Raw genomic sequence first — 71850 nt, 5'->3', positions numbered from 1 at the left:
TCTTTTGCTGATTTGCATGAAACAAAACAATTTCATTATTCAATAAAAGCGAATTATATTTTGTAGCTCCTACACAGCGAGCACCAAGGAGACCCAGGGCAGCAACCAAGGGAAAACAACTGGACAGGATGACTAAAGTTATGCAAAGGAGACTGCCCATAGTTGTTGAGGAAGGCAAAAAAAGGCCACATGAACCTGTTCAAGCTGCCAAGTTTGCATCAGAGGCTGGCATCATTATTCGGGAAACCATGCCTATCCTAACTCGTTGGAAAGATTACAAGGACGACCAGAAATACTACAACAGCTTTGTGTCACAGCTAAATGTAAGTGCATTACTGATTCTATGGTTCACTTGTATACTGCTTAACCTGAATTGACTAACTATGGAATTGTCATATGCATAGGGGCTCTTGTCCGTTAACACTGAGGACAAGGCAACAAAGGAAGCTTGCACCGATATGCTACGCTCTGCGGTAAAAAACCAGCGTTATCGGCTCAAGCAGAAATACTTCAATGGTGTACCTGCAAATGAGATTAGCACAACTTCTCCTGTATCTTACATGACTGATGAACAGTGGAGGGCATTAGTTGCAAAGTGGTCTGATCCAAAGAACATGGTATGGGTATCTTGTCATATATTGTTCTTTCACTATACGTTTGCAAAGGATCTTCGCATATTGAACCTATGATCTAATCTGACATGTTCATTCTCTTGTAGGAAATAAGTGCAAAGAACAAGCAGAACCGCAGTCAAGTCAAGTTTCATCAGGCTACGGGTTCTCGCTGCTATGTGGCACACTTACATGCATATGTAAGTAACTATTACCTTGTACTACTACCTGCACTTGTGCACTCAACTTCTATTGCATTTGATCTGAGCAAACTTCGCTGTGATTGTTTATCCACGAAACAGAAGCAGAAGAGAAACCGAGAAGAACCCAGCTTAGACCAGACTGAAGAACTAGATGCGGTGGACGCCTTCAAGACCTGTCATACCAGCTCCAAACGTGGCCTGAGTGAACCGGCAAGAGAAGCACTTGTAAGTTCATTTGTTTTCTTTATTTAGTGTAATTTTTATGAGATCATATGAGGGAGGCTGGCTGTGGGTCGATGGAACGAAGGGGAGTGAGATCGATGAGTGAGATCGCTTGTCCCATCCCAGGGGAGTTCAGATCATAGTCTATTTTGTCTGCCATCAAATTTCTGAAATGAAAGTAAATATCATAGTCTATTTTTTGTAGGACCCGTGCACTAGAAATGTATAGGTTTTAGAGTCTTTGTTAAGCAAATCTGCTATAATTTGTAACTGTTTTCACATTATTTTTCATAGTCTATTTATAGAGTATTTCAAATGAATAGCTTTTAATTTGCCATCAAATGTATAGCTTTTAAGCAAATCTGCTATAATTTGTAACTGCTATAATCTGCTATAATTTGCCAACAAATGTATAGCTTTTAGAGTCTGTCAGTCTATTTTTCATAGTCTTTGTTAATGCCTTGTAGGACCCGTGCACTAGCAATGAAAGTCACTGTTTTCACATTATTGTCAGCATCTTCCTGTTGCTCATTAGCAATAACATGTAACTGTTTCTGTCCATGATATTTCAGTCTCATATGGAGGCTTTGAGGGCTGAACCTGTTGCTGAAGGTGAGATGCCAGCATCCAGTGTGCACCTTGTGTCGAAGGTGCTGTCCCAGAGCAGCTCACACCAATTCCTGAAAAGCGTCGGCATCAAAACATCGGCAACCTCCAAGGCTTCATCATCAAATCATAGTGAGCTTCGGGAACAACTTGCAGCTGAAGCGACGGCTGCTGTTCAAGGTGAACTCGACCAGCTCAGGAAGAAATGTGAAGAAGCTGAGGAACAGCAGGCGAGGACACAAAGGGAGTTGGAGGAGTACAAGAAGATAACAGAGAAGAACAGCAAGGAGATGGAGGAGACCAATGTGCTCATCAAGAAGCTCTTGTCCTTGCATGGTAACTCTTCTTCGACATGAGGGCTGCTAGTCAGAGCTGCTGTTTTTGGCCTGTTCTTTGACATGAGGGTACCCAAAAACTCTAGTTGCTCGTGGGTGTCAACTTTTGATTATATGCTGTTATGTTTGTGCAAACTCAACTGAAATGTGAACTCAAGTGGTGATGCTATGAACTGAGTTTAGTGTTGTCCACTTAGTTTGTATGCGCACTGGAATACTAGTTGTATTCATCTATGGAATATGGAATTGTGTGCTCATTCCTCTGTTCTAGTATATTTTGCAATTTCCAATAAAATTATTCTCTGCACATCTGTGACCAAACTGGTGGCATATAATAAAACATATGCCACGTCAGCTGCCACTGTACTAGCCACGTCAGCGTTACGTCAGCGCTGACGTCAGCTGTCACGTCACTAGCCACGTCAGCGCTGACGTCATACGCATCAGCACCTTCCAAACGGCTGGTAATGACCAAACCACGGCTCTATCTGTGACGATACCGTACCGTCACAGCAACCAAATGGCGTTAACAACGCCGTCAGTTTGCTCGGGCAGACGACGAATTATGACGGAAAAGTGTCTTCCTCTATGACCACAACTGATCGTCATAGCATGCATTCACTTCCATGACATCGCGCCTTTCGTCACAGAATGTATACACATCGATGACGAAACTGAGTAGTCCGTCACAACACAACAAATGTGACGCGACCCCTATGACCAAATCGAACTCGTCACAAATTCGTCACAAACCTTACTCTGTGACGATATATACACATGCAGTGACGCAATACGAACGTCATCGATGATAAGATCTCTACTAGTGCATCCTGGGACAGCAAGAGAGCCTCCTCTCACGGCGTGAAGACGGTGCACCCGTGACCCGTTCCTCGAACGGCTCGCGCACGCGTAACGGCCACCCCGCCAACCACTCGCCCCGTCGCATTAACTCCGCGGCGGGACAGGCGGCGCCTCTGACGGGAGGAGCGCGCGACGCTTCACCTTCGCCGTAATAACCGCGTCAGAAAAGGTACGCCACGTCGTTCGATTTCGTATCCTTTTCCTTTTTCCTCTTTCTCTATCTCTTGCGACAGGGACCGGGAAAGGGGGATACCCCGAAAAGGATCCTTCTCCGCGAAAGAACCGGGCTCCGAGCCCCCCCTACTGATCAGGGGTTCGAAGGCTGGCCCTCCGAAGGGTTCAACAGTCGCCTCAGATCGCGTGGGCCCGACACCCACTACTGGTCAGGGGTTCGAAAGCCAGCCCCCCGAAGGGTTCCATGGCCGCCTCAGGCTACTCGGGCTCCGCGCCCATTACTGATCAGGGGTTCGAAGGCTGGCCCCCGAAGGGTTCACAGTCGCCTCAGACACCGAGCGAGGGATGACCAGGGGTACGTTCGATACATAACCGAGGCTCGGGCTGCGCTCCCGAGGTACCCTAGGACATTTCCGAGACCAGCAGGAACGATCTTGTAACGGAATCCCATCGGAGGGAGGCATCGAGCCCTCGGACCCCGTCGCCAGGGGACCGGGTCCGGCAAATCACCTGCAGGTACTTTTGGGCGTGCCTCTGGGCCCCTAGCCGACCCCCAACGAACGGGGCACGGACGTCCACTCGGATTACCCGCTTGCAGCTCACCGGAGACACCATGTTCGATGCCCATCGAGGGTAACATGGCGCACTCCCCCCCTCCTCCTTGCGGAAAGGCGACGTAGGGGCGTATGTAAAAAGTCGAGTCTGTCCCTGATCGTCCTCTCGCCCTGTGCAGAGGCTCGGGGGCTGCTCTCGCAAAAACCGGCTCCGGCCGAACCGTTGACAGCGTCAACATACGAGCCCGAGAGCTTGGGCCCCGACCGTGCACCCGGGCTACGGCCTGTTCGCATGAGGGAACGACCAGACCAGCCAAAGCATTACGCGAGGTATTAAGACCTCGAAGGAGTGTAACCACTCCTCCGAGGCCTCGGGGGCTACACCCGGCGGGTGCGCTTGCGCGCACCCACCGGAACAAAATGCAACCGAGAAAGGCTGGTCCCCTTGCAAAAAAGTGCGACGAAAGCCTCCAAGCGAGTGCTAACACTCCCTTCGAGGCTCGGGGGCTACTGTCGGGGACCATAATTAGGGGTACCCTCAAGACGCCTAATTCTCAGCTGGTAACCCCCATCAGCATAAAGCTGCAAAGGCCTGATGGGTACGATTAAGTCAGGGATCAGTCCACACGAGTGACTCGATCACGCTTCACCCGAGCCTAGCCTCGGCCAAGGGCAGCCGACCTCGAGAGACTTCCGTCTCGCCCGAGGCCCCCCTTTTTACGGCGGACACATCACCGGCTCGCCCGAGGCCTTGGCTTCGCTCAGAAGCAACCTTGACTAAATCGCCACACCGACTGACCAAGTTGCAGGAGCATTTAACGCAAAGGTGGCCTGACGACTTTATCCTGACACGCGCCCCCCCGGCAGAGCCGAAGTGACCGCCGTCACTCCACCGCTCCTCTGGCCAGTCTGACAGGAGGACAGCGCCGCCTGCGCCACTCCGACTGCGGCGCCACTCGACAGAGTGAGTCTGACATGCAGTCAGGCCTTGCCAAAGGCGCCACGGCGAACTCCGCTCCGCCCGACCCCAGGGCTCGGACTCGGGCTAAGACCCGGAAGACGGCGAACTCCGCTCCGCCCGACCCCAGGGCTCGGACTCGGGCTAAGACCCGGAAGACGGCGAACTCCGCTCCGCCCGACCCCAGGGCTCGGACTCGGGCTAAGACCCGGAAGACGGCGAACTCCGCTCCGCCCGACCCCAGGGCTCGGACTCGGGCTAAGACCCGGAAGACGACGAAACTCCGCCTCGCCCGACCCCAGGGCTCGGACTCCGCCCTGGCCTCGGCCGAACGACTTCCGCCTCGCCCGACCCCATGGCTCGGGCTCGGCCTCGGCAACAGAAGACAGACTCAACCTCGGCTTCGGAGGAGCCCCCACGTCACCCTGCCTAGGGCACAGACCCGCCACGTCAACAGGAAGCGCCATCATCATCCTACCCCGAATCGACTCGGGTCACGGAGAACAAGACCGGCATCCCATCCGGCCAGCTCCGCCGGATGGGCAATGATGGCGCTCCACCAGCTCTGTGACGACGGCGGCCCCCAGCTCTCTTACGGAACCAGGACGACGTCAGCAGGGACTCGACCGCTCCAACAGCTGTCCCTCCGCCAGGCTCCGTCGCACCTCCAACAGCCACAACATCACGCCAGCAAGGTGCCAAGATCTCTCTGGCTGCCACATTGGCATGTACCTAGGGCGCTAGCTCTCTCTCCGCTAGACACGTAGCACTCTGCTACACCCCCCATTGTACACCTGGATCCTCTCCTTACGACTATAAAAGGGAGGACCAGGGCCTTCTTAGAGAAGGTTGGCCGAGCGGGACCGAGGACGGGACAGGCGCTCTCTTGGGGCCGCTCGCTTCCCTCACCCGCGTGGACGCTTGTAACCCCCCTACTGCAAGCGCACCTGACCTGGGCGCGGGACGAACACGAAGGCCGCGGGACTTCCACCTCTCTCACGCTCGACTCCGGCCACCTCGCCTCTCCCCCCTTCGCGCTCGCCCACGCGCTCGACCCATCTGGGCTGGGGCACGCAGCACACTCACTCGTCGGCTTAGGGACCCCCCTGTCTCGAAACGCCGACAATATATATATATATATATATTGTATATTAGGATCCCTGGGCTTCCAATAACTAGAGGAAGCCCAGGCCATACAGTGCAATCCGGTCGAGCCGGATCAGGTCCAGACGTCTATAAAAAAAACTAGAGTGCGACGACGGCGGTTGCCCGATAGCGCGCGGCGATGGACCCTGGCCAGTGGTCGCGGCTCCCCAACCTCGATGTGCGGTGGCGGCGGTTCCTCGATCCGGAGTAGAGGCGGCGGTTCCTAGGTCGGCGGCGGCCTCCCCGATCCAGAGGGTGAGCGATGGCAGTGCCCTTGTGCGGGCAAGCGGTGGCGTCCCCAGGGCCCCGAGGCGGCGGCACTTCCAAGGCAGGCGAGCAAGCATCGCCCCTCGATGTGCGAGTAGCGACGGCGACACACGAGGTGCGAGGTTCGAGTGGCGTCACGGAAGGTGCGTGCGCGCAGCGACGATCGAGCATGACATCCTCCAATCCGGCGCAGTTCGGGTGGCCCGAATGACGACATACTTCTGTGCTTATGTCGTCGACGACGTCCTCTGGCGACTACCTCCTTCGATTTGTGTTTTCTTTTCGATTATTGTGTTTTATGCCTACCACATGTATTATTTACGCTAAAAACTGTATGATTTTATGCTTAAACACGAAATTTGTATATCAGTTTGCTGCATGCATATTTTTTGCATGCACATTGGAAAGGAAATTCCTTGATTTATGTTGTTCGTAATTACCATAAAAATCAAATCATTTATGTTCGTAAATGCCAGATTTATAAGTATTTATGCGACGTTGTATAAGAATTTATAATCTATGTGACTCATGTCATCCAATTTTTTGCGCGCATGAACTAGAAAGGAAAATATAATCCTGTTGGGGACTTGTTCTCAAATGCTATGAGTTAAGAACAAGGCAACACAAAATATTAAATGTTAATGTCCTTCGTCCTTCGAAACATTATTTCTCTTAGGATATAACGATCTTCGGACGAAGGTTATGAAGGACGTACCTTCATCATCATGATATATGTTAATGAAAGATAGAGCATATGAAACATGAAAGATAACATGAATAATCATATAACATAATTCACATGTCTTCATTATATAATCTCGGATAGATAAAGATAATATTTAATTACATTTGTACCTTCGGCTTGACAGAAGGCAAAAATCCAAACGTGGCACTTGAGCGAATACAAGATAGAGTGAACAGTACAGGGGTACTGTTCATCTATTTATAGGCACAGGACGCAACCTATGAGAAATTACATTCATGTCCTTTACAAATGATTACAATCATAATACAAGTTATCATGGGTCGATTGGTCATTTCATCTTTAAGTCGGTGCATCTGGAAGTACGCTACGAAGCTCTCTGATTGATAGCTTCGGCTTTGTGTCAATCTTCCGAAGGTGTTTCTTCTTTTAGGACCTTTGGCGATGAAGCAGACCCCCAATAGTAGCCCCTTCACGGTGCCAGATCGTTTTTCGTAATGAGCTCGACCCGTGAAAAATTCTCTCAGGCTTCGGAATGCCGAAGGTCCGAAAACACCTTCCCTGAGCTCGTTGTCGAGAAACGATTTAAATATTCCGAGTGAAAGGTGGTCCCACCATACAACGGGTACGCGCGATCTGGTGATTCACCTTCTTGGGCACTATGGTCCACCGTTCAGTGGGTGCGAGCGACTGTTCAGCGGGTGCGAGCGGCTTGACGATTCACCTTCCCACCTGCAGCACTATATAAACAGACGAGTAGGTGTGAAGTTACCACATCATTTACTGCTATTGCACTGTTGTGCTGCTTAAAAATTTGACAACAGCCGAAGCTTATTCACCGTACTCTCAATCGAAGCATCGTTTTGCTTTGGCCTCGTCACAAGAGGGAGCTTCGGCAAAGACAAAAAGTATTTAACTTCGCCAAAACGCAATAAATTCAGCATCAAATGGCCAGGGTGCGCTCAAAAGCTAGGATAACCCATGACGGAGAGGAGACCGAAGCTACTGAGACTGCCCCAATCTCCAAAGTTATGAGGCGATCGGGACTGGTTGTGACGGAGGGTGATTTTGAAGAAGGTGCACCTACTACTGAAGCCGAGCAGGCAAATATTGAAGAGGGCGATACTGGTGAAGAAGAGAATGATTATAACACCGCTATGCCATCCAAGCCCAGTCATTTGGATTTTGGGAAGTCGACTGTGTCCGAAGCTGATATGCCCATGATGACGAAGCTAGGCTACTTCGGGGAAGCCAAGAAGAAGTTGATTCGCTTTGGCGGGGAAGAGACCATCCTGAAACCAAAAAATGATGAAGTGGTAGTTTTTAAGAGCTTCTTCAAAGCAGGGTTGAGGTTTCCTCTGCACGAAATGATTGCAGATGTTTTGGAAAATTTTGAGATTTATCTTCATCAATTGACTCCTAACGCTATCGTTAGGCTCAGCTTGTTCATCTGGGCTCTCCGAAGCCAAGGAGTGGAGCCGCTCGCCGAAGCCTTCTGCCGGGTACACGAACTTCACTATCAGACGAAGGCTAGAGAAGATGGACTGCACGAGAACTTCGGCTGCTATAATTTTGCTTACCGCAAAGACATGAAGACACCGGTGGTTAGCTACCGCACTAAGTGGCCGACCGGTTGGAAGACTGAATGGTTTTATGTTAAGATTGATGAGAAAAAGGAGAAGCTAGTGCAGAGCCCGCTGGAGCTAACCTTCAGGTTGACTAGGCCTCAGTGCAACATGACGCCGGGGGCATCATGCCCAGATGCTGTGGGTGAATTTAGAGTTGTGTCTGAACATATTGGTACTAGGGATTTAGTTCAGGAATACTTAGCCAACAGGGTATTCCCAACGTTAAGGGAATGGGGTATGCCGAAGCTTAAAGGAGAGAAGAAGAAGAATGAACTCGTTCGGCTACCCTATCATTTTCAGTTCAAGAAACACTTCAAAGAACCCTACCAAGAATGGTTGGATACAATTGAGGTTATGTGTAATGAAATCTTGGGCAATTATACGAAAAAAGAAGATCAATTAATGACAGCAGCCTTCGGCACCCGGCCAAAATGAAGGTTAAACCGAGTAATGGACGCTTTAAAATTTGAATACCCAGACTACGAAAGGTTAAACAAAGGTGCCGAAGGGCCAAAACGAAAAAGGGTTGTCAGTATTATACAAAGACAAGCTGCCAGGATGATAAAAGAAGATGACAATTTGGCAAAAAAGAAAAAATCCAGTCCTGAGCCGAAGGTGGCTGTGTCGAAGAAAAGAAAGGCTCCAGTTCCTAAGCCGAAAGCTGATTTAGAAGAAGAAGTTCCCTCAACACCTTCTGCCACTGATGCAGAAGAAATTTTAAAGGTAATGACTGAATCTCTACCTAATAAGCTAAGTCCGCTGGGACCGGAACTGATGAAGCTTTTACAGAAGAAGAAGGAGCATTCGGCTGCCGAGAAGCCTGCTGAACCAAAAAAGCGAAGAATTATTACTGTTATTGAGGCTATTGAAGAAACACCGCCATCGGCCTCAGCGCCGAAATCAGCAGCAGCCAAAGTTGCTCCTGTCGAAGCTTCTACTTCCAAAGCTATAGCAGCCGAAACCACAGATTTGGAAAACACACTCATTGATATTGATGAAATGATTTTGAATATGGCCGAGGAAGATACTGCTGCAGCTGCTGAGGAAACCCCGGCCGCAGTGCCTGAAAAAGGGGAGAAGATGCCTGGAAAAGAGAAAGAGCCTGTCGAAGATACTTCGGAAGAAGAAAATTTCATCTTTCAAAACATAATTGGGCAAGAATTGTCAAAGGCTGAAAAAGAAGAGCTGAAGGAATATGCCATATCTTGCGGATACCAGCCAGGGGCGCTGCTCTTCGGCGGTGTTGCCGAAGAGAGTTTAAGATGCCTTCGGGACCGAGTTGGGGCGAAGGTTGTCAGCACTTTATCGAAAAGTGTTGGTTTCCCGAAGCTCGAAACTGATCTTAGTAGATACCGACAACATCACATCGCCGGTAGCCTGTTTTATTCTAACTTTAAGGTAAAATTATTCCCTTAACTTTTTATTGTTTTGTTATGAAGATGCTTTCTGATGAAGGTTATTTTGTCAGAGCTTACTGCTAAGCAAAGCCTTGAGGATGCAACAAGACCTCGAGGACAAGAAAAACGAAGTTATAATTGAGGGCTTAGAGAAGAAGATTAAAGATCAGGAAGCTGCCTTGGAAAAGAAAGACTTCATGCTTCAAACGGTGGAAGGTTCACTGGCAGAAGCTCAAGCCGAACTCGCCAGATTGAACAGTAAACTTTCCCTACAATAAAAAAGCTTTGAGCAAGAAAAGAAAGATTTCAAAACAAAACTCGAAGCCGAAGCTGAAAAAAGTTCGAATCTACAGAAATCACTCAAGGATCTTCAGGAAAAATGCCTAGGCTTCGGCACTCGGTGCATTCAACAGTTGAAACAGGACTTTAACTCCGTTGGAGCCAGCTCCAAAAAATTTAAACCTTCGGTTGAAGACCTACCGGGCACATTTGATCATATTGAAGGTGAAGTTGATGCTCTCGACGAAATTATAGCTGGACATGGTGATTTCTATGCCCTACTAGCTTCTCGAGGCACAGTTGTCGCTTTCATGAAGGCTGACTGCACACATGGAAATATTGTAAACAGACCAAACTTCAGCCTGTCACCAGCAGACTTGGATGACATCCCGGGCCTAGCCCGAAGCATCGAAAACATATTCATTACTCAAATCTGGGAAAAGGGCGGGCGAAACCTGGCTGGTGACGAAGCTCGAAGTCACCTTAAACCGGTAATAAACTCATACCTTGCGCTTACCTTTTCCTTGAAACTTGAATTTACCTTATAATGCTTTGATGTGTACAGAATGATGAAGTCGAAGAGCATTGAGCCGAAGCTTAGCAGATGATCTGAAGCTTATCAGTAGATGATGAAGCCGAAAGCCTGGCTGTGAAAAAACTCTAGAAAAACTCTTGTATTATCCTTTGTAAAGAATATTGTAATTTGAGAATCAGATTCTACTCTGTAAATTTGTCCATACCTTGTAATATATTTTTACCTTTCCGTCAATGTATAAAGTGCTTTGATGTGGACGAAGCCTGTATTTTTTGAGCCAAAGGCGAAAAACACCTTCCCTTCTTTTTGTACACAATCTAAGCATAAATCTGCTTCCGAAGCTGTATCCTTAGAGCCGAAGCAACTGTCTGTATCTGAATGATATGATGATGATGATCCTATGTATGTCTAAATTAATGTTTATGAATGCAATGTATGATGTAATGTATCGTGCAAATGAAGGCCCAAACACACACATATGAAGCCACATCCATACCCTTCATCCCCTTAGGAATGACTGAAGTCTCTGCCGTTTATTTTTCGGCTGCACCGCTTATTTTTCGGTGTAAGTTCTGCATCCCCTTAGGAACGTCTTTTGAACTTCTTCGCCTTCTATTTCGGCGGTATTCGCGTTGACTTTTCGTGCTTCGCCTTATATTTCGATAGTATTTGGCTCTACATTCCCTTAGGAACGACTTTTAAGCAGAAAACTTATGTTGCGCTCCCTTAGGAACGGCTTTTTGTAGCTTCGTCGTGCTCTGCATCCCCTTAGGGACGACTTTCGAGTTTCTCCTTGTTTTTTCCTTTTTTCTGCACTCGATGGTGCATGCTCAGATTTTATATTTACATATTTTGGGGGATTTTGCTCTCGTAGAGCTGAATAAGAAAGGAAAAATTACAAAATATGGCCCCATTAAAAACCTTTCTCCCCCTTTGGAAAGGAAAAGGGTGCCATAGGAAAAATATAAAAGATTACATTAATTTATACATAATATCGTCGAAGTTCATCCGCATTCCAAGATCTAGGAATGTCGTTGCCGTCCATGTCCTTTAATCTGTAAGAATCGGGTCTTGACGAAGATACTACCAAAAAGGGTCCTTCCCACTTCAGCTGAAGCTTGCCTACTGTGTCAGGGTTGGCTACTCTCCGAAGCACCAAATGTCCAGGCTTAATGTCTTTCAATCGAACCTTTCTATCGCGCCATTTTATTGTTTCGGCTTGATATTTGTTGATATTTTCCACAGCCTGAAGTCTGATCCCTCCTATAGTGTCTTTTGCCACAGAATAATTAGCTTCGTCTTCTGCCGAAGCTAGTGTTCTTATCGACCCCGCTTTGGCCTCTTCGGGGGTTATAGCTTCGTCACCAAACAGTAACTTGAATGGTGTAAAACCTGTTGACCTTGATATAGATGTATTGTGGCTCCACACCACTTTAACCAACTGATCTGGCCACTTTCCTCTGGGCTGATTGAAGATTAACTTCATTATTCCCGCCATTATAATACCATTTGCCCTTTCGACTAGTCCATTTGATTACGGGTGCCTGACTGATGCAAAATGAATTTTTGTGCCGATCTGATCACAGAAATCTTTGAAAGTTTTAGCATCAAACTACGTTCCATTGTCTACAATTATAGCCTTCAGCACACCGAAGCGACAAACTATATTCTGCCAGAAGAATTTTTGGACTGTAGCCGAAGTTATTGTCGCCAAAGGCTTCGCTTCGATCCACTTAGAAAAATATTCTACCGCCACCATGACATATCTCAAGTTGCCCTACGCTGGTGGAAGTGGACCTAGTAAATCTAGGCCCCATCTTTGCAATGGCCAGGTAGGTTGTATCAGCTGAGTCAATGACGAAGGTTGCTTCTGGTCTCTTGCACATTTTTGGCAATTTTTGCACTTTTGAACCAAATCTGTTGCGTCTGAAGCTGCCTTCGGCCAATAAAATCCTTGCCGGAAAACCTTTCCCAGAAGAGGTCTGGACCCAATATGGGATCCACACAATCCTGCATGTATCTCCTTCATCAGTTCTATACCTTCGGTTCTGGACAAGCACTTGAGAAGTGGGGAACAAACTTAGTTCTACTAATTTTAGTGAGACACAAAATTATACCAGGGATCAACTCATACATGGCATATTATTAATCTCACAAAATTAAACATCTAAGTACCATTAGGGTTTCCTTTCTATTTATTTTATTTCATCAACTAATCATTACATACACTAGTCTATATGTTAAGCATAAAACTAAATTGCACACACTGTGGATGGACATAATTTATTTGAATAGAGAATATTTCTATGAACAATTTGCAATTTGAACCACTAAATTTGGAGTTCATATGAAAAAGATATGAAATAAACAAGTTTTGAAGTTTGAAATACAAAATTAGGTCCAAATCTGTGATTATTTAAAAGGGCAGGGTCTGTTTATAAGAAACCAGGGGCTTGCGCGTAAAGCCTAGGGACAGTGGGTTTTATTACCCGAGAACTGAGGGTCCTTTTTACAAAACCAAAAACCGAAGGGGTATCGGACAATCTCGACCGCTCGATCACAGATGAACGGCTGAGATTAGATATGTGGACGAGCGCATGCGTGCGGACGGGCGAGCGCTGACAGGCGGGCAGGCGGTGTCAGCGACTAAGGAGGGAGGCGAGCTGACCAGCCGGCCCCAGCGCCAGGGGTAGGGATGGCAATTTTACCCGCGGGTTCGGATATCTGTCAGATATCCGACCCGTCGGGTACGGGTTCAGGCACGAAATTTGACCCGCGGGTCTTACCCGATCCCGACCCGATTTTATTATGGGTCGGGTACAGATTTGATTTCTTACCCGTGGGTACCCGACGGATATCCGAAAATAGAGATTTTAGATTTTCAACCTACCAGTATGCTAGCTAGTCGTCCATCCTCGACAGCTCATCCTACGGCCATCCCTCCCTGTTTGCTGATGCTTCTAATCTGGTTCTAGTACTAGTGCCAGTACGTTTGATAAAGTGCCAGTACGTAGTACCAGTGCTATCTAGTACAAGTACTTGAGCTAGGGGAGTGTTACTACACGAGACGACTGTGCTAGCTACTCTCCAATCTTGACGAGTTGGAAGTTTATTAACAAAAAAACATTAGCAACACATGTCCAGGGCTACATCTACACGGCTGCACTGTGCAACAACATTATGTGCCTCCGGTGATCATGGCGATGTGCGACGCTCAGAACTGCACTAGACTTCATTTAGGGAGAATGCACCAAGCTGCTATACCCGACGGGTACCCGATATACGCCCGATACCCGATGGGTACGGGCACGGGTACAAAATTTTACACGTGGGTATAGTCATGGGCGGATATGGATCATCCCCGAGGGTATGGTCGCGGGCAGGTATTTACTCTACCCGATCCAAACTCGACCTGTTGCCATCCCTAGCCAGGGGGCGTAGGCACTGACCGGTGGGGCCCAGGGGCGGAGCGCGGGTGAGGGTGCGAATCTGAGCGGTCGGATGTGAATCGGACGGTTAGTATTAGATTAGGTTTGGTCAGATCCGGGCTGCCCGATCTCAGACGGACGCCTAGGATCTAACGGCTAGGTCCCTCGGTCTCCAGCGGTGGCGCCGCTCGCGTCCATGGCAGAGGCCCACCGGAGACGAAGGCGCAAGCGCGCTGGGGCCCGCTGGGACGTCGGGGAGGGCTCGAGGAATTCAAGGGAGTGCGGCGAACTCGGCTAGGGGTATAGCATCGGCACAATGGCGCTGGAGGGCCGGTTCACAACGAAGCTGCTCCGCGGAGGCGCAGCACTACTCCAGCGAGCAATCGCGCATGACCGAGGGCAATCAAGGGAAAAATAAGGGGCGGGGCTGGGTTGTTTACCTCGAGAGAAGACTTCGGGACCCTTGAACGGCGGTAGGGACACGACGAGGGCTTGGGTCGACGACGGTGGCTCTCCGGCTGCGCGAGGGAAGCTCCAGTGAGCACGGGCAGAGGGAACCAGAGAGGGAGAGAGTAAATTGAGGCACGTCTCAAGTTACGGGCACCGAGGCAGGACTCACCGAGGCGAAAGGCACGACGAAGGCCCAATGGTGGCGACGGAACGGGCGCGTGGGGCGCGGCGAGCGGTGGCGGTCTTCTGAGAGCTCTGAGAAGAGACGACGCACGAGCGAAGGCGAGCTGGGGTGTCTGTGAGTGGGGGATGGCAGAGCGGACGAGAGGGGGGCTTGAGTAGGGGTTGGGCGCGTGGGTGGTGGCCGGGATTTGCGCGGACGTGGGCGCGACCATGGCGGGCGTGCGTACCGGAAGTTAGAGGGAGGAGAGTTGACAAGCAGGGCCCGCTAGGCAGCGGCTCAGGTACGCAGATGCGTGAGGGAATGGGCCGACAAGCGGGACCCAGGCGACAGAGAGAGGGAGGGAGAGAGCGTGCGGGCGCGAGAACTACCGCTGACAGGTGGGCTCCACCAGTCAGACGGCGCGGGCGCGCGCGCGGAGGGCCGACTTGGGCTAGCTAGTCCGAATTAGGATTTTCTATTTTCCTGTAATTTCTAATTGCTTTTCTATTTTATTTTCTCTAGGGTTTTCAATTTAAATTCAAACCAAGTTTCAAATTCAAACCAAATCAAACATGTGCATCAATTCAAATAATATCTTGGACTCTGCATGATGCAACAAATCATGACTTACATTATTTTGACAAAATAATCCTCTCCTAATTAACTTAATTCTAACCAAAAGAAAAAGAGAGAGAGACTAGAGAGAGAGGGAGACAAGAGTAACACCTGAATTTGGTAGATATTTAGAAAGAGATTTTATACCCCAAATTCAGGGTGTTATAATAATTAGTGTTAGTATATATCATAAACCGGTTCCAACGATCCTACCTGCATGGCCGTTGTCAAGATCATATTTTTATGGACGAAATAAATCATTTAATTCAGATTTTTTGTTTCCATGTATGTCATTCTATTTCCTTTCAACCCGCATTCTTATCGTCCTAAATTTGTGCGCATGCAACAGGAAACATATTTTTTACGCGGTGTACCACACTACATAAATATTTACACAGTGTAGCATAATTAGTATTAGTATACGTTATAACTGGTTCTAACGAGCCTAACTGTATTGCTGTTGTAGAGATCCTATTTTTATGGACAAAATAAATCATCAAAATTAGATTTTTTTTTTGTTTTCATGCATGTCAATCCATTTTCCTCTCAACACACATTATTGTCATCCTAAATTTGTGCGCATGTAGTAGAAACTGATTTTTTACGTGGTGTGACGTATTGTATAAATATATACACTGTGTAGCATAGTTAGTAGCAGTATATTTCATAAAATATTTCCAATGGGTCTAGCTACATGGTTGTTATTGAGATCCTATATTATAGAAGGAATAAAGCATTCAAATCAGTTTTTTTGTTTCCATACATGCAGCAGTTAACGGATACACTTCGTAATTTCTCGCGCATGCAATTGGAAACAAAATGCGCGCATGCAAGGAATAGACGTATGCGGGAGGTGGGCTGACGGACACGTTGCGGTGGTGCATCAGTGCATGACTGACTGGTTGGGGTTTCCTGTATACTATGTGTTAAGTAATCCTAGTTAGGGTTATGTGGGCAAATACCTGCTTTGCCCCTAAGGAGTCTCACATCTCTATATAAGGAACTTGTACACCCCCTCATAAGATAGAGAAGAGAAAGAGGCCAGAGGCCCAACCCTATACCTTGTGTCTCGTGTGTTTCTTCTGTCGTGCTTATGGGAAGGGAGATGGGTCTTCTACATCTTCTTGCGCCTCTACTGCTGACGGGAGGGAAGGGATCGAATCTGGTGATCCGTGGTGAAGTAGTTCTCAATACGTTATCAGCACGCTCTACCTCGACGTTACTGCGTTATCGGATCTGCATCAACTCTCCGTCAAGCCGGTAGGTCTCCGGCCTAGCCGAACTGTCCTACGCGACAGGCTTCGATTCTCCCTCTACTTGACTGCTGTTGTGCACGGGCTACGAATTGTGTGTGATGGTCTTGCCATTGCTATCATGGTGCACTGCGCCTAAGCCCTGGCAAGAAAACAAGTGGCGGTGTTGGTCGTCCCTGCGCACCGAGCCCACCCGCACGTACAACAGCCACCGCTCCGCGACGCCTGAGCCGACGGCGCAGCTGCCCTGCGGCAACCGAGTCTTGCATGCAAGTGCGCAAGCAACAGAAAAGGGGTAGTTAGTTTCAGACGCAAGGATTAAGAAAGGAAAGTGCCCGGTCAAAAGTGGCTACCGGAAAAAGCGGAATTTGATTGGATGAAAACAGATTCAAAATCGTGCGCCTGAGACAGAGTCCGATGAAAAAAACGATTCAAAACAATTTTTCATTGAATTTCTGTTGAATTAATATACTATGGTACGGTACGTATGCTGAATATTATTAATTCTATTTATTTCTATTGTAAAAAAATAAATAGAATAAGCCATGTTTCTGTTGCAGTATATGTCTTAATTAATTATTTTTCCTAGTAAATAATTAGTATAAAACTGCATGCTTACATACGAGAAAATGTCTTTTGCACCTGATGTGTCAGGGTTCATGCATTAAATCTAGTATTTATTTTCTGCTTTTATTTCTGTAGTACATAATTACATGAAAATTATTAAAAATTCATGTGAAAGCAATATTGTATTGTCTGTACATATTCAAATCGCTCTAAATATTTGTGTTGCGTTGAGTTTTCGGACTCACACTAAGCGATTAAATTATATAGTGGGTACTCGATCGCATTGATCAAGCTACGTTTTTAATCGGCTGAACATTGGCTAAATATTGGTTACGACCTGGCAACACGACGCAGTATTTGTGTCGTACGAACTTGGCTGCGTCATGTGATTGCTATGTCGCACTCTCGTTTAATCGGACAGCTCCCGTTGAGTGGAACCGTCATCGCTGAGTCACGTACTTTTCGCACGCCCTGTAGGCACTGTTCGTCTGTCGTTAGCACCGAGCCACAATTGCGCCTATTGCACACGTTGCATGGACTTATCGTGTACTCCGATTATCGAGCCATAATTGTGCCTGTTGCGCTTATTATGAAGGTTTGTTGTGTTGTCGTAGCCCTGATGGCCACACATGTGTTGACACCAGACGCTAGAGCTTGTACTCGCGGGGATTGTGGTGGGTTGTTCAAGCCCCTAAAGTCACATTATGCGCAACCTTCATAAACAATTTTGTTTGGCTCTATATTTTATTTGACTGTGCTGTGTGGCGTTATATATTTATATATCGCCACGTGGCCATAACAACTATATCAAGCTATATAGTGCTTGGAAATCTGGGAAATTAAATTGAAATATCTATAAAACACAGATAAGTTAATTCTCTGCTCTCTCCTCATGCATAAAGTTTTACTCGAATTAACTCGAAGGTATATAATATAATGCATGAAAGCCTTTTCGTCATAGAAGACATCACAAATTGGGATTCTATTAGTAAGCAATATGACCTTAACAAATGAATAAAGGCTAGAAATTTCAGTCATATATTGCTCAATCAATTGTTGACACATTGCTCTCTTTGTCGCTGAACGACATGAAGCAAATTCTGAGATAAAAGGACATGTAACCCCTAGCAACCCGGAGTTACGAGTATAGGTTATTCTGAGAAAACATTCACTATGTTGGTGTGAAAAACCATTGTGTGTTTCCGTCGAACCACTTTAATCGTCATATACAAGATATCATGCTTATGGTGCATATATCTCTCAGAATTGTAAATATTCATAGCCGCTGAATTGACTCGAGATAGTCCTTTGACTGGTATGGTATACTTTTAAGCCAAATGGTAAAGATCAGTCCTGAATGGACATATACTTGGAGTTTATGTAGCAGAACTACATTGGATTCCACCTTTTGAAATGCTTACCGTAATCTATCTCCGATCCACCATAAGTAAGAAGAGATGAAAATAGCCATAAAATCCCACATCACTACAGAGCTTGAAGCAAAATTGGGAATTAATATGTCATTGGTCCTTGGCACCGGAAGATCCATAATTCTTGACCACTAAGCTATTGGTGATGGTAATTTGTGATATAAATATGAAGATCTTATGGAGACCAGAGGTATTCTCCCTAGTCTTGATGACTCCTTCGTATGAGAGCAGTATTATCTGTTGTTGAAGACTAGTTCCAGGCGGATATTGGTATTTCTTTCGCTCTTGCCAAGCAGTTATCTCCATTTGCTTTGTCGAAAGCTTACGTATCAGATGATTTTTCCCAGATAAAAGGAATTATTGGCCTTGTCTGTTCTATTCCAAAGCTTCTCTTTTTGCTGAACAATGAAGAGATCGAAATAATGTTGTATAGAACAATTTGGTATATAATATGAGGAGAAATGTTTGCCTTACTGGCAACACCACAAATAATTAATTTTTTTATAAGTTCTCTCTCAAAATTATTATACCTAAAAATGTTGCATAAATCGATACCCAATTTCAGAGTGATATGAGTAATTGGGTAAACCATGGGCAACAATAAAACGAGCTGGACTATACATTTCTGCACATAAAAATCTCTCCTTGACAGCATTGGCCTGATGTCGTGCACTTTACTACCAATATCTACACACATATTTTCCTATGTGCTTAAAAGCACAATGCAACCAGTGCATGTCTTTGTGAGTGCTAGACCCTAATGGTCATTTTACTTGTTGATCTGAAGTCAACTAATGGCAACTAACGACGAATGGTATTCATGTGCCCCTGAAGGACCCTTATGGATAAAATAGTGTTGTGCATGTTAGTCTAAATCTTAATGATTGACTGTGCATTGGTAATAATAACAATAAGTTTGCAGAATTGTAACCACGAAGCAACTTGTTGTTGCGTGTCTCGCTGGATGTTGAGACTAACTCTTCATGTTGAAGGAAAAATATGTAGTGTTCATGCCACTACATTAATCTAAGTCCAAAGCTCACTGCATAAAACCCCGATCTATAATGTGCGTAAGATTTCCCAAATAAATCACCACAATAGCATACATTGGCCACAACTAGATGATTGTGGTTGGGGTTTTATCTGTATGCTTTTAAGAACATCTCAGCATTAGGGGAGGAATGCCCATATAGTGTAATGCCTCAATATTCTATTAAACGCACAAAAGTCAAACTGAACCTGTCGTTCGGTGTGTACTCATGTGTATATGGAGTTTACCAGAAATCGTTGAGGAGTAATCATATTGGTTTGAATGATTCTACCTGATGTAGATGTGGATATACCCGGGATTAATATCATATCCACATTTGACTTATTGACATTTGATCTATTCTCGGGGACGCTTGTGAATATGATCCATTGGTCTTAGTCAAAGCATATGTTCTGATTGCGGATTCACGTGGTCTGTGATAACTCTCCTCCGATTAATTCACCCTGATGGTGATTTGCCTCACAATGAGGTTCATCTTGATGATGAAATTCCTAGCAATGCGCGCAATATCATTGTGCTGGGAATACGGAACAATGAATCTTTCCTTTTGGGAAATGACGGAGATCATTATTAAATGTGGGAGACAAATATGTCGACAGCTATCTTGCCCCTCTAGATTGCAAATGGATCCAAAACAAAGTCATAGGCATGAGTGCTTTAAGCTCTCTTATCGGGTCATTGATAAATGCAATCAAGGCTGAACCAATAATCGCAAAATGAAAGTCACGAGCTTGAAGTTCGGACATTTATGGGCACTATTGAATTAATGTGTGGTGAATGCGATGGTTCAAGTGGTCTTGTGAGAGACCCATCCCACGTATGTGTTGAATAAACACTGTTCCGCTATGTAATATATCTGGCAAATGCAATGAATTAAAATACGCAGTTAATAGGATTCTGAAGATCTGTCATGAGGTCCTAGGAGGACTCATATCTTTGAATTATAAATATGCAACATATAAATCTCATACCGAACAATACATTCCTGATGAATGATCACTCTCCTATGTAGGGAGAATATCTCCTAGTTGAGATTATCGTTCCCAGATGGAACCTATCCAGAAGAAACAAAGTCTGTCTTGAACACTAAAGTTTGATAACCCATATAAAGGGATAAAGACCCATACAGACCCGAAAAGGAATAAGATGAGGTACCAAAGGACTTGAAGTTCATCGAATAAGCACATGTGCATTCCATGAGTTTTACTCATGGTAATTTCCACTATATGTGGAATTACGGTATCCTCTAAATCCCTGATGGCAGAAACCTATAAGGTTTAGGTGTTACTGGCAAAATATCCCCATTGTGCCAGAATGACAGACTATAATGATTTATCTGATCGATGAAAAATCCCTGATGGATTACGATTCTTGATGGACTTTTGTTACACCATCATAGATGTTGCAATGGATGAACGCCTCGAGCGATGTGTCATATTTAGAATATGTACTATTGCAACTATATTATCCCCTAAGTCCTATTGAAGGACATGTTATTTGCTTTGCACAACTATGTATAAATTGTGGTGTAAGATAGAAAATGATAGCACCCCAACCTCATCCGTTCTCGTTATTCCAGATGAACAATGAGACATATATCTTAAAGAATATCTTGAGTTATGAGGGATAACGACTTTGACAAATGTCATCGTCAGGGGGAGCGAATGCTTATATTGATCACAATCATGAGACAATAAATGTCATATTCTATGCCCTGAATGCGTGAGCATGATGATCAAATATGTGAACCTTTATGGAACTTTCTATCAAATATATAGATCCAGTCGATCGAACACCATCAATCAAAGTGGCTTATTTATATTGATACGTGCACTTACCTCGTATATCCTAGAAGTGAGTAGAGGTAAATTTCCTGAAATAGTCCTTGCAAGGATATGCAATCCGTTTGCTAAATCTTTATGCGCATATACTTCCAGAAGAAGATGTTTTGCCTTATTGATACATTTTTGCAAGGATCAGGAGGAGCACATTTCTAAAGTTAGCCCTTGTAGAAGATTCGATAGAATCTAGATCCCAGAGGATCGAAATCTGTCCCGATGACAGATGTTGTACTCTTTTTCCCTTGGTGAGTTTTCTTGAAATTTCTCACATGAGGTTTTTAACGAGGCAACAAAGTGCAAATGCAATTTGTATCACCATGCACTCTTTCTCCACATTTTCCCACTGGGTTTTCTGGAGTTTTAACGAGGCATGTGTTGGTCGCGGTATTCGCCCAAGAGGGAGTGTTAAGTAACCCTAGTTAGGGTTATGTGGGCAAATACCTGCTTTGCCCCTAAGGGGTCTCACATCTCTATATAAGGAACATGTACACCCCCTCATAAGATAGAGAAGAGAAAGATGCCAGAGGCCCAACCCTATTCCTTGTGTCTTATGTGTTTCTTCTGTCGTGCTTATGGGAAGGGAGACGGGTCTTCTACAGCTTCTTGCGCCTCTACTGCTGACGGGAGGGAAGGGAGTGGATCTGGTGATCCGTGGTGACGTAGTTCTCAACACTATGGAAGCCGAGGGTTTTCAATAGCCTTACCTCACACATCGTGTTCAGTATGGACTGGTATCTCGATGTTGTGAGGTACAAGAGCTAGCTCTCTACTGATATTAATTGTTTTTAATGCATGTTTACACGTACGATTCATCACCCTCGTCATCGAAATGTTTCATTCCGACCATTGCATATTCACAGCTCAGCACGATCGATACCCATCAATTTTTTAACACATTGTTTTTAAAACCTTTTATTTCACGTACAGTGTACAAAAACATATACATGCAATATATAGGTCTGAGTTTAAAACTATGATCGTATGGTGTGAAACTAAAAACTATGATCATAGGGTGTGCCATGAGCAACCGCCTCTACTTTATGGAAAAACATATGAACCCTACTTTATGTATTGGGCTGGAAGCCCAAAACTTTTGCAGACCAAGTTTCCTTGTATAAATATTTGATCCATTATCTACTCTTGAAATCCGCCTAAATCCAGTGTCCTTTTTTTCTTCAATCATTGGCCCAGCAATCTCGTCCAATTAAGACTTCAATCCAGCCCAACAAAGTACCCCTTCTCCTATTGGTGCCTGGCCTGTCCTCTCTGGTGCCCCTGCCTGCCCCTCCCACTAAGTTTTTTCTGGATGGTTTGGGCCTACTTGGAACGGCATGATAAAAATAGCCGACGTGGCCCGTGGGCTGGCCTGATCCAAACAGGGCCCACGCTGAGCCGTTGGACTCCTCCACCTGTGGGCCCGTGCTCGCCTCATCCTGTGTTCTAGAGATGGCCAAACGGGCCACCCGTCCCGGTCCATTTTGGGCCCGGCCTGTCAGGCACGGTTAGAAACCCAGGTCGAACCGTTTAAGCTCGCGGACTCGTTTTCCTGTCTGAGCCTGACCTGCAACGGGCCTAAATAGGCCGACACGGCCCGTTAACATGGAAAACGGACCGAAAAACGGGCTAAGCGGGCCGGTAAGCACGATTTAGTGTAAAAACGGGCTTAACGTGCTTAAAGGTAAACGGGTCGTGCCGGGCTAGCCTACTGTGTCTAGTTTCCTGTCCGAGCCCGGTCCACTTATTCATGCTGGGCTAGCCCGGGCTCACATAGAACCAGGCTGTGGCGGGCTTGAATCGGGTCCAAACTGTTGAGAACTACGTTACCACGGATCACCAGATCCGCTCCCTTCCCTCCTGTCAGCAGTAGAGGCGTAAGAAGTTGTAGAGAACCCATCCCCCATCCCATAAGCACGACAGAGGAAACACACGAGACACGGGATATAGGGTTGGGCCTCTGGCCTCTTTCTGATCTATGTATTATGAGGGGGTGTACAGGTTCCATATATAGAGATGTGAGACCCCTCAGGGGCAAAGCAGGTATTTGCCCACATAACCCTAACTAGGGTTACTTAACACTCCCCCTTGGGCGAATACTGCGACCAACACATGCCTCGTTAAAACTCCGAAAAACCCAGTGGGAAAAATATGGAGAAAGAGTGCATGGTGATACAAATTGCATTTGCACTTTGTTGCCTCGTGAAAAACCTCATGTGAGAAACTTCAAGAAAACTCACCAAGGGAAAAAAGAGTACAACAACTATCATCGTGATAGATTTCGATCCTTGGGATCTAGATTCTATCGAATCTTCTACAAGGGCTAACTTTAGAAATGTGCTCCCCCTGATCCTTGCAAAATCGTATCAATAAGGCAAAACATCTTCTTCTAGAAGTATATGCACATAAATATTTAGCAAACGAATTGCATATCCTTGCAAGGACTATTTCAGGAACTTTACCTCTACTCACTTCTAGGATATACGAGGTAAGTGCACGTATCAATATAAATAAACCACTTTGACTGATGGTGTTCGATCGACTGGATCTATATATGTGATAAACAGTTCCATAAAGGTTCACATATTGATTATCAAGCTCACGCCTTTAGGGCATAGAATATGACATTTATTGTCTCACGATTGTGATCAATATAAGCATTCGCTCCCCCTGACGATGACATATGTCAAGGTCGTTATCCCTCATAACTCAAACATATTCTTCAAGATATATGTCTCATTGTTCATCTGGAATAACGAGAATGGATGAGGTTGGGGTGCTATCATTTTCTATCTTACACCACAATTTATACATAGTTGTGCAAAGCAAATAACATGTCCTTCAATAGGACTTAGGGGATAATATAGTTGCAATAGTACATATATTCTAAATATGACACATCGCTCCAGGCGTTCATCCTTTGCAACATCTATGATGGTGTAACAAAAGTTCATCAAAGATCGTAATCCATCAGGGATTTTTCATCGATCAGATATATCGTTATAGTCTGTCATTCTAGCATAATGGGGATATTTTGCCAGTAACACCTAAACCTTATAGGTTTCTGCCATCGGGGCTTTAGAGGATACCGTAATTCCACATCTAGTGAAAATACCATGAGTAAAACTCGTGGAATGCACATGTGCTTATTCGGTGAACTTCAAATCCTTTGGTACCTCATCTTATACCTTTTCGGGTTTGTATGGGTCTTTATCCCTTTATAGGGATTATCAAACTTTGGTGTTTAACATAGACTTTAGTACTTCTGGAAAGGTTCCATCAAGGAACTTTAATCTCATCTAGGAGATATTCTCTTTATATAGGAGAGTGTTCTTTTGTCAGGAATGTATTATTCAATATGAGATTTATATGTTGCATATTTATAATTCAAAGATATGAGTCCTCCTAGGATCTCATGACGGATCTTCACAATCCTATTAACTGCATATTTTAATTCATGTCATTTGCCAGATATATTACTTAGCGAAACAGTGTTTTTTCAACACATACGTGGGATGGGTCTCTCACAAGACCACTTGAACCATCGCATTCACCACACATTATTTCAATAGTGCCCATAAATGTCCGAACTTCAAGCTCATGACTTTCATTTTGCGATTATTGGTTCAGCCTCGATTGCATTTATCAATGACCCGATAAGAGAGCTTAAAGCACTCATGCCTAGGACTTTGTTTTGGATCCATTTGCAATCTAGAGGGGCAAGATAGGTGTCGACATATTTGTCTCCCACATTTAATAATGATCTCTATCCTTTCCCAAAACGAAAGATTCATTGTTCTGTATTCCTAGCACAATGATATTGCGCGCATTGCTAGGAATTTCATCATCAAGATGAACCTCTTCGTGAGGCAAATCACCATCAGGGTGAATTAATCGGAGGAGAGTTATCACAGACCACGTGAATCCGCAATCAGAACATATGCTTTGACTAAGACCAATGGATCATATTCACAGGCGTCCCCGAGAATAGATCAAATGTCAATAAGTCAAATGTGGATATGATATTAATCTCGGGTATATCCACATCTACATCAGGTAGAAGCATTCAAACCAATATGATTACTCCTCAACGATTTCTGGTAAACTCCATATACACAGGAGTACACACCGAACGACAGGTTCAGTTTGACTTTTGTGCGTTTAATAGAATATTGAGGCATTACACTATATGGGCATTCCTCCCCTAATGCCGAGATGTTCTTAAAAGCATACAGATAAAATCCCCAACCACAATTATCCAGTTGTGGCCAATGTATGCTATTTCTTGTGGTGATTTATTTGGGAAATCTTACGCACATTACAAATAGGAGTTTTATGCAGTGAGCTTTGGACTTAGATTAATGTAGTGGCATGAATACTACATATTTGTTCTTCATCGTGAAGGATTAGTCTCAACTTCCAGCAAGATACGCAACAACAAGTTGCTTCATGGTTACAATTCTGCAAACTTATTGTTTTTATTACCAAATACAAAGTCAATCATTAAGATTTAGACTGATATGCGCAACACTATGTTATCCAGAATGGTCCTTCAGGGGCTCATGCATACCATTCATCGTTTGGAGCTAGTAGTTGACTTCAGATCAACAAGTAAAATGACCATCATGGTCTAGCGCTCACAAGGACATTCATTGGTTACATTGTGCTTTCAAGCACATAGGAGAATATGTGCGTAGATAATGGTGGTAAAGTGCACGGCATCAGGCCAATGCTGCCAAGCTGAGACTTTTATATGCAGAGATGTATAGTCCAGCTCGTTTTATTATTGCCCATGGTTTACCCAATTACTCGTACCGGTCTAAAATTGGGTATCAATTTATGCAACATTTTTTTAGGTATTATAATTTTGAGAGAGAACTTATAACAACCGTCAAATATTTGTTGTGTAAGCTGCCAACAGGGCAAACTTTTCTTCTCATATTATATACCAAATTGTTCTACATAGCATTATGTCGATCTCTTCATTGTTCAACAAAAAGAGAATCTTTGGTATAGAACATACAACGCCAAGAATTTATTTTATCTGGACAAAACCATCTGATTCCTAAGCTTTCGACAAAGCAACTGAAGATAACTGCTTGGCAAAAGCGAAAGAAATACTAATATCCGTCTAGGATTAGTCTTCAACAACAGATAATACTGCTCTCATACGAAGGAGTCATTATGACTAGGGAGAATGCAACAGGTCTCCATAAGATCTTTATATTTTTATCACGAATTATCACCACTTACAATCTCGTGGTCAAGACTTATGGCTCTTCTGGTGCCAAGGACCAAGGACATATTAATGCCTAATTTAGCTTCAAGCTATGTGTTGATGTGGGATTTTATGGCTATTTTTTTACTCTTCTTACTTCTGGTAGATCATATATAGATTATGGTAAGCATGTCAAGGGGTGAAATCCAATGTACGTAGTTCTGCTACATAAACCCCAATTCATTCAGTATTGACCTTTACCATTTGGCTTACTATATACCATACCAGTCAAAGGACTATCCCAAGTCAATTCAACGGCTATAAGTATTTACAATTCTGAGAGATGTATGCAACACAAGCATAGAGGTCCTAGATAGGACGAGTAAAGTGGTTCGACGGGAACACACAATGGTTTTTCACACAAACATTGTGAAAAAATTCTCAGAATTACCTTTCGATGTACTCGCAACTTCGTGTTGCTAAGGTACTAGCCATTTATCTCAAAGTTCGCTTCATGCCGTTCAGCGACAAATAGCAATGTGCTAACATCTGGTTGAGCAATGTATGATTGAGATTCTAGCATTTATTCATCTGATAAGGTCTTATTGCTTACTAATAAAATCCCAATTTGTGATGTTTTCTGTGCCAAAAAGGCTTTCATGCATTAATATTGAATTTCTTCAGGTTACTTCGGGTAAAACTTTATGCATGAGGAGAGAGCAGAGATTTAACTTATCTGTGTTTCATTGTATTTCGATTTAATTTCCCAGATTTAATATAGTTGTTATGGCCACTTGGCGATATATATAAATATACGATGCCACACAACACAACCAAACAAAATATGGAGCGAAAACAAAATTGTTTACGAAGGTTGCGCGTAATGTGACTTTAGGGCTTAAACGACCCACCACAATCCACGCGAGTACAAGCTCTATTGTATCTGGCGTCAACGCGTGTGTGGCCATCTGGGCTACGACAATGCAACAAGCCTCCATAACAAGCACAACAGGCGCAATTGTGGCTCGGTAATCGGGGTACGCGACAAGTCCACGCAACGTGCGCAACAGACGCAATTGTGCCCCGGTGATAACGACACACGAACAGTGCCTACAAGGCATGCAAAAAATGCATGACTCGGTGATAGCGGTTCGACTCAACAGGAGCGATCCGATTAAGCGAGAGCACGATATAGCATTCACATGACACAACCAAGTTCGAACGACATAAATATTGTGTCGTGTTGCCAGGGCGCAGCCAATGCCATAACTCAGCCGATTAATAACGCAGCGTGATCGGCGTGTCTGAGTACCCACTATACAATTTAAACGCTCGTCGTGAGTCCAAATGCTCAACATATTATAAATATTTAGAACGATTTAAGTATGCACGATACAATCTTCATATGTATTTTAATTTTCTGCTAAGTATCTACTACAGGAAATAAAAGCAGAAAACAAACACAATAATTAATGCATAAACATAACACATCATGTGTAAAAAAGATCATTTCCCATATTTAAGCATGCATTTTTCTATTAATTGTTTGCGACCGCAAATAATTAATTTACGTAGAAATTGTGATAGAAAAACATGTTTGATTCTATTTATCAGAGTAAAAACAAAATATCCTTTTTTCATTACTGCATGGTTGTATTGTACGTCACGCGCATGGATGGTCCATGGTGCTCTGCATGCTCAGAACAACTCCAGTGGTTCTCTAAAAGACTTTCTAAATCAATAATTTAGGTAGTTAATATGAAAACTATTCTCCAACAGTTCTCTAAATGAACTTTCTAAATTTAACAACTTGTCATCTAACCTCATTTTCTCTCTACATTTAGCAACCATTTAACAACTCTCTAAACAAAAATGTTGACTGCATTATATAGTTTTTGTGACTTATTTTTTATGTGGATAAATACAAAACAAAATTACAACCTATATTTAGAGAACTATTGGAGAACTCATATTTTTTACTCCAAAAGCCATTTAGCAACTTCTTAAATATATGATTTAGAGAGCTAAAATTTACATAACTATTGGAGTTGCTCTCATGAGGCCACTCTTTATAGGCATGCAACCTTCGACCAAGAAGGGGGCCACATGAAAACTGATTCGTTCTTATCTCTCACGAGCTATCAGGAATACAAGAAACGCGCGGATGACCCGGTCAGAGGGCGCCCAGCCATTTAGCAGGTGAGGTTTTCGCATCACGAAACTTTAGCTCGCCTAACTGTTTGGAATAGAGAGGTGTAGTCACCATGGCCTGGTCATTCCCCAGCAGCACCACCACCGATGATGTATGGCAGCATGGTGGGTTGGGACGGCTGCACGCCACTAGCGATAGAGGCTTCCGACCTTAGCCTTGGGAACTGGATCTGGACCGATGGCGCGAGGGCCACCGCTGCGCAGGCCGCTGCGGGTGGGCGCCGCCACACGCTGTATCGCCGCGTGCGAGCCAGGGCCATAGCGCGAGCACTCAGCTTTTGGCCTACGAGCTATCTCTCTCTGCGATTCAAGAACTCCGGGGTAGAAAAGCTTGTCGTAGCAATTGTTGTGTGAGTTTTGTCCAATCAAATCCAGATGCCATTTGTTAATGCAGGTGCATGCAAGTGCTAGTACATGGAGCCGAGGTAGTAGAGAGTAAACTCATTTACAATTTCATATCCAATCTATAAATTTCATACCATGTTTCTTGATTCAGCGAACGAAAACAAAGTCTGTCGCGTACGACAGTTCGGCTAGGCCGGGGACCTGCCGGCTTGATGGAGAGTCGGTGCAGATCGGCTTCGCAGCAACGTCGAGGTAGAGCGTGCTGATAACGTGTTGAGAACTACGTTACCACGGATCACCAGATCCGCTCCTTCCCTCCCGTCAGCAGTAGAGGCGTAAGAAGTTATAGAGAACCCGTCCTCCGTTTCATAAGCACGACAGAGGAAACACACGAGACACATGTTATAGGGTTGAGCCTCTAACCTCTTTCTGATCTCTGTATTATGAGGGGGTGTACATATTCCTTATATAGAGATGTGAGACCTCTCAGAGGCAAAGCAAGTATTTGCCCACATAACCCTAACTAGGGTTACTTAACACAAACAATGGACTTCGTGACGGACTCACAGGCCTCGTGTTTATTGACCATCTATAATGTTTTCTAAGCGATGGACCCAGATCCAAACGGAATCTCTCGTGGAGGGCATAAATGCAAATTGATGCCATACCTCGCTCTCGTTGTCCTTGGGAGTTGGGATGGGATGAGATGTGACCGTGGCGCTGATCCAGCATATCTGTAGGCCTATATGTGTCCGTCAATTTTGAAGGTCTTCTTCTCCAGATTATGAGCCCGATCCACTAATGAGACGGTCCATGCATATAGGTGAACAGACAGACTAGATTATACGGACCGGTACGATATGCGACTTTTTTTTTATGGATATGACATGATAATAACGCCATTATGGGTCTTGTTTAGGGGTAACAATATGCTCAAAATTTTACATTTTACATTATAAGATTTAAGAATCGGATTGTATTATGATTGGGCTCTAATATTAATAATTTTTAAACTAAAATTTATTTAATACCCTACTATTTTATGTAGAAGCATTTTAATCGCGATCTATTACCACCCTAGTCGTGCTTGGGCTTACGTAGAAGCCGATTGGACGCCACGAGCACGATTTATTTATAGCTAGCCCTTAACCCTATATTAGACATGGATAGCCCATCAAACCGAATGCGACCCAATACGATCCATTTTGGACCGATCCTTACTCATCTCAATCTAGCGCAGCAAATATACCCGCACTTTCGAGCTATTTTCGAGCCATGTTAAAAAATAGAGAAAATAAACAATAAGAAACAAGGAAAAATAAATTATTTTAGAGCTATTTAAAACTAGTCGAGTCGTGCTTGAGCTTAAACTTCGGTCTACGAACGGACACGATACGACCCGCCATTTATCCATGTCGTGCTTTGACACCATTAAATCGGTATGACATATGATGGGCTTGACCGTGCTGGCTCGATGGCCCTTTGGCCACGTATACGATGACCATGGTTCTACTTGGTTGAGCAAGATATATTATTTCTGTACTATATTTAGGGATTGTTTGAATGCATTAAAAATAATTGTTAGTTGGCTAAAAATACTAGATTAATTTTAGCAGCTCAGTGCATTTAATAATAGCCTCACTCAGCGATAGCATGTGTGCTACAAAAACTTATTTATGGAGTTCTCATAAAACTTCTCGATTTTTTCATCTGTTCCAAAATATTCACCATTTTTAAAAATCAAAATATCTCAAACTTGATCAAATCTATATAATCAAAAAACAGTTATGCTACAAAATACAATTAATAAAAAATTCAACAAAAAAACTTATTTAGTACCATGTATGGTATCATTTTATTATATAGATTTGGTTTAAACTTGAGATTCTTCGACTACGAGGTCAAAGTTAATTTTGAGAAAACAAAGGATATTGGCAGGCAGGCCCATATCTCGAGAGTGGGTTGCCAGGCCCGCGTATACGGACTACACAGGACCAGGACCGCAAAATACTCTCGCGATGACGTCAGCCCTAGCCGTTCTCTCGAGTCCCCGACCGAACAAAGGCTTGGCAGCCGTTCGATCGTGCGCCATGTCACCGATCCGTGTGCTTGTTCTTGTCACGGACGGCCAGGATCGTATGTAGCCAATCTGCCGAAACCCAGTCCCTCCACCGCCCCCTGTTCGTCCCCGCCGCTTACAAATTCGCCCAAAATTTCCCCCCCAATTTCCCTCCACCGAAGCATCACCCAATCAGATCCGATTTCGTAGAGATGAAGCCGGCAGTAGAGGCGGAGGCTGACGAGCGAGCGGCGGAGGAGATGGCACCTAAGAAGGCAGCGGCTGCCAAGAAAGCGGCCGAGGAAGTTGAGGTGGAGGAGGTGGTGGACGGGGACGAGGCGGTCGATGGGGAGGGCGACGGTGACGAGGACGACGATGGGGAAGGCGGTGACGAGGAGGATGATGATGAGGAGGTGGATGGGGAGGAGAAGGAGGCGGCAGGGGTTGTGGAGATCTCCGACGAAGACGACGACGACGGTGACGGGGAGGCGGACGACGACGACGACGATGACGGGGATGACGACGACGACGACGACGAGGACTCAGACGACGAGGAAGAGGTCGACGGTGAAGACGATCAGGAGGTATAACTTTTTAGTATCCGTCTGTGCTGCCAGATCCGTGTTTACTAGTCCTTCTGGAACAGTTTCTTCCCAGAGAAATTGGATCTGCTTAGATTATTACTTATGTTTCCACGCAAGGGTTCGTGCGTTTCTGGTCTCTTCTATGGTAAAAAATCACCTGCAAAAATTCTAAAGAGAACAAGTCATGTTTAAGAACAAAATCACCTGCAAAGAAGATCAAATCTTGATATTTTTTCTGTAATTTTTTTCTACAAAATTTAAGTTCTCTGTGCTTTTGGAGATGATGATTCTCATCAGAGGCTGTTTCTGAGGGGAGCCAAGAGCTTTTTCCCTGTGCTGCAAGAAAACTGATTGCCGTTCTGATCCAAAGCATATGTTGCCAACTTGTTCATGGATCGATTTGTGCTGACTGTTTCTCACAGGAACCATCCAGTGACCTTTTTATATCTTTATTACTGTTGCTTGTTTTTGATAAATCTAAACAACTGAGACAGCAAATCAGTTGGGAAACGAGACAACTGATTTGTCGTCCTCTCTCTTTTTTTGTTTAATAAAAAAACGAGACATCAAATCAGGACCTAGTGGTCAAATGCAAAAAAGGTAGCGTCAGTTGGGAAATGATGATAACCTATTCCACTGAGGGTAGATAAATGTTATCCACCTCTGGATTATACCTTGCACGTCAGTCTGATCCCATTGATATTGTCAGATCTGGTTGTTTGGTTTATTGATCGATCTTTCCTTGGGTAATTACTGCTTGTCTTTATGGCAAATCACTGAGGCTGTTTTTGGAAAAGTGACGAACAACTTATTTCAGATCTCCTTTTATGGACTTATATATTTGGCTAGTCTCTTGTGAATTTTCAATGGATTTATTTTAGATCTCCTGATTTTCTTGTTTAATTTCGCAGGAGGAGCTGGGAACCGAGTATCTGGTTCAGCCTCTTGGGCGGGCTGAAGACGAAGAGCACTCGAGCGACTTTGAACCGGAAGAAAACGGTGAGGGTGCCGACGATGAGGAGATCGATGAAGAGGACGATGACGGTGAGGACTCTGTGAAGGCGCAGACCTCTACGAAGAGGAAGAGGTCAGGCGACGAAGAAGAAGAAGACGACGACGATGGGGATGATGATGGTGACGATGATGACGATGGGAGGCCACCATCAAAGCGATAGTATGGTTAGCTCTAGTTTTGTAGCTGTGTCCTTGGGTGTTTGGTAGGTAGGTAGTGCTGCTGATGTTGGTTTAGAAGAACTCATCATCACCTGGGATATGTGTGTGATTTGGCTTGGCCGATGGATGAATGATGAAGGTCTTGTACTTGTTGCTGCTTCTTTCATGTTGATGAACTCGCACTGATTCACTGTACATGCTAGCTTCTAATTGTCTGTCTAGACAGCTTTATGGGTTTAACTAGAATCGGATTTTTTTCCCTAGACATGAGCCGGCGGATCTGATCCATCAAATCTACGTGACTACAGCTACGGTAGCATGGCTTAATCTTCATTTGTATGTAGTTTTACTTTTTTTTTCGTTTCAATGCAGCGGATGTAGAGGTGTTCCCACGGGATTTAGGCTATCTCCAACAATACACGGTAAAGGCTCATGGGTCCTGTAAGGCTCCAACAACGAACGCTAAAATGTCCGCTAAACTTTAGAGGGCGCTCGTCGTCCGGTAGATCTAGCGGACGAGCTTCCACCCGCTATCACTGTTTTGCCTGTCCTCCTTCCGTGTGTGTATACATCTTGGGTAGAGCATGGGCATGGATTTGCTAGCGGCCTTCGACGTCGGCGTCGTGTCGCAGGGCACGACAGAGCTCGGCATGGTCGATGGTGTCTTTCAACGACATCGTCGACGGCGATAGATGTCGACGACGATAGTTGGACGGGGGCGACGGCTGCGAGCGCGGGCAGAGCATGGACATGGAGTCGATGGTGGCCAGCGCCGCGTCGCAGGCGTGGGCAAGTTGCCCGCCGGTGGCTATTGGGGCCAACCGTTACATCAACATGCTACGAGCCACGACGCTGGGAAGATGTTCCATGGAATGTTGAAGCCAACGTCGTTCTGATTTTTTTCCTTTTTTAGTAATTGCTAATTCTTGTCCAGTATGCGAGTGAAGCAAATCATTTATTTAATTAACAGTTGTTGTTTAATAAAAAACAGAAATTATATTAATTAAGTTGTTACATTAGAGGACGAGATATAGAGAATAGATTTTAGAGGACGCTGCTGGAGATGGAGAAAATATAGAGAACCGAATCTTTTAGAGAGTTCTGTAAAAGACAGAGAATATTCCTTTAGGGAATGAAATTTAGGGGACGTTGCTGGAGACAGCCTTAGACATCTCATATCGCTATATCTACCCATCATGGTATCCTTATATCTATCCCTATATCCATCGTAGGTATATAATTCATCGTATACCCATTCTATTCGGTTATCAGGTCCCCAATATTCGATGATTTTTTTATTATATTTCATATAACATAACAGCCAACAAAAAATCTAACATGTAATAAGAAAACATTGTTTAACTATACAAAACAACACATAGAAAGTGACACGTTAATGGGTGGGTAGTGTAGCTAATGGCTAACCACTTGTGTTGGATTAGAGATGGTAACAGAGAATTTCTCTTCGGGGAATAGCTCCCCGTTCCCAGCATGGCGTCCAGGAACGCTTGCGGGGAACATTTTTTGTCCATTCCCGTTTTCCGCGGGGATAAAACCTCATTCCTCAACGGTGATTCCCATCTCCATTTAAATTATAATTAAGACATGCTATTTGTTATTAATGTTAAACATTGCCACTTATACACATTGTCCGATGTACGAAATTATTATGCATACATCAAAATGAACACATTTGTACAATTAGTGGTATCTTGATAAGGTAATTATTTATTTTTGTAGTTAACTAGTACACAAAAATATATTCACGTGCACGTTTCCCCGCGGGGAACGAGGATGGGGAATGCTTCCCCGTCCCCATCCCCGTTTACGCGTCGGGGATAAATTTCCCCCGTTTATATTCCCGCGGGGAAAGTTGCTTCCCCATCCCCTAATGGAGGAATTCCCCGTGGGGAATCGGGTCCCCATTGCCATCTCTAGGTTGGATGGATGGGTGATCAAAAAGGTTGGGAGAGTTAGGGTTAGTTGTTGGGCTTATTGTCTATTGGGGTGCACACCTAATTGTACTGAGTGAATATTACATATGGATAATCGGGTTTGGTTTCTGTTTTCTTGTACCCATACCCACATACCCAATGGAGAATATCCCCCCAAATCTGTATACATAGAGATTAACATCTTCTCATACCTTAACCTTAAGGTCTTATTCGGTTATTTCAATTCCATATGGATTGGAATGTATTGGGATGGATTGAGATGAATCTTGTCTTATTATGGATTTAAACCGACTCAATACCACCCAATCCACATGGATTAACGGCGAAACGAACAAGCACTAATAGTGGAATTTTCCATAGGTTATCGGGTATTAAGTCCCTATTGACATCGCTAGGCAGATGTGAGAAGGCCAGAGGGGTGATGCACGAAAACCGTGGAAGTGCTTTATATAGAAATGTGTCTAAATTTTAAAAAACAATTTTTAGAGCAAGTCCAAAAGACTACTCTCCTTGATTAATATAAATAGAGATTTTTATAAAAATATCTTTTAGCAGCTTATTTAAATGATTATCTAAATATTGACATCTTTTATATCGAGTTTTCTAGCTAGCCAATATAAAAAATATGAATGACTCTAGAATGCAAACAAGATATAGAAAAGCTGTTGGAGTTAGGAAAGATATGGAAAGTGGTTTTTATGCAAATATCTCTTCAAATCATAATTTAAAGATTGAAATTAAGAAAGACCCTTTGGGATATTAACATCTTATTAATAGACTCAGCTTCAAGCCCAGATCTTGTTGTTGGATCTGTTTATTTCTCACGCTCATAGGGAACTGCGTGTCGCCCACTTGAACTTCCTAATTCAATTGAGCATGGTCGTCAGCCCACCTCCATCGCGCGAGCACAACCCTCTATCTCCCTCCATGGTGTGTGAGCAGCCTTGACTTCGTTGATGTTCGGTCTGTCTCCGTCGCACAAGCATGCCCATCCGCTTGCTCACCTCTACCGCGTGGGAGTGGCTCCAGTTGTCCGCCCTAATGAATCCATCCGTTCACCTAGAGATAAAGGTCAGGATTTGTAGGCTAACTTTGGTATTGTCGATATAAGGTTTATCTAGGTGCCACCATTAATATCCTTCTCTGCTGGTTAGGCGAGACAAGAAGGAGGGGAACAAATTTACGCACTTCGCACGTGACACATATGGAAACGAAAATGAGATTGAGGGAGGTGGAGCTATACGAAAGTAGTGGAGTTATTCCATGGTGAATTTCAAATTTAGATTCACTTATGATGATTTAAAAAGTTAGTGTTGAATGTTAGAATGAAGGATCATCTATCTAATCAATTGATGCCCACTAGGATGACAAAATCACAGTATACATTTTAGAACATTATGTAACTGCAAAAATGTGATCTAACTTATACACGTGAGCCATTTAACACAAAGTGCACCAGATAACAAGTCAAATCCGATAGTATGTTGAGTACATACAAAGAGAACTCAAAAATCTATGTTTTCACCATTATCATAAATCACTGAATACAATTTATAACAATCTTAATTAATTATTTCATACATCACATAGTTACAAAATTAGAGTTATTACAAAACAATTTTCTAAGAAACGAAGATAGAAATACCATTTTATACAAAAAGCAGCATGAGTAAATAGTTTTGAGCACTAAAGCAGAGGTAGACATGTATGAGTAAAACTACTTTAATCGTAGTGGAAAGGTTTTTCTCAATAAGTTCACTAGAAGGTATCCAAACATTGTAGCTCTAGAGTAAGATTAGATCTGGAATGTTCCTAAAGATGGTTTACTGTTTATGTGACCCTAGATTTGGTTAACATCGTGAGTAATACGATGCTCCACTAGCCCGCTACTTCCTTCTTGGCCATGCATGTAGCCTGCATCGCTCTAGAGTAAGCAACTAGCTTAAACATGCTTTAGGTAGGTTTACTTCTGTCGTTGGTCGCTTTTAATGCAAGATCACATTTATTGTCATATTAATAGTCGACCTAGAAAATAAACAACCATCGACTCACGGAGTCGATCGAGGCAAATCGCACAGGCCAATCCACATGATCTGGCTAGGATTTAAGGTTTAACTGATTGTTGTGTATCTATAGAGTGGTACACTGACACCAACATCCCCTTCTTAGTTGCAGGTCAAGCCAGGTGGCACACCCTAAACCCCCCATACATGGAGTCGCAGTTAGGAGGGACGACCGCAACATCAAACACACCTCCCAGCTCCTAGCATGTTGGCTGCCAAGACGACCCCTAGTAGGTTCGCACGACCCTAAAACTTAGGATTAGTAAGTTCGATTCAAGATTTTAGTTGTTTTATTGAGCAGGGGAGGGGCGCCGGTGCATGTATCAGTCGTGGCGTCACCGTCCATTACGCCTGTGAAGCCTAAAGTCACGAGGAGGTCCCTGCCACACCATCCTCATAAGCGACTCAAAACTTTTGTCTGCTTACTCTCGTGGTAGCCAGACCGAGATGAGAGAAGAAAGGGGCGATAATGGCAGCTAGGGTTCGGTGCCGCCCGAGCTACCTTACGGGAGACGACACAAAGATTGAAATTATGGTTTCTCACTCGAAATATAAATTTTATTTATAGAGATACAGGTTAGACGCACTGAGATTGGGCAGGTCTAATAGAGCACACGTCATTATAATGGTTTGGAGCGTGTGTAAATAACTATTTATTTAAATACTACCTATAATATATACGCACACCACTAGCTATAAGTTGAATCAAGGGTGTCGTTCAGAGGTCGAGTCCATGCGAAATATATGAACTACAAAGGATTTGACTCGTATCAAATATGAATCATGACGTATGTGTCGACATTTGGGGAGGGAAAATTGTGTATAATTTTGGTTTTAAATATTAAATGCTTATCATTTCAATTTACGATTGGTTTAATTAAACATAGATTGATCTAGATTTAATTAGATATTTTTGTTTTTTGACATTCGGCACAACTAACTAACTAACTACCTTAACTGCCGCGGCGGCCCAGATCCACCGAGACGTGTGTGATGTGGTCAGTGGTCCGCATGCCATGGCGACCATTCCTCCTCCCCATCGCGCAGAGCAGAGGGGAACTGATCGACGATGGCGCGGCGCCTCCTCCTCCTCCTCCTCCCCATTATTCTTACGTCCTCCGCTACCGCTAGCAAGAACAAGAGCAGCAGCCTGCTGCCACTGCCAGACGGCCCAGACCCTTGCTCCGGCCGCCGCATCCACATCCGCTGGCTCCCCGCGCGCTTCAACACCCACCTCCTCCTCTACTGCGCCACGGCGTTCCCGCTGGCCGACCCAGACTCCAAGTCAACTCCGGCGTGCGCGTCCCTCGCGAACCACGGCCTGGGCCCCCGCACCCACAACGGCACCCGCTCCTGGTACCGCACCGACGCCCGGCTGCTGGAGCCCTTCTTCCACCGCCGCCTCCTGGAGCGCGCATGCCTCGTGGCCCGACCCGCCCAGGCCGACGCCGTCTTCCTCCCCTACTACGCGGCGCTGGACGCGCTGCCCTACGTCCTCCACCCGGACCTCCTCAACTCCTCCGCGCTCCACGGCCTGCCGCTCGCGCGCTATCTGGCGCGCAACCAGCCGCGGGTCCTGGCGCGCCGCCACGGCCACGACCATTTCTTCCTCCTCGCCGGCACCGCCTGGGACTACTCGCAGCCGCACGACGCCGAGCCCCGGATGTATGGCACCACGTCGCTGCTCCGCCTCCCCGAGCTCGCCAACTTCACCGTGCTCACGCTCGAGTCGCGCACCTGGCCCTGGCAGGAGCATGCCATCCCGCACCCGACCTCCTTCCACCCGTCCTCGCTGCCGCGCCTGCGCTCCTGGACCGCCCGCGCGCGCCGCTCACGCCGCACCGCGCTCATGCTTTACGCCGGCGGCGTCTCCAGGCCGTCCAGGCCCAACATTCGGGGCGCCATCCTCGCCGAGTGCGCCAACCGCACGTCGTCCAAGTCCAACAACGTGTGCATCGTCGTCGACTGCTCCGCCGCCGCGTGCGCGCTCAACCCCGTGGCGTACATGCGCCCCATGCTCAGAGCAAACTTCTGCCTGCAGCCGCCCGGGGACTCGCCATCCCGCCGCTCCACGTTCGACGCCATAGTCGCCGGCTGCGTCCCGGTCTTCTTCGAGCACGCCGCCGCCAGGGCGCACTACGGCTGGCACCTGCCCCGCGGGAGGTACGACCAGTTCTCCGTCACCATACCAAAGGACTCGGTGGTGATGGGGGACGTCAGGATCACCGACGTGCTGGCGGCGGTGCCCGCGGACGAGGTCGCCAGAATGCGGGAGCGCCTGCTGGAGATAGCGCCCAGGGTGGTGTACCGGCGGCACGGGAGCGCGGCGGACCTGAGAGAGTCCACCAAGGACGCCGTCGACCTCGCCGTGGAGGGCGTCCTGAGGAGGATACGGAGGCGGGTGAGCGCGCTGGAGGACGGCCACCCGGACGCCATCTACGAGCTGGAGGACGACGACGGCGCGCACTAGCTACGTAGCCAACATTCAAGTATTTCGATTCTTCTTGTAACCAACATTTGATTTCATTTTGGGATTGATTTGCAAGCAAGAATTATTTGTGAGCAATGAAAACAGAGGTAATTAAGAGGAGTAGTTGTTGAAGTCTTGGTACGCTCGTTCCAGCAAATGGTGATCGTCCCACTCGTCTCGGTACGTTTCTGGGCACTGCACCTTCTTCCTCTTGGCGGCGTCGAACATGTCTTTCCTCCACTCCTCCACTCTGCCGGCGTGCCCACCACCGCACTGCTCTGCCAGCCACTCGTCGTACTCGAACTGGCTGTGCTTCATGCAGTGCGTGTACCTGACGGGCCATCCCACGGTCTCCAGCTCCGAGTAGAGCGCGCTCACGTCTTCCATCATCTCCTCTGAAGGGAGCTGGATCCGGCCCGACAGAGCGCCGGCGACCCAGCTGGCCTGGATCTGGAACATGGGGAACGGGATCACCTTGAAGGGCAGGCCGACGAAGGCGAGGCGGGGAGCCAGCTGAGGCACGAACACGTGCTTGTACAGCGGGTGGACGCGGTTGTCATCCACGGAGACGACGGCGCCGTCGCCCGCCGGCGCCGCCGTCGTCGGGAGGAAGGGGAAGCTGTACGTGTAGCCGGTGCAGTGCATCACGACGTCCGCTCTGACGGAGCTGCCGTCTCGGAACACGACGGTGGTGCCGTCCTGGTCGGCGCGCTCCACCATGGAGCGGAGCCAGAGGTTGCGGTAGCCGGGGAGCGTGTGGCAGGTGGCGGTGGGGGCCGATCTGTCGGCCATGTGTACCTCCCTGGCCACGCCGGCGATTTCCCTGGATATGTCGGCCCCGCTGTTGCTGGCGCCGATTATGACCACCACCTGGTCCGCGAACGGGGCCGGCACGCGGTAGCTGTGGCTGTGCATCTGCTTGCCCGGCGGCCAGGCGTCTAGGCCGGGGATGTCGGCGGCGGCGGTTCTCGGCTCCGTGTAGTGTCCGTTGCAGACCACGACGGCATCAAACACCTCCTCCTGCTCCTGCTCGGACTCGTCTCCGGCTGCGTTCCGGCGCCACCTCACCCTCCAGCCGCCGCTGCTCCCCTCGTCGTTGTCCTTGCTGACGGCGAGCACCTCCGTGCGGAGGCGGATGAGGCCGTCAAGGTGGAATCGGCGCGCGAAGGCCTGGATGTAGCGCAGCACCTCCTGGTGCCGAGGAAACCTGCGCGCGTCGGCGGAGTCCGGGACAGCGGCGAAGGGGAAGTCGAGGAAGCCCATTACCTCGCGTGGCAGGTTGGTGCGCAGGGACGCGTACAGGCTGCTGGAGCGGTGGCGGTCGTCGTGGTCGTACAGCCAGGTGCCACCGACTGCGTGGGCGCGCTCGAACACGACGGGCACGTGGCCCCTCGCGCCGCAGCTCGCGCGCGGCGGCCAGCCCCGCGGCTCCCGCGCCGATGACGGCGACGCGGAGCGAGAGCGGAGGCGGCATGGCAATGAACTGAATTGCCGGACGTGCTGTGTTCTTTTTAAACATATGAGATGCAAATAGCCATTTGATGTACATATTATAAAATCGCGATCTAGACCTAAAATGGCCACTTAGAAGACCAAACATAACCGCAAGGGCAAGGACAACATCAGCTCTTCCTAAAAGACAAACTAAAACCATAGTATATGTATATTGTGTACCTTACTAGATTCAATCCAAGTACTAGTCATTTTTGCTTGCAAGGTTGTCGATCTCTACTTCAGCTAAACTAATTAATATTCCCTCGAGATTCAATTCTAGCTAAAATAAATGCTCAAGAATCCTTTAAAATTTAATAATCTTCTGTCTAAAAAATCATTACCATGCTAGCTATATATTTTTACCATCAATTCATAGTGTTTAACATCATAAGATTTAGAGGTTTAGGTCTAGCTTAAGACAGACTTTTATAATATATAACTCACATATTACTAATGATCTTTACAACGACATCCATACATTACTTAAGATCATATACAACAATACTAACTCAGATTGTAGACAAGAATTACAATAATAAAAAATGCACTATATATGCCCTATACGTCTTTTGAGGAGTTTGAATTTACCACTTTATTCTAAACGAGCAATGTTGCGTCACGCTGGTGATAATGATAATGAGCTAGCTGGATTTAGCTGTTGGTGTGGGTGATGGATATCCTGGATCATGACTTGGATATGCTTCATGGGCCATCTGTGAGGCCTCCGATGGGTCGTCTATGGAACACGTTGTGGGCCTCAGCAAGAGGCAACCAAAGCCGAGTAAAGCGGCCTCACGCTTGGTCAAAGGGATATCCGGAGACGCGTCCCATGCGTGCAGCCGTGCGCAAGTCTCGCGAGGAGCTAACCGAACTCCGGAAGACTTGGCACGTCTGTAGCGGATACGCGTATAGGATTTCGATCTATACAAAGTTATCTCCTCAGTCGGTTATAAGGCTGACGAGGCACCCTACAAAAATATTAGACACCCCGTTAGACTCCATTAGACCTAGCCAAATCCGTTCACCACTCTCATCTTTTACCTTCAGCAACCATTTGTAATCCTCAAGCTCAGAATAATATAATCACTAGAAACTCATAGGACGTAGGGTATTACACATTCGAGCGGCCCGAACCTGTATAATTTGCTGTATCCCATCATGCCCCGCACGAACCATTGAGTTGCGATCGACGTTGTTGTCCTCCCAAAAGCACTGCGTGGTATACCCCGTAGTGCGCCGTCGGTACCAAACGCCAACTGCTGGCGTGCCAGGTAGGGGGTGTGATGTTGATTCACGACAACTCCATGGCCATTGTCTTCAACACTGTCTTCGACTTCGTCGTTGGGGTGGTCTTCCACTTTGGATCCTCTCCCGCGTCGCCGACCAAAGGGGCGCTCTGCATCACGTGGCGGATGTGGAGAAAGACACCCCGGGGTCCCGCATCGCCATCCCAACGGAGGAGAGCCCCCTACCGAGTTCCAGGATGGCCTTGGTGATGGCCGTCGCTGAACCCCATTCGGTTATGGCTAGACCCGTGTCGGCACGTCCCTGGACCCAGGGACACCGACTTACTCGCGCACCGCGTCAAGCCACCCTCATCCCGACCAGGCGCGTGACCGTTTTGTACCTCCACTGCCATCGGCCGTTACAACGATCCCGATGTGGTGGACCCCACTGTCCATCTCACTAACTCGGGTCTAGACCCGGATCACTCGGAAGAGAGATGGGACCAAGGTCCCCATGCTCCTAGGCCCAGTAGGGCGCGACCGACCTAAGTCACGATCGTCCGGACCTAGGGGGTCGTTACTGCACCTATGACACCGAGGTTTCCGCTCTACTACCCCAATGTTCTCTGCATCAATGCAGTGGTGGAGAATGGCTCTATCTCCAATGATGAACCAACCGTACATGGGGAGGAGCCCTCGCAGCATGAGGCGTGTCACCGGTGGAACCACCGCCGCAACATCCTGCGTCATCACACTACCGGGGAGCGAGACCCAACTCAACCTATTTCTCCGAACAAGGCATCTGATGTCGGGGAGACTCCCGATGAACGGGGTTCTCGCCTACAAAGGAACTCCCGGCGCAGGAATTGCTGTCTCGCCCAGAAGCGTGAACACGAGGCAGCCTAGCGCCACACCGGGACCTCGTGGGAACATCTTCCTCTCCCCTGCGACCTATAACCCGAGTTCGCCTAGGCCATGCAAACCCTGAGTCAAGCTGGTGGTGTGTAGCTCAGATGGCAAACAATCTACCTCACACGCCCGGCAACGAGTGATACCAATAGGTCCTCACTAAGGCAACAAACCACCTTCTTTCGCCATCCCACCTAGATGGCAACATGTGTCACCACATCAATAGCCGGCGTGACGTGCGAACAAGCATCGATGGATTGCGTGCCTAATTACACGAGGAGGAAATGAAACCCCATGGGGAATACGAGCGGGAGCATGGAATCCCACACTAGGGAGCCATGGGCCGGGTTGACTCCACCGCCTCGATAAATAGACCAATGTCTCACCGGTCGGCTCGAGATCGACTGGAGGATCCACGTCACCCGTCACCGCCACAGGACCACCGCCACGATCGTGTCCGCGATGACTGCTCGGAAGCCCGAGGAGTGTTTGGGGTCTTGATCTTTACCCCCCGGTTGCATGTGGTCCAGTGGCCGCCTAACTTTAAGGTCTCCAATGTTGACAAGTACGAGGCCAAGCTAGACCCCGAGGGCTGGTTAGCCGACTACTCGATCGCGGCCAGGGCCGATGGGGCATCAGAGGATGTCATGGCGGCATACCTTCGATCGTGGTGGGGCAAGGCGCGCTCCAGTGACTCTGACATCTCCCTCACCATTGTATCGACCGTTGGGCTGACTTCTACGACCGCTTCGTCGCCAACTACCAGTCACTCTCCGATAAACCCGCCCAGCCATGGGACCTCAAGTCTATCAGGCGCAACGATGACGAGTCCCTCCGCTTGTTCTTGAAGCATTTCCAATCCATGAGAAACTGCATCCCCGACATCGTCGAAATGGCGGTGATCGAGGACTTCTACCGGAGGTCTTGCGATGGGGCATTCGTTTGAGCTATCCTTCAGAAAGCCCCGATGACCTCTGAGCAATTTGACTCTTTGAGACTAATGTTTTTGCTTGAGTGCTTGTAATACAGTCTCAAAGATGGATTGAAAGGGAAAAGGTGGACTTGGACAAAGAAAAGGTTTCCACTGCATTCCGGTATCAATGACCCTTGTTCCAAGTCACTATTGTGTTCTCTCGTTGCCCTTGGCTCTTCGTTGCAATTTTTGTGAGGCAATGGGGTCAAAAGGCCACTAGGTCTTCTGTTTTGGTGCTTCATGCCAAAGAGGGAGAAATTAAGGCCAAAGCAATTGGATCAACTACCACTTGTGAATTTTTCAAAAATTTTAGTGTAAGTATACTTGATTTTTGATCAAAACTCTCTTATTGCAAAAACTACTCTCTTGTGGGGGAGAAATTTGATTATGGGAAAAGGGGGAGTTTCTGGCTTTTGATCAAAACTAGTCTTGAAAGATATTTTGATTTGCCAAAACAAAGTGAATTTAACATAGAGATAGGAAAATGAATTTGTTTTGCAAAAACAAACCAAGTGGTGGCAAAATGATCCAAATATACCAAATCATGTAATAACTCTATTGGTTTTGAGTTTGACTTCAATTTGCACCTTTTAGCTCTCATTTGGATATGTTAGTACATTTTAAGTTGGTTTTGATGTGTTGGCATAAGTCACCAATAAGGGGGAGATTGAAAGGGAAATGTGCCCTTGGGCCATTTCTAAGTGTTTTGGTGATTAAGTGCCTAACACATCACCTTGATCTAACATACAATTGTGAGTATGAGCTTAGTGTCAAAGAGAAGCAAATTGGGAGTTGTAAGAACAAATTGCAAACTCTACAATATTGTAGAATCAAAGGTACGATTCTAGCAGTTAGTAAATTGGTTTTGGTACTAACTATGTTCTACTAAGTGCTAGGGATCTTCTCAGGTCAAGAGAAATTCAAATAAGAAGTTTGGCTAAGTCCAGCCAAACTTGCACCAGCCTACGGTGCACCGGGTAGTGTCCGGTGCCAGGCTGACGCGCCCGGTGAATAGGCCGCTCTAGGGAAAAATTGAGGGCACCGCGACTATAATTCACCGGACTGTCTGGTGTGCCAGTCGCGCGCTCAGCCAAAGTCGGCCACATGATCAGTGAGCGCCACGTGTGCCCAGCCAACAGTCACTAGGCCGCACCAGACTGTCCGATGTGCTATGGGACCAGAGGCTGGCAATGGTCGGCTTCGCCAAACAAGGAAGGGAATCACGCATTGTTCACTGTCCGGTGCGTCCATGGACAAAAGGCAATCAAGGCCTTCCAAATGGACCTCCAATGGCTCATAGAACCCTTGGGGCTATAAAAGGGATCCCTAGGTGCATGGAGCAGTACACCAAGCATCCATTAAACATTCTACAACACCAAGACACTGCGACCATGCTTTTGATTCGATAGATTGAGATTTGAGCAAGTGTTTGAGCTGAAACTCCGCTGTGCTGTCTCTTGTGCTCCTCTCTCGACTTATGTGTGTGTGTGTCGCTTCGATTTTGTCTCTTGTGTGTGTACTACTAATCCCCTTACTCTTGTGATTTATTTGTGATCAACTCTGTAAGGCGTGAGAGACTCCAAATTGTGGAGATTCCTCACAACGGGAAAAAGTAGGGATAAGAAAGAGAATCGTGGTACTCAAGTTGATCAGTGGATCACTTGAGAGGGGTTGAGTGCAACCCTTGTCCATTGGGACACCACAACACAGACTAGGCAAGAATTTTACTCTTACCGAACCACGAGATAAAATCGCCGTGTCACTTGTCTTTTTACCTTATAGCGATTCTACTCTTTCTAGTGGTTCACTTCACTTCATAATTGCTCTAAGTTTAATACTCACCTTGTGAGAGCAATTAAGTTAAGTAAAAGAAGTTCACTCTTCTCATACTCTTCATTCAGACTTGGCCTTTTGCTTTCACTAGTCCAATATTAGTCCAAGTTTGTTTCATTGACCTATTTTTTACAGGATCACCTATTCACCCCTCTAGGTGCTCTCACCAGTTCACTGTTTCACCGAGTCACTAACGCTCTCACTTAAACCCCTCGGTCTCCTTTCCCTTTACATTGCCAGGTCCCCGACTCCGCCTCACCTAGCTCCAGCAAGGATGCGCCGGACTGACCATGGTAGCACGACACAGTCAACAGGGATGACACCGATGCAACCCCCGGACCTTAGCAGAGTCAGCCACATACTTAACTTGACCGCGGGGGCCCTGGAACTACACAACCGACGACCACGGCAGATGCGTTGGTACGGTGAGCACGATTCTCCAAGCACAACATGATAGAACTACAACCAATGATGTGAAAAGCACCAGTGATATACGACGACCATCGTGCCTGCGTGAATCGGGCCGGAGAGCACCAATTGGCCAGTTGACAGTAACGCTATCAACGACGTCGATCTGCGGCGACACGACCACATTATGAATGATAAGCAACAATAGAGTTAAAAACAGGAACTCGGCGAGCTTCACTGAGTCAATATGAACACGGAACACTCACCACACGACCGATAAACCCTTCGAGAAACACTGGCCACGGTGAGGGGGAGATTTCTATCGGCGTGGTCACCGCCATCAGAGACAGCTCTAGGCCACACTTTAGCAAATCAATAAGGGGATTAGGGACGAACTAATGGCTTTATCAAGACATGGAAGAGAGGCTAAACACGATGACATGCTGGGAGGACCACATGTGTACAGTAGGGTGATCTTTTTACCTTTGAAAGCTATGGCCATAACCCCAAACACCTGCTCGATTGTGGCTTTATCAGAGCTATTCACTGAGGATAACAAGAGCCATCTCCTTCTACTCTCTTACTGCATGTTTACCATGCAGGAAAAGGCATAGGGAAAAGTTGGAGTTCCCTTTCTGCATGTTGGACAACAAGGCAACTGCTAAACAGCTGAGTCAGCCAGGGAATGGATTTTTACACCTCCACAAGTTCATCCCAAGTGGTGTGGAGCTATGGCAGGTGAACCCCCTACTACACCATCTCTTTTGCATGCCACACCCGTAACTCCCTAGATTAGTCAGTGGATGGTGATAATTCATATATTTGTGACAACTTGATCTTGACAAACTTCTAGCACCTTTTACTCTACTTTTTATGTAGCACCAAGGTAATCTCTCTTAAACAAACTTGTACCCTGATAGATACTTTGCAACTTTGTTACGAGTATGCCTTAATACCTCATAGATCAACCACAAAAGAATTCCCAAATTGGACCAAACAAACCTGAATTTGCACAAAGTTTAGAAATCCAGAATTAAACCTTGAATCTTTGGACCACTTTTGCTACCAGCTCCAAATGACTTTAATGGTATGTACCTTAAGCAAACTTATGCACTAACATGTGGTCTTCCACTTTGTTAGAATGCCCTTGGTTCAGAGCTATATGGATTGGCCACTAACATGCCCCCAAAATTGCTTCGTACTGCAAAGACTAAAGGTCTGAAATTCTACAAAGTCAGAATTTTAGGATTAAACATTCCACTTTGGAACAAAGTTAACAAACAGTTCCATATGGTTTTAGGGTTGCACAACTTAATCAAGTTTTTACGCCAAGAATAGCTCTACAACTTTGTTACAGTGATCATATTGAAACAGTCCATAGATTAAAAGTTATAAAGGTCCAATTACAGCTAATTGCTAATATTTTTTTAGAATTGCAGACCCTATGTCACACCTGGTTTTTGGAAGGCAAACCGAATACGAACCATGTATGTGCCAGGATCAAAACTCACGTACACATCGATTACATAATTGTACATCATCACACAATGCTCAAAGTAAATAGCGAAAAGGTACTTTATTTACAACAAGATGTCCAAGACATCCACATAGTCTAATACATAACCATAGTCTTCAACATTACTATCAAAGTGAGGAAATACGAAACGTAGTAGATAAGCCTACACATGCAGCTGACTGGGGGTTTGCCACTAAGATAAACTAGAACTCATCGTAGTCCTGAAACTCCTCAAAGTCCTCCATGTTGTTAGCATCTCCTCCTGAGCACTGAGTGCAGTGGGGACAACCTAGGTTGGGGGGTTTGTAAAGTAAGGGTGAGTACACATCAACGTACTCAACAAATGTCCCGTTTGGCTAAAGTGGACTAGTTGTATGTGGAGTTAAGGTTAAGCAGTTGGTTTTAGTTGGTCAAGTTTTTATTACTATAAGTAGAGCCAAATTTTAGTAATAAACTCAGTTATTACCTAGAAGCACTCCCTCCAAGAGGAAATACCAGAGATCAACATTATAACCATAAAAGGTCAGAGGACACTTGCCTTCACTAGGTTGTTGTTCAAGAAGATCTTCGGCAACACACTCAGGAACCACATGCCGCTCGTTGTCTAAATAAAGTGATCATACATTCAATACATTTGGAAAGTACAAATGAACAACAAATCAAACATGTACAATCAACTGAACACAAGTTGATAAAAACACCTAGAATATGTAGGGTAGACTTAAATGCTAGGGTTTAACATAATTAGAAAATAGTGGTTCCCTAGACATTATGGATTACATAGTTTAGTTCTACTAACTTTAGTGAGACACACAATTATACCAGGGATCATTCTTACATGGCACATTATTAATCTCACAACATTAAATATTCATTTGCAACTAGGGTTCTCCTTTTTATTTATTTAATAAACAAATGAATTAACACATACACTAACCTATAGTCTAGGTATAAAATTAGAGTGTACAGACTATGTATGGATATAATTTATTTGAACATAGAATATTCCTATGAACATTTTGCAATTTGAATCACTAAATTTGGAGTTCATATGAAAAGATATGAAATAAACAAGTTTTGAAGCTTGAAATATGAAAATAGGTCTAATTCTGTAATTATTTAAAAGTATAGGGGGCTGTTTAAAACAACACAGGGGCCTGCGCGTAAAGTCTAAGGACAGTGGGTTCTATTATCCGAAAACTCAGGGTCTCTTTAGCTAAAATTACACACGAAGGGGTACGAGGTGTTCTCGGCCATCGGATCAACGAGCAACATCCAGGATTAGATCTGACCGAACGAACGCGCGCACACGAATGCGGGCGCGACTGACCAGCTGGCCAGGGGCGTCAGTGGCCTGGGGCGAGACGATCTGATCGACCGGTCCCAGTCGTAGGGCGCGGGTGAGGGAGAGAGTGGAGAATGTTCAGATCCAGATCAGGCGGTCGGGATTAGATCGAGCCTAATTGAAATCGGACCGTTCGATTGGATTTGGGCGGACTGGATGCGTGCCAGGGGGTTTTGTCTCCACCGGGAAGCCAGGGGCGGCGCTCCCCGCGGGCACGACGGCGCCATCACTGGAGGCGAGGCAGACTGGGTCTCCTAGGGCGCGAGGGGTCGGTCTAGGTAGCAGGAGAGATTGGGGAGGATCATGCAAACTCCATGGCGGGGTCGGTTTTGTGTGAACGGGGGTGAGGCGGTCAGACGGCGGAGGGGAGTTCTCGGCGGGTCGGGGGATACTTTGGTGAACAATTGCGGGCAGGTAAATGGGAGATAGGGGAAAATAAGGCGGGGCTAGAATGGTTACCTTGAGGGGAGTCCCAGGAACGCACGAACAGAAGCAGGGGCGCGACGAGGACGCGGGTCGACGGCGGCGGCTCTCCGATTGCACAAGAAGTGCTCCGGTGAGCGCGGATCGGGCACACCAGATGAGAAAAGGGTGAATCAAAGGGTGTCCTGAGCTGCGGGTGATGCGGTAGAGCTTACCGAGGGAACGGACGCGACGCGGGCACAACGATGGTCACGGAACGGCGGCGGTCCCTAGTGAGCGGGGACGGAGCTCGGCTGGTCGCGTGCGTAGGGCGAGAGAGGGGGCGAGAGAGCTCGGCTGAGGGCGCAAATTAACGGGGGGAGTGGGCGAGCGGTATGCGGGCTTCTAAAGGGGCGAGGGCGTGAGAAAGTGGCCGGAGAACGCGCGGTCGTGGGCGCGTCCACGGCGGGGGACGTGGGCGAGAGGTTAGGGAAGCGGAGGGGGTTGACGGGTGGGGTCCGCAAGGCAGAGAGAGAGGAAGCACTCGCACGAAAAGAAACGGCGCCGACAAGTCGGCCCCACAAAGCAGCGAGCGAGAGAGAGAGAGAGAGGGAGGGAGGGAGAAAGAGCGCGTGGGTTGGCGCCGACAGGCGGGACCCGCCTGTCAGGCACCGAGGGCACGTGGGCGTGCGTGCGCGCGGAGCTGGGCCTAATGGGCCGACTTGGGCTTAATTGGCTTTTCTATTTTCTAGGGAATTTCTAATAGCTTTTCTATTTATTTTATCTAGGGTTTTCAATTCAAATTCAAATCAAGTTTCAAATTCAAACCAAATCAAACATGTGCAACAATTCAAAGAATATTTGGAGCTCAACATGATGCAACATTTCATGACTCATATTGTTTGGACAAAATAAAATAAATAATCCCTCTCTAATTAAACTAATTCTACAAAAAGAAGAGGAGAGAGTGAAACTAGAGAGAGAGAGAAGAGTAACACCTGAATTTGGTTGATAATTAGAAAGAAATTTTATACCCCCAAAATCAGTGTGTTACAGACTTATCCCCCTTAAAAGAATCTCTCCCTCGAGATTCAGGGCTGGCTAGCAAAGAGTTCAGGGTACTTGGCTCTTAGATCGTCTTCTCTTTCCTAGGTTGCTTCTTCTTCTGAGTGGTGGTCCCACTTGACTTTGCACATCCGGATAGTGCTCCTCCGAGTGACCCGATCTGTTGTCTCTAGAATTTGAGGCGGGCAGCCATGTCGTCGTCTTCATCATTGTCTTCATCGTCGTCGTCATCGTCAGGCGTCTCCGGCGATGGCTCCCTCGGGAGACCATCCCTGTCCTGTCGACGACGGAGCCTTTCTAAGGCGTCCCGAGCCCGCGTCCGCTCGCGGGCCCGAGCCTTCTTCGCGTCCTTCTTCTCCTTCCTCTTCTCCGCGGCGACCCTCCGCGCAGCTCGGTCCACCGCGTCCTCCGGGACCGGCGGCAGGAAAGGCTTGTGATGCCCTACCTCCTGGAGACAGACAAAAAGTCTCGGTTGTGAGAATCAAGAGCAATCTGACACAAGAAGAAAGAAGGATCGGACACTCACCAGGGACACACACCCGCGGTCGGGACGCATCAAGGGCTGGGAAAGGGCGCCGGCGTCCGGCTTCCCTAACGTGCTGACTACCCGCCTGTGGAGGTCGTCGACGGGAAGGGGATCCAAAGACATCCGCGAACCCTCCAAGTCGACCCCCGCCGTCATCTCCCAAAGCGGCAGCCGCCGCTTCGTCAAAGGGAGCACCCTCCGGCGATGAATGGCAGCAACCACCCCCGCGGTGGTGAGCCCTTTTCCTCGCAGCTCCTCCAAGGCCTTCAAAAGGGGTTGGAGATTCTTCTGTCTGTCGCGCGGGGTCCCGTAGCGCCAGTTCTCGGCGGCGGCGGTCACCACTCGTTGGGAAAACGATGGGAGCCTCCCGTCGTCATTTCGGAGATAAAACCACCGGCGCTGCCACCCTTTGTTCGAAGACGCGAGGATGGCAGGGATGTACTGCAGCGCCCGCGCCTGCCTCAGCTGGAGGATGCAGCCACCGGCCCGCACCGCTATGCGAACCCTTCTTTCCCCAGTCGGCGAGGCAAAAAGCTCCGCGGAGAAACGATGGGTCCATAGGTCCCAGTGGGGGGCAATCCCCAAGTATCCTTCACAAACCGCCGCGAAGATGGCGGCTTGCGAGATGGAGTTGGGACTGAGGTTGTGCAGCTCCACCCCATAGACGTGCAGGATCGCCCGCATAAAACGGCTTGCCGGCACTCCGAACCCCCGCTCGTGAAAGGATACGAAGCTCACCACATACCCCGGCGGCGGGGACGAGGCGGCTCCGCTCGGAGGGGCCATCCACTCCGGCTGCGAGTCACCGGAGAGAGGGCGAAGCAAACCATCAGCGACAAGGGCCTCCAGGTCATCCGCCGTGACGGTGGAGAAAGGCCACGGGTCGTGCGGCAAAACAATGGTCACCCGGTCAGCCATCACCGAGCAGAAGAGGTGGCGGCGGAGAGGACGAGGTGCACGGTTTCCTTTCTCTGGCTATTCCCTCGGGTTGCGAAAACCTAAGTGGGAGGCGAGCAACAGAGTAGAAAACCGCCACCGGTCCCTCTCTCGAATATATGAAGGCCCAGGCAAGACCCGTTCAACACTTCGCCCGAACCCGCCGTGAGATTCAAAGCTCAAAGCAAGACGCCCGTTCCTCGAACGGCTCGCGCACGCGCAACGGCTGCCCCGCGAACCACTCGTCCCGTCGCATTAACTCTGTGGCAGGACAGACAACACCTTTGGCAGGCGAAGCAGGCGACGCTTCGCTTCCGCCATAATGACCGCGTCAAAAAAGGTGCGCCACGTCGTTCGATTTCGTATCCTTTCCCTTTTCCTCTTTCTCTCTCTTACAACAGGGACCAGGAAAGGGGATACCCCGAAAGGAATCCTTCTCCGCGAAGGAAACGGGCCCCGAGCCCCCCTACTGATCAGAGGTTCGAAGGCTGGCCCCTCGAAAGGGTTCAACAGCCGCCTCAGAGCACTCGGGCTCCGCGCCCACTACTGGTCAGAGGTTCGAAGGCTGGCCCCTCGGAAGGGTTCAACGGCCGCCTCAGGCCACTCGGGCTCCGCGCCCACTACTGATCAGGGGTTCGTAGGCTAGCCCCCCAAGGGTTCGACAGCTGCCTCAGACGCAGAGCGAGGGATGACCCTAGGTACGTTCGATACATAACCAAGGCTCGGGCTACGCTCCCGAGGTACCCTAGGACATTTCCGAGACCAACGGGAACGATTTTGTAACGGAATCCCACCAGAGGGAGGCATCGAGCCCTCGGACCCCGTCAAAAGGGGACCGGGTCCGGCAAATCACCCGCAGGTACTATTGGAGCGTGCCTCTGGGCCACTAGCCGACCCCTAACGAATGGGGCACGAGCGTCCACTCGGATTACCCGTTAGCAACTCACTGGAGACACCATGTTCGGCGCCCTCCGAGGGCAACATGGCGCTTTCCCCCCTCCTCCTTGCGGAAAGGCGACACAGGGGCGTATGTAAAAAAGTCGAGTCTGTCCTTGACCGTCCTCTCGCTCTGTGCGGAGGCTCGGGCGCTGCTCTCGCAAACCCGGCTCCGGCCAAACCGTTGACAACGTCAACATACCAGCCCGAGAACTTGGGACTCGACTGTGCACCCGGGCTACGGCCAGTTCGCATGAGGGAACAACCAGACCGGCCGAAGCATCACGAAACACATTAAGACCTCGAACGAGTCAAACCACTCCACCGAGGCCTCGGGGGCTACACCCGGCGGGTGCGCTCGCGCGCACCCACCAGAACGAAACGCAACCGAGAAAGGCCGGTCCCCTTGCAAAAAAGTGTGACAAAAGCCTCCAAGCGAGTATTAACACTCCCTTTGAGGCTCGAGGGCTACTGTCGGGGACCATAATTAGGGGTACCCCAAGACTCCTAATCTCAGCTGGTAACCCCCATCAGCACAAAGATGCAAAGGCCTGATGGGTGCGATTAAGTCAAGGCTCGGTCCACTCAAGGGACACAATCTCGCCTCGCCCGAGCCCAGCCTCGGGCAAGGGCAGCCGACCCTGGAGGATTCACGTCTCGCCCGAGGGCCCCCTCAAGCAACGGACACACCTTCGGCTCGCCCGAGGCCCAGTCTTCGCCGAGAAGCAACCTTGGCCGGATCGCCACACCGACCGATCGTATCGTAGGAGCATTTAATGCAAGGACGGCCTAACACCTTATCCTGACGAGCGCCCTTCAGTCGACAGAGCCGAAGTGACCACAGTCACTTCGCCGCTCCACTGACCGGCCTGACAAGAAGACAGCGCCGCCTGCACCGCTCCGACTGCTGTGCCACTCGACAGAGAGAGGCTGACAGCAGCCAAGTCCGGCCTCGGGCGCGATAGGAAGCTCTGCCTCGCCCGACCCCAGGGCCCCGGAAGACGACGAACCCTAAACCCTAAACCCTAAACCCTAAAACCCTAAACCCTAAACCCTAAACCCTAAACCCTAAACCCCGCTTGTAACCCACTACTGCAAGCGCACCCGACCTAGGCGCAGGACAAACACGAAGGCCGCGGGTTTCCCCTTTATGCCTGTCTCCTTGTTTCCCTCCTTCGTGCTCCGTCTCGCGCCGACCCATCTGGGCTGGGACACGCGACAACAATTTACTCGTCGGTCCAGGGACCCCCCGGGGTCGAAACGCCGACACTTTTACTCCTCATTTCCAAAATAAAAGTCATTTTGGCCTTTCTATAACATATCTAGACACTTCTTTAGACCAAAGACCTTACACCATGGTCATTGTATCAATTATTAGTAGCTATAGGCGAAGGTTTATTTCAGTTCAAACATACTTGCAGACACTACATTTCATTTTTATTATATTTTGTTTGTGTTGATATATGTTGCTTCTCACTCTGTCATCTTTATGAGCACTCACCACAAGGTGTGCTAGCTCAGGGACAAGATGAGCGACGCACAATGATATGGACCAGAGCACCATGGACGTCAAAATGGGTTCATACCTTGACCTTTTTTCTTAATTAATAGAAGTTTTTTCTCTCTTGGCCCACCAAGGTGCATTTCTCAACTTGACTATGACAAAAAAATTAATTGTTCGATAAGGGAAAGAAGGAATAATTTAATGGAGTTAAATAGATTGCTTGTTGATATCTGCTGCTTAAATGCACATGTAAAAAATGATTTCCCAGCGCCGCACCAGTCCAGCCGCCCACCTCGATGAACTTGTTAGGGACAATCTCTTCTCTATGCAATCTCTTTCTTAGTGTTGTTCATACTTTGTGAGAAAACCCGGTCTGAAATGGTTAGATGTTGGTAATGCTTTGTGAGATACTTGAGACTTATGTTCTTCAGTGTTGGATACTTATGTTTGTGTCCGAACATGTTGTTAATGATGTGAGAACTTGTTTGATTTATGGTGTTTGTGAGATATGTGATGTATATGTGATATCTGTGATGATTATGTGATATCTGTGATGTGATGATATATTATGTGATATCTGTGATGTATATGTTTTGTTTGTTTGGATGGAATAGAAAAAACAAATTGAAAAGATGTGTACTAGTCACTTTGCTGAGTGTAACACTCGGCAAAGAGGTTCTTTGCCGAGTGTCAGTGTCGTAACACTCGGCAGAGATGGAACACCTGGGCACCGGTAAAGCTTCTTTGCCGAGTGTTGTGACCATGACACTCGGCAAAGAAGCAAGCTTTGCCGAGTGCCTTCTAGCGCACTCGGCAAAGAAACTGACAAAGGGCCCCGCTGGTGGCCCCTTTGTCGAGTGTAGGCCGGTAGGCACTCGACAAAGAGGTAATCTCTTTGCCGAGTATATTAGGTGACACTCGGCAAAAGTAATCTCTTTGCCGAGTGTCATCTAGAACACTCGGCAAAGGCGTCGTCTCCGTTACAAGCCGTTATGACGACGACTTTTCTTTGCCGAGTACCGAGTGACACTCGGCAAAGACTTTGCCGAGTGCCCGATAAAAAGTACTTGGCAAAGAAGCCAATGCCGATGTACTGTTTGCCGAACTCTCTTTGCTGAGTGTCACATTTGGCAAACACTTTGCCGAGTGTTTTTAGACTTTGCCGAGTGCTTCAAGCATTCGGCAAAGCGCTCGATTTCGGTAGTGAAGGTGGAAGGCAGGATCCACATCTCCATTTGACTGCAACTCCAAGAATGTAAGGTAGTGTTTGCTTTAGTACCACCAGCGGCAACGGGAACAGAGCGAACTGTTGCCGGTAGCTATTGCAGTGAAAGTAATCACGTGATTTGTTTGGTTGCATTTTGTATCTGCTAAGCTCTGCGCGGGATCGGCTACCACCATGGGAGAGGCAATGAGATCCTACAGCTCAGTATCTCATCGCGTCGTGATGGATTATGGATTGGTGTAAACAAACGAGAAGAAATAGCGACGTGAATGATTACGGGCTGAAATAGGCAAATAGCCCCAACCAAACAACTCCTAAGAGTAACACCATGGATTTTTTTTAATATCAGTGATTCTCTGAATCCACCCGTGTCAATCTGTGCTCGACATTCTAGCTAGGGCCTTGATGTAATAAACCTCTTTAATTTGGAGTCCCAAACCAGAAAAATAAATTAATATTAGTTCTCCGATCCGAGCTAGTGCAATTATATTAATGCATAATATATGATGAGGTAGACGATTCAGGTGGCATGGACGAGTACGTCGTCGTCATGGACGATGCCAGCCTCCGCCGCCAGGCGCTTCTCCTTGTAGACGTATCCCCTGGCGACTGCCACGAAGGCCAGCAGGTCGACAGCGCTGATGGCGGCCAGCAGCCAATAGAACTTGTGGAGGCTGCCCTGGTCGAGGTCGTCGGTGAGCCAGGGCCTCCGGCCACCCGAGGTGGTGACGGCGTGCACGGCGCTGACGATGGCGGTGCTGAAGAAGAAGCCGAGCGACAGCGTGCTGAGGAATAGGCCCGTGCTCATGGTCTTCATGCCCCTGGGGCACTCGCGCAGGAAGAAGTCGAGCTGGCCGACGTAGGCGAAGGCCTCCCCGACGCCGACGAGGAAGAACTGCGGCACGAGCAGGAAGACGGAGGGCGTGGCTCCGGCGAGGGAGGCCGAGCGGCGCGCGCGCTCGGTGAGCGCGGCGGCGACCATGGCGAGGACGGAGAGGAGGAGGCCAACGGAGATGCGCTGCAGCGGGGAGAGGCCCTGCGGGTTGGCGGTGAAGCGGCGGGCGAGGGGCACCACGAGGCGGTCGTAGACGGGGACGGTGAGGAGGATGGAGCCGACGAGGAAGACGGTGAGGGAGCCGGCGGGGACCTCGAAGGCACCGCTGCCGAGGCGGCGGTCCATGGCCTGCGCCTGGGACACGGAGAAGGTGGTCATCTGGGCGTACACGGTCCAGAAGGGGATGGTGGTGGCCCAGGTGGGGAGCATCCGCACCACCTGCTTCACCTCCTCCACGTCCGTCAGCGTGCACGCCGCCCACTTATTGGTCTCGCCGGCGGCGGAACCCTCGGCCTCCTCAACGATGGCTGCCCTCTCAAGGAACCTGCACACCATGCATGCATGAGACATATGTGTATGCGTGCATGCATGCAGCTAGCAGCATGTGTGTGTGATTGGGCCCCAAAACCAAAGCAAATGCTGCACTTGCTTTTGTTCTGAATAACTCCAAATCAGAGTACAAACATCTTAATTAACTACTAGCTAGCTACGTACAAGTACAACAACACACAAGACACAAACGTACGGTGCGCACGATGCATACTTATCTATCATCTAATTAATTAATTACTAGCTAGCTACGTACGTACCTGCATTGCTTTGTGCGCGGCATCTTTTGCTTTCCCTTGACGTCCTCTCCGGCGGCCACCGCGTCTTGGACGTCGTACAGCATGTCCGGGTCCGGCGGCAGCGGCAGCGCGCGCTTCCTCCACGCGGCCGCCGTCACAGCGGCGATCTGCGTCAGCGGGGATCCCACCAGCTTCTTGAACCGGTACCTGCTGGTGCCCGTCACGAAGAGCAGCAGGCCCGCAAGGATGGCCGCGACGCAGGCGCCGTAGCCCCACCGCCGCCCCAGATGGTCCTGCACGTACACCAGCACCGTCACCGCCAGCAGCGACCCGATGCTGATGAAGAAGAAGAACCAGCCGAAGAAGCGCGCCATGCTCCGCCGCTCGCCGTCGTCCGACTCGTCGAACTGGTCGGAGCCGAACCCGGACACGCTGGACTTGAGGCCGCCGGTGCCCAGCGCCGTCAGGTACAGCCCCAGGTACAGCACGCCCAGCTGCGTACCGCTGGGCTCCACGCAGCTGCTCCTCCTGCTGGGGCCAGTGGGGTCCGCGCACGCAGGCGGCCGTAGCCCTGGAGCCGCCGTCGACACGGTCAGGACGCACATGCCCTGCAGTGTACAAAGTCACCGTCACCGACCGCCCGAGGAGATGCATGATGGCCACCACTCCACCAGATAATATAATACTAATACGTTCTTCTTACCGCCGCTTGGACTGCGGTGAAGATGGCGATGGTGAGGTATCTCCCGAGGTAGGTGTCGGCCACGAAGCCACCGAGGAGGCATAGCATGAAGGAGGCGCCGAGGAAGTTGGTCACAGCGTTGGCAGAGGCGGCGCCGCCGAGGTGCATGGTGCCGATCAGGTACGTCACCAGGTTCACGCCCACGCCCAGCGTCGTCAGCCGCTCGTTCAGCTCCACCACCAGGATCATGGCGGCGGACGACCAGCCGCCGGAGGAGGCGCGGACGGCAGGACGGCCCTTGTAGTCCCACGCGTCGTTCATAGTCGTCGTCATCTTACCCTCCGCCACGGTCTCAGGAAGCGCCGCCACATCAGACATCTCTCGCGTGGAGAAGAGAGGATGAAGTAGCAGGCAGCAGCACAGCCTCCCTCCACTGTTCGTTCTTATATTATATACAGGGAGGCCGCTGTCAACAAGCTAAGCTAAGGACCTCTTTGGAAACCCTAAGTTTTTAAGAAACAGGTTACTGAGGTGCTTCCAAACATTTTAGTTTATGTTTTAGTTTCTTATAAACTAAGATCTTGTTTGGAAGCAAGCTAGTTTTTTAAAAAGACTAGTTTTTATATTTTAGCTAGGAGAAGGTAGCTTCTTTGATTTTAAGAAACAGAGAATCTAATTTCTATAAACTGACGTGTAAATTGGTATGTTTGAAATCAGCTCAATTTCTATACTAAATTCATAAGCCAGTTTATTAAAAACTAGGTGCTTCTAAACATGTCCTAATAAACTAGTCTCTGCTAGCTAAAATTAGTTTATAGAAATTAAGTTGATCAGTTTCAAGAAATTAGAGAAAGAAACTAGATTTTTAAAAACTAGGTCGCTTCAACGATGGAGCTAACAACTGAGCTCACTGCCAGCAAATTAAGTCGATGAACGTAAAATCCAATGGGCCGGCGTGCGATCAGTCCAATGGATTGGGAAGAACCTAATCTTGCCATTTAGCTACGACACGACACACCGGCTATTAGTTCATCTATTATTTTTTATTTATCACGATTTAGTTTAAAAATAAACTAATGAGCAACAAATATTTTAGTTTAAAAATAAACTAACGAAGAACAAATATTTAAGAACGGATGTAGTATTAAGAGCATCTACAACAACATGGTCTATAAAAATGCCTTATATTTTTTTAAAAAGTATATTTTATCAAATTTAGGGCGCTAACAAAACATCCCGCTCTACAATAAAGCCTGAAATCTATATTATAGGGCATCACAATACGGTGTAATATATTTGAAGCACTTGAGAGGGTGTCATATAATTTTTTGACCAAATTTTATGAAAAGAGGCACTATTGTAATAGTTTTTACTACGTATTGTGAAGAACCTAATCTTGCCATTTAGCTACGACACGACACACCGGCTATTAGTTCATCTATTATTTTTTATTTATCACGATTTAGTTTAAAAATAAACTATTTCAATTTAAAAGCATCGATTTAATTCATTGTTGGAGATGCTCTTATACATTGCATTTTACTACGCTACTACAAGGGCATCAGGCCCATGACATTAATTCCGGTTAAATTGTAGCCCATATCAAAACGAGATCTATAAGGTCGGTTGATAATGGATATGATCCCAAAAGCTTATTAATACTAGTTGGTATTAAAAATTGATACTAAAGAATCCACCGTAGTTTCGGTTGCTCGCAAAATTAGGTATTAAAGGATACCCTTTAGTTTTGTCACTAATTGGTACTAATGAAGTTCGTCGAGAGTTAAAATAAAACGAAAACATCTCCTTTGTAGTAATAAATAGCTATATAACCAGAGTGGTAGAAGGGAACTCACGGAGCCGCAAGTTTTGGATTTGAATCCTAACATCGCATGCGTGCATATTCATGCAAAATTTGTGACTTGAGACACGTGCGTGCTTGTACCGGGCCAGACAATTGCGACTAAAAGTACAAGGCTTTTGTCCTGATTGCATAGTACCGATTGGAAATCTAGCATTAAAAGCATCTAAGCCCTCACTGGTGATTAATAAAGGCATAAGTGACTAACATGTACTTTGCAGAGTTAGTTTATTTGATATTGGTCACAATGATAACGACTTTTCGGGCAATCAATAGTTTTTGTGCACCTAAGTATGTAAGTCCTTTTGGTTTTGAAAGGATGGATAACAAGGTTTAGGATATACTATTTCTAAGCATTGATTTGGAGTTAAAAGACAATTAGAATAGCTTAGGATTTTTTCTTTGGCCATACACTATGAAAGGGGTATAAGTTATTTGGACGACGAAAACTCTCCATTTTTTATAATAGATATTTCCTCCATTCTAGATGATAAGACTTTTTAACCTTTTTAGATAATTAATTTTACTATGCACTTAATATACACTATATATGTCTATATATTTAAAACAATGTATCCATAAATATCAAAACGTCATGTAATTTTAAACAGAGAAGCATTTTGGTTGTCATTTGCATTGATTTCAGATAACGTATGAGTAAGTATATATGACATATACCTTACATTTGTCTTTTCCGGCTGTGGAGGTACCAGCTGGCTGGAGCTAGCATACATTTAGCTAAGTACACCACAACCTATTAATAATAATCCGTTAGTTGCTATGTGTACTTCATTCCAAATTATAGACCATTCTAATGTTTCTACAAAATCAAAATATTTTAAGGATAACCAAATTTATATAATATAATAATAATGTTTATGATACTGAATAACTATTACTAATTCTTTATTGATTATATTTTTATTGTATATCTATTTGATGTCTTAAATCTCTGGGTTGAGCACCTCTAAAGATTCATGTGGATAACCTAAACATGGCAACACTATTAAATCAGCATGGTTCCACTACTGGAACAGTCTGAGCCCAGAAAACACTCGACAAACTCTTTGTCGAGTGTGACGCTTGGCAAAGAGGAGGACTCGGTGAACTCTACATCGACTTCTTTGCCGAGTGCTTTTTACCGAGCAGTTTTTGTCGAGTGTCACCTGGTGCTTCATAAAGAAAAGTCGTCGTGACAAGTGACGGTGATGGAGACTTTATCGAGCGTACTCACTCACACTCGGTAAAGAGGGAGCCTTTTACGAGTGATGACTGGCATTGCACTCGGCAAAGAAAGCTCCAGTGGGCCCCCACGACAGCCTTTGTATCGAGAGCCGCAAACTGGCACTCGGCAAAGTGAGCTTCTTTGCTGAGTGGCTGCCTGCCTGGCACTCGGCAAAGGGAGCACCAGTGGGCCCCTTTGCAAGTTTCTTTGCCGATGAGTTCGGAGAGGTCTAGGCCGTCGTCTCCGAGTAAACTATGATGGTGGAGGATTGTTGTCGCCATATGGTGTATTTTATTTAGTTATTTTATACATAATTTCTAGTATATAATAAAGATGTGACATTGATTCTTGTATCATGAGTCATCATATATGTGAGACTTGATCCTAGCACACATTTGAGTGCGCCCGGGTTTGCCCTTAAATCTAGGTGTGACAGAAGTGATATTAGAGCAATATTGACTGTATGATGTAACCTAGATCACTACACGATGGTTCATTTATAACGACCTACGGTTGGTTGCTAAAAGTGCCTTCAGCGACCTATGGTTAGTCGCTAAAAACCTTTAGCGACCCATAAGGATGGTCGCTGTAAGTGCCGTCGCTAAAGGCTTTAGCGACTGACATCTTTTTAGCGACCAACCGTCCGTTGCTAACACCTTTTATCGATAGACCTAGACAAACACTTGCCTACTTACCTTTGCTACTATGTTTCTTTCCAAACTCTTCTTAATCTTTTCTCATCTATTACTGCTTTACTCTGATTATTCTTACCTTTCACTTCTAAAAACAAAAGAGGATTTCACACCTTGGAATTTTGAACCTAAAGTGATCCTTAGTAATATGACACCTAATACTAGGAGAGAAAACTATTTCTATAGGTATCTATGCACTTGAATATTTGTCCTTATGATGCCCATTTGATTTGGTTCTTTGATTGAGTGGGATGAGTCATGGAGTAATGTCCACAATTATATCTGCATATATATCTAGGCATAAAAAATATGTTCATAAGATAACTAGACAACTTACATTATCCCCATTAAAATATATCTAGCTCAATAGATTCATCTCATCTCAAAAGATTCTACCTTATACTAATAGATTCATCTTATCCTAATAAGCATACTTATCCCACCCTAGTGTAACAACCATGATCTAATCCAAATTAATTAGATCATATCTAGTCTAATCTAGTCATACCAATCTAATCTAGATCTCATCCAATCTATTATGATCTAACCTAATATGAATTACTTAATAGGTTAGTTAATGCTGGTGAATAGATAAGACCCTACTCCTATAAACATGTTTTAACCTGAATTAGTGCCTTGACTAACTCGACCATGGACAACAAACCTAAACTGGATAGTGGGTTGTATAATCTATCTATCCCCAGCTAACATAAAACTAGATTCTAACCTACCTACCTACATCATGTAGTCTGTCCTACCAGCATCTATCTTAACTATATATCCCTAACTCTGATGATAAACACCAAAATCGGAGAAAACACCAAGACCGAAGGTCCCTAATTCGGATGGAGACACCGACACTTGAGAAGGGATAAATTAAGACATAAGCCATACAAGATCTCTAGATAAGATAGAAAATCCACCATCCGGGATAGAAGTTTTCCTTGCCCAAACCTTCTCTTGTCCTAAATCTGCTCTAATCTTACTTATTAGCTAAAAACATAAAATACCCATGTGTTTCTAACCTCACTTGCTAATGAAAAGAAACTTTTGGAAACATTAAAACTAAATGGAAACTAAAAAGTTAAAACTACACACAGAATGTTCTGCATCCCTTTCTTACTAATCTCGAGGATGATTTTTTAATGAGGGTATAATTTGTAACACCTCAAAATTTTATTCAGGTATTTATGAAACCTTCTCCAAAGAAAAAATGTGAGTCTAAACGACCTTTAATAAGGATTTTCTTTCTTGTCAAAACTATTCTCTTAAAAATAAACAAATAGAAAGGCTTTCAATTTATCTACTAAAATGGATTATTCTTTCCATAAATCACATGATTATAAAGAATCCATAAAATTCTTTATATTAAACATTACTTTTCATAAAGTAAATATTTAATTAATATTCAATTTTGATTGACTTTTAACTTTCATCACAAATCCGAAATAATAATGTGTGTGATGCATATTGGAAATGTTAGCCTAAATAGGTGAATAAAGTAACTCATATAAAAATTTGGGTGGCATTTCATGCTGGTTCTTTGAATTGTGAATTTAAACTTAAGTTTGAAAACCAAAACAGATTTGATTTTTATTCGAAGTGAAAGAAGACAAAAGAAATAAGAAAACAAAAAGAGAAGCAGAAGAAAGCTCACCTGGCGGCCCAGCTCCACGCGCCCGCAAAGCCCACTCCCGCGCTGGCCCAGCTTCGCCCCGTTTTTTTCTCAGCCTAGCTCGCGCCCGCTAGCACCTTGCCACTATCCGGTGGGTCCGATTGGCTAGAGACTTCGCGAGCGCCCGTGCTTCACCCGCCGGAATTGCGCCAACATGTGGCCCCGGGTGACAGAAACCTCTCCCCTCTCGTGATCACTCAAACCAAATCGCCGACCACCATGGAGGTTAGTTAGGATCTTCTCCTTCGAATCCAACCGAATTTTGAGCCGGGAGGGTACTACGTGGGTATAAAACCCAGGGCCACGACTGTCCTTGCCATACCCGTGCGCTAACGCCATGGACAATATCATCGAGCAGAGAGAAATTGAGCGTGAGGGAGCCGCTAGCCCGCTACAGTCGTCCCACTACCTCAGGGTCATTTCGTTGCGGGATAGCCAGGACAGAGGCGTTTCCTCACGTCCTCTCTCGTCCCTCTAATTTTGAGAGACAACACTGAGATAGTAATATCCCAACTCTCGATTATGAAACAAACAACTTTATTTAAGGGATCGTCCCATCCCGTCCCGTCCTGTCATTGAATGGAAGTATACATAGCCTTGAATGGAGGATGCAATCGCCTTGGGGAAAAGAATTCCTCGCTAGAGGAGCACCGTCGGTGCGGAACTGAGGCTCACGTGGACACGAGTTTCTGCATCGCCACCCTGGGTAAGAACCTCACCGAGCGACTCGCTTTCATTCCCGCATCACGTAGCACTCCACATCTTGGTAGGCGAAGCATCAGAACGATTCGGCCGTTGCGCTGGTCATGGCGCCACCGTGAGATCGGTGCACTGTGGCACTATCTTAGATAGGTATCGGGACATAGAAGATCATCACTGACCATCGAATTCTGGATTGAGGGTGTGGGTTAGACTCGAGTACCGATTCGGGGTGGATCCACCTCAGTCGTTGGATTGCGATCCAATGGATCTGTGTGCGTACCGTTTCGGCTGAAGCTTGATATAATTCGGGTCACCGGATCAAGATCGCACGCTAGGATAGACTCATACCCCTTCTGCCGCGACATTTTCCTGATTTGACCCAAGAAAACTAGATAATATAACCCACCATCCATCAAGTTCAAAAAATAACAATTAAGTCTCTGGCCTTTGCATTTAAGCCCCTGGAAGGTGATTTTATGTATAAAATAGTCCTAAATAACCTAGAAACTTAGAAATTGCCTATACACTAACAACGTTATTTGTAACATATCACATACTTTTATAATTAGATGTTTATTTAATCTGTGTTTAGTACATTAATCTTGCTAATCACAGTTAATATGTCCATAATTATAAGCTGACTAAGGTATAATCTATAACTTAGATTAAAATTGGATTAGTTAATTCGTTGTTATATTTTTTCTCACATGATTTATATAGAATATAGTTTTACTATTTAATCACCTAAGACTTTAGAAAATCATATCTTTTAACCGTAACTTCGATTTTTAGTGGTTCTTAGCGACATGTAGAATATTTGTATGCAGTTTGTTCTTATGATTTGGTGTAATGTTACCATATCCATTATTTTCTTGATTGTATGTATTGCTACACCATAAGCAAGGTGACGAGGAATCTTAAGACCAATCGTGGAGAAGAACCTGGTGTCGCACCAAAAGGCAAGTTGTGCCCTTGGTCACTTTCTTTACCTAATAATTTTCATGATAATCACTATGATATGCTTAGGTTAACTTGATGGTACCTAATAGGTTGCCTTGTTTGTTTACCCTACACCTTGCAAACAAATGAACTATTGGGTAGTCTTGCTAGTGCTCGACCTGGTTTATGGATTAATGTTACTTATGATTCATTCTCATGTTCCATTATGATTTAATATTGTTGGCTTTATTATTGTACATGATAAGATCATTTTTTAATTGGAACAAGGAGCGGCCACACGAGAAAACAGTGCTACCACAAGAGCGGAATGGGACGCCCTTGGCTGATTAATTAGGAAAGATAGTGTGAGTTAATTCTTTCCCGAAAGGTGCAAGCGGGGTAGGGAAGCTGCAGGTATAGGGAGGTTCTTGGGTCGATCGTTCTGCGATGGCTTTTCAAACGAGGGATTACTATATCGCCCCCTTCTTCCTAAAACTGTAACAGATCCTCTCGTACTAGTGGAACTTTGTAAAGGCCTCAAAGTGAGCCCTTGCCTACTCACCTTGGCAATGTTTAAGGATTTGCGCAACCCAAGGCAAATAAGGGATCATGGCTTGTGGGTAAAGATGTGCAACCTCTGTAGAGTGTAAAACTAGTAAATTAGTCGTGCTCACGGTCAAGAGCGACTCAGACCCTCACATGAGTAATTTATGAAATTAAACTTAATATGTTATTTGCATTGGATTGTGGGATTTATTATTGATTGTGATCAGTTATTTAATTGGGTTGGTATACACTTATACTTAGTAATTGCTAAGAAAATTTTGACCAACATTTTTAAAATCAATGATCAGGCTTAACCATTTTCCTTGGTAAGCCTTACACTTCACATGAGCCCCCACCGTAAGTGAGCTCATACATATTATTCTCCACACTTGCTGAGCGATGAACGTATGTGAGCTCACTTTTGCTATAATCACACCAGGTCAAGAACAGGTACAACAAGATGAGGAACATGAATAATGCTATGATGAGTTCGGAGAGGTCTAGGCCGTCGTCTCCCAGTCAACTATGATGGGCCATAATAAATATGTGACCATGATTTTTATACCATGAGTCATCATATGTGTGAGACTTTATCCTAGCACACATTTGAGACGCAGCCGAGTTTGCCCTTAAAACTAGGTGTGATAGGCAGTGAGCCCATGCCGTCATCTCCGTCGGCTAACGCTGCCAGCGCCCCGGTCGTCATTGGCCATCTTATGGCGACCATTGGGTTGATTGAAGTTAGCTTGCAAACCGACCGTGTCATCCTGTGTAGGAGAGTCGTTGTGGCTCCCTTTCCTTCCGGCCACATGATGCCCCGCGGGACTGGAACCTCAACCCTTCCATTGCTGGTGATGGCCAAGCCGCGGGGGCGACTGGAGGTGTCCCGCTTGGTCGTGAGGACATCCGGCATGCACATCGTAGGTCTTCAAGCGTGGCTCACCGTCGTGGAGGTGCGCACGTCGAGGTAGCTTCTCTCTCCTCTCTTCATCCTCCTCCGTTTTCCAAGGACACTCAGACCTCCATCTCCTTTTTTCTTCTGAGCAGGGTAGTAGACTGAACTAGTGGAGCTTCGCCGGGAGGTTGATGCAGTGAACCGAATCATCTGGGCTCACGGGGTGACCTGGCTACAATGCTTGCTCGACATGCCGAGCCATGCTAGACATGTCGCGAACTACTTTCACCGCGGGGCCATCATTGCCTTCGTCGTCGCCCAGTTCTACACGTGGGTTGACCTCCATGCTCCGATGACCCCCCCGGGCACCCCGTTTGTGGCCTTCGAGATCCTGATTTAGAGTACAATGAGGCCACGAGTGGGATCAGTGGCGTTGTGTCCTCGGAAGACCTGATTTGATGAGCATCTTAGAGCCTCCTTCAGCGTCCGCCTTTTGGTACCCTGGCGCGGGCTTCTGTTTTCATGGCTGCACCAGGTGTTAGAATGAGAGGGGGAGCAAATGAGATTCCGGCCCTACCCTAGTTGTAGTTTTCCCCTTTTTGGATGTTTTCGTCCGCGCCCAACCCCTAAGCCCAGAATCGTGGGGACAGGAGACTCGAGGTCCATTTTATGTAAAGGATGATGTAATCTGGGAAAACCCCGCCCTAATGGCATTTATATGTGCATTCCCTCATTTATTGCACATAGGGGAGTGACTTACTCGTGCCCTGCTTAGGGGTGACATAGCCCAAGGCCTAGTATGTTGGTGGGTTAGGCCTGCTTCCTCGTCTGTCGGGTCATCTCCGCTGGCACTGAGCTGCAGGGTTTTGCATGGCAGCCTTTATTTAGTCGCGCTGCTCTGCCTATCTTATCTACCTTGCTTTCGGCTCCCTTGTTCCTCGTCTTCCTCGCTTGGCCTATCCTTATCTCACTCGGGTCATTCGTTGCACATCCTTATGGCAAACTGGCACCAATCCTTGACGAGCCAGTGGAACCTTCGATTCGCTCATGCCGGCGTGGTCTGGTTGACAATGGCGGATGGCTGACCCCAGGCACAAAGGAGGCCCCAAACCCGCCTCTTGGTTATGTGGTTTCGTTTGTTCGTTTCCACGAGCGAGGGCTCACCTTCCTTCTTCATCCTTTCATCATGACCCTTTTCAAGTATTTGCAGGTGTAACTTTACTATCTGAATCTGAATGGAATTCAGCACATAGCTGCCTTCATCGCCCTGTGTGAAGGGTATCAAGGCACCGAGCCCAACCTCACTTTATGGTGATACTTCTTATGTGTCGAGCTGTTGCAGAAGAAGGAGTAGCGGGAATCAATGGAATCGTGGTCGATCGGGTGCGCCACTATCTGCCTTCACAGCTGTAACACCCTGAATTCATCCACCAAAGTTAGGTGTTACCCTCTCCTTTCTTTGCTTTACTTCTCTTTTTCTAAATATTGAGGAGTTATTTTGTACTATATGAGTATTAATCGTAGTATGTTCAAAACCCTAGGGGAGTTTCGATTGTTTCATCATGCGTGAGTACATATTTCTTTTGATTGACAATTTTGCTTGCTGTGAATTCTTCTCATTTGTGAGAATGTGTTCGAGCTTAAAATTAAATCGGAGGAAATAGAAACAAAAGAAAGAGAGAAAGAAAATAAATAAATAAGAAGGAAATCAACCCTCCCCTTCTCCCTTTCATCCTGCTCGCGGCCCACTCCCGCGCGGCCTGCCTAACACGTGCGGCCCAGCGCCCCTTTTCTCTTGGCTAGCCCACCTATGCATGTCCCACACCCTCTCTTCTCGCTCATGGGCCCACACGCGCACAACCCAGCAAGCTGCCCTGTGCTCGTGCACCGGTCCAGCGATACCCTCCCCTAGCCCACTCGCGCAGGGGCGCTCGCCCACGCCGCACTGCGCCCAGCGTGCTCGCGTGAGTGGGCGGTTGCACCAGCGCCGCTTGGCCCCACCAGCTCTTCCCCACAAGAACAACTGCCAGACCGCTCCCTTTGGCACCCATGTCGCGCACTCACAGAGCCGCCAGCCACCTCCCCTCTCCATCTTCTCCCCATGGCACCCCTCCTCTCCATCTTCTCCCCATGGCCATGCGACACATTCACCAACCCTCACGTACACGAAAACCCCAGATCCACAATCTCGCAGTAGGCACCCGCATTCGTGGGTCGCAGCGCATCGTCGGGGTCCCGACGACATTCGTCTACCCCCTAGACGACGTTCGTCTACCCCCGTGTTAGTAGCATTATTTTGTCGAGACACAAGTTTTCGTTAATTATTTAGTTATGTGCTTAATTGATGATTATTAAAATGGAAATCTAGTTAAGCCTAATTTATAGTTTTAATTTGCGCTTTGAAAATACCTATAGACGTGATCAATGCCATATTTTGCGAATTATTACTTATTTAGTATAAACACGATATTTGTTAGTGATCCTCACGTGTTGCGCGTGCTGTTTGTGCATTGTCGCGCGCGTTATTTCGCGCGTCATTCGCGCGCTGTTTGCGCGCCGTTGTTCATGCCGCGCGTGCTGTTTCACGTGTCGTGCGCTATCCGCGCGTGATATTAAGTCGTTCGCATGTTGTCGCGCGTGCTGTTCGCACGCGTTGTCACACGTCGTTTGCGTGCGTCGCATGTGCCATTTACACGTGTCGCTTGCCTTGCCGCACGTCGTTAGCGCGAATCTCGCGTGTCGAACACGTGTGTCGCGCGACATGTGCGCGTGATAATAAATTGTTTTCGCTTATAAACACTCATGTTAATAACGTTAATCCATTAGGTCACATATTTTAGATAATTAACTTAAGGTTTGCTCGACTAATGTTTATTAGATTAATATCCCAATTAGATTAAATGTGCAGTATTCAACTTGCGTTTTTATAATAAACATTAACACAACCAATATTAACTTAACTACTTTTTATGTATTTAATATTTGTTTAGTATAAACGCGTCTCTCGTTTAGTTTTTCTCGCCTGTCGCGCATGTTGTTTCAAGTGTCGTCATCGTGCTATGTCGCGCGTGTCCGTGCGTCGTTTGCACGCTGTCGTGTTGTTTCGCGCGTCGTAAATTCGCCTCGCCTAGAATCCCTCGTTCAAATTAAATTACTTATTTAACTGACAGTTGTTAGTGTAGCATATTAATCGAACTAAATAGTAGATGTAATTTATATTTGATAAAGTCGAGTTAAATGTTATAGTTAATACCTGTTTGGCATGAATGCGATAACTTCTTGACCGTAGCCCCGACTGTTGCGTTTCTTTTCCTCGTGTGACCGTAGAAGTGCTCACTATTTTATATTGCCTGTTTTTTTACATTGGTTCCTTTGTATGGTGTAATGTTCTTATGCATGTATACGATTGTTTGTTTGTGCTTGTTCGTCTTCACTGTGTGTCGCGAATAGATTGCGATCTATTCCTGAGCTTCGAGGAATCGACAATCAAGACTTGGTGAACCACTGGTCCCGAGATCAAGCTCTTCGAGTTCTACGAGATGGAAGACCCTGAGCATCTGTTTGGTGAAGGCAAGTGTCCTCTGACCCATTATGTCCCTTTCACTTGTAATTCACTGTCCCGCATTACTTAATTGAAACCTAAGGATTGACTAGCTTTGCATTTACCTTGTCCTTGATTACCTTTTGGGTTACTATGGTTAGCTTCATGCTATTGCTTTACTTTAATCAATGAACATGATGTGAACATTTATGATACGATGATGTTATCTTGATTATGATGATGAATCAGTGATACTTTAGGGGACTCAGGCTGTTTCCTGAGTACCTCTCCGTAAGGACCTGTTTGTTGAGAGACCACCCAAGAAAACAGTGCAACCATGAGGATGGTATGAGACGCCCTTTGCTGATTAATTAGGGGAACTTGAGGTGTAGTCGGCTTCGCCGTAGGGCCATTAATGGGATCCGAGCACAGTACTTGCTCTGCCGAGGCTTGTTGCCGAGTTTCTTTTGATTTGGTTTTGTTAGTCACCCTTCCTGTGGGGAGAGGTACTGTGTTTATCAAACTGGAGAAACCTAACGGGCGACTATGAACTCTAGGAAATCTATGTAAAGGCTACATAGTGATACCCTGCCTGACCACCTAGAAAGTGATCAATGGGGAGTAGCGCTCCTCGGGCAGAAAGGGAATCACAGCTCATGGGTAAAGTGTGCAACCTCTGCAGAGGGGAATGAAACTGATATATCAGCCGTGCTCATGGTTAAGAGCGGCCTTGGGATCCTCTTTGATTAGAGATACAGATGATCTGAGATTCAATGGTTCTATTAATGGTTTAGGTTCGATGATGATAATGATGTTCCTCGATGAGGAAATGATTCACGGGTTGGTTATTGTTAAAACATGGCTTCTACTAATAATTAAAACCTGACGAACTAAAAGCAACTGCTTTGATCCTAACCCCACATAAACCTAGTCCACCTCAGCCAAACGGGACATTTGCTGAGTACTTTAATGTGTACTCATCCTTGTTTTCACAAAACACCAGGTTGCCTTTGGTGCAACCTATGCTCAGGTAAAGAAGAAGGCGTCGAGACGAATCTCCAGGAATTCGAGGACTTCGACGTGTTCAAAGATTAGGCTAGCGACCTCCCCCAGTCAGCTGCCTGTGGTGGGTTTATTTACGTTGGCTATGTTTCTATTATGTGCACTTTGATTTATATTTTGTAAATGACTATAGTCTTTAATATTATTACTTACTCTTTATTGTTATTCGAAGCATTGTGCAATGATGAGTCATTTATGTAATTGCTATGTACGTGAATTAATGATCCTGACACGTACATGGTTCGCATTCGATTTACCTTCAAAACCGGGTGTGAGAACAGTGGAAGGTCGCATGAGTATATCTCGATCCCCTTTCCTTGTCTAATAAGGGTTGGCACAGGCGATGGTTGTACCTGCGAGACATGGGTCGAGGACCCTTGCTGGGGTTGCAACTTCTCAGCGTCGATCGGAATGTACCGTCTGAGGCTCCCTTCAGCTGGAGCCACGATGTCACACCTGACGAGAAAGTTCAGATCTAGAGACATCTAGCGGGGGTGCATATTGTCTGAGAGAAAGATGTCATAGGAGCAAGCGTTATTGGCACTTATCTCAAGTGAGGGGTGGCTCCCCCGAAGGCCTGATCTCTTCCTCTCGATCAAATGGGGGAGGACCCTCTGTCCCTAGGCACTAGGGTCCTCACGAGCGATTCGGATGTCGCCCGATGGCTCATCCAGACCCTGAAGGTACAAAAGGAGGCACAAGGGGCAGCTTGGTCGCCCATTCCTTATGTCCCCAAGGGTCCTCCAATGCACCCTGAGCC

At 46.6% G+C, this 71850-nt stretch overlaps 4 protein-coding genes, 2 non-coding genes and 1 pseudogene across 6 annotated transcripts; 5 read left to right on the top strand and 2 right to left on the bottom strand.

Annotated features, from left to right (window-relative positions):
• The first annotated feature begins 994 nt into the window (after nucleotides 1-994).
• Nucleotides 995-2234, top strand: LOC118473257 (uncharacterized). The gene is made up of 2 exons (XM_035962388.1): nucleotides 995-1039; nucleotides 1609-2234. Exon 2 carries the CDS (start codon nucleotides 1615-1617, stop codon nucleotides 1996-1998), a length of 384 nt encoding a protein of 127 aa, XP_035818281.1. The 5' UTR covers nucleotides 995-1039; nucleotides 1609-1614; the 3' UTR covers nucleotides 1999-2234.
• Nucleotides 2235-31254: 29020 nt separating this feature from the next.
• LOC100283317 (uncharacterized) lies at nucleotides 31255-33051 on the top strand. The gene is made up of 2 exons (NM_001156219.1): nucleotides 31255-31688; nucleotides 32600-33051. The coding sequence occupies exons 1-2, from the start codon at nucleotides 31317-31319 to the stop codon at nucleotides 32861-32863; spliced, it is 636 nt and encodes a 211-aa protein (NP_001149691.1). The 5' UTR covers nucleotides 31255-31316; the 3' UTR covers nucleotides 32864-33051.
• On the top strand, nucleotides 31961-32058 carry LOC111590742 (small nucleolar RNA Z119). Its single transcript, XR_004855782.1, has one exon. It is a non-coding gene; the product is annotated as a small nucleolar RNA Z119 (small nucleolar RNA).
• LOC111590740 (small nucleolar RNA Z122) lies at nucleotides 32298-32386 on the top strand. Its single transcript, XR_004855780.1, has one exon. It is a non-coding gene; the product is annotated as a small nucleolar RNA Z122 (small nucleolar RNA).
• A 4903-nt stretch (nucleotides 33052-37954) lies between the features above and the next one.
• On the top strand, nucleotides 37955-39479 carry LOC100381635 (uncharacterized). The gene has a single exon (NM_001174451.1). The coding sequence runs from the start codon at nucleotides 38296-38298 to the stop codon at nucleotides 39355-39357; it is 1062 nt and encodes a 353-aa protein (NP_001167922.1). The 5' UTR covers nucleotides 37955-38295; the 3' UTR covers nucleotides 39358-39479.
• On the bottom strand, nucleotides 39372-40823 carry LOC103630509 (flavin-containing monooxygenase FMO GS-OX-like 4; annotated as a pseudogene).
• Nucleotides 40824-55962: 15139 nt separating this feature from the next.
• Nucleotides 55963-58391, bottom strand: LOC103630501 (protein NRT1/ PTR FAMILY 6.3). The gene is made up of 3 exons (XM_008651564.2): nucleotides 57974-58391; nucleotides 57292-57878; nucleotides 55963-57026 (listed from the first exon to the last, which is right to left on the bottom strand). The coding sequence occupies exons 1-3, from the start codon at nucleotides 58328-58330 to the stop codon at nucleotides 56168-56170; spliced, it is 1803 nt and encodes a 600-aa protein (XP_008649786.1). The 5' UTR covers nucleotides 58331-58391; the 3' UTR covers nucleotides 55963-56167.
• Between the last annotated feature and the right edge of the window lie 13459 nt (nucleotides 58392-71850).

The sequence above is a fragment of the Zea mays genome, chromosome 1 (genome assembly GCF_902167145.1).
Source record: "Zea mays cultivar B73 chromosome 1, Zm-B73-REFERENCE-NAM-5.0, whole genome shotgun sequence".
NCBI classification, from domain to species: Eukaryota; Viridiplantae; Streptophyta; class Magnoliopsida; order Poales; family Poaceae; genus Zea; species Zea mays.
This window is presented reverse-complemented; position numbering and strand designations above follow the sequence as displayed.

Bases quoted from the DNA above. Each gene is read 5' to 3' on its own strand.
- LOC100283317 (NM_001156219.1), top strand. From the start codon at position 31,317: ATGAAGCCGGCAGTAGAGGCGGAGGCTGACGAGCGAGCGGCGGAGGAG. The intron at 31,689-32,599 runs GTATAACTTTTT...TTAATTTCGCAG, and splicing joins ACGGTGAAGACGATCAGGAG to GAGGAGCTGGGAACCGAGTA.
- LOC100381635 (NM_001174451.1), top strand. From the start codon at position 38,296: ATGCCTCGTGGCCCGACCCGCCCAGGCCGACGCCGTCTTCCTCCCCTA.
- LOC103630501 (XM_008651564.2), bottom strand. From the start codon at position 58,330: ATGTCTGATGTGGCGGCGCTTCCTGAGACCGTGGCGGAGGGTAAGATG. The intron at 57,879-57,973 runs GTAAGAAGAACG...TGTACACTGCAG, and splicing joins TCACCGCAGTCCAAGCGGCG to GGCATGTGCGTCCTGACCGT. The intron at 57,027-57,291 runs GTACGTACGTAG...CATGGTGTGCAG, and splicing joins CCGCGCACAAAGCAATGCAG to GTTCCTTGAGAGGGCAGCCA.
- LOC118473257 (XM_035962388.1), top strand. From the start codon at position 1,615: ATGGAGGCTTTGAGGGCTGAACCTGTTGCTGAAGGTGAGATGCCAGCA.